This window comes from Convolutriloba macropyga, chromosome 4 (assembly GCF_964194025.1).
Source record: "Convolutriloba macropyga chromosome 4, txConMacr16.3, whole genome shotgun sequence".
Classification (NCBI taxonomy): domain Eukaryota; kingdom Metazoa; phylum Xenacoelomorpha; order Acoela; family Convolutidae; genus Convolutriloba; species Convolutriloba macropyga.
Genome location: NC_134471.1, coordinates 28879864 through 28951952, shown reverse-complemented (window position 1 = coordinate 28951952; position 72089 = coordinate 28879864). Strand labels below are relative to the sequence as shown.

Genomic DNA, 72089 nt, shown 5'->3' with positions numbered 1-72089 from the left:
GCTTTCATTTCAGCTAATTATCTGCTTAAATTTTTAAATTGAAATCATATAACGACTTCAATTGATGATGCTCTTGTTTTTTGTCTATTTTTAGACTGTTTTTGAATGGTTTTATGTTCAGTTTTGTCTCACCTTAGAAAATTGACCCCTAAGCATTTTTCTAAATTTTATTCCAGTAACAACCAAAATTAAGTTTAAAATTCTTTCGGATAATTGGTTTTCCTTGTTTTCAAATAACCAAAATGTAGTGGTTTTTGAATATTTTAAGGTTTTATTTAGCCTCTTTCTACGTTCTTTTAATGTATAATTGAACAGAAATTACCTTTTGGTGGCCAAAAACTTGTAATTCGTTATTGGTCGGTTACTTTTATTGGTCTATCTCAAAACAGTCATGGAACCATAAAATCTAAATAGCGCAAATTTTGTAGCAAAATTTTACTTATACATAGCATCTTTTTATCAGCTAAAGCATTTGCAAACTTTGCAAAGCGAAATTGAAGTTAACAAATTTTATAATGAGCAAATCTTATAATTTTATAAACTTTATAACAAAATTTTAGATGGATTGATTAATATCGTAAACAGTACTTTTATGAATGAAAGTACTGGTTGTCTCTGATTATATGTATAGTGCTCGAGTAATGTTTAGGGTATGAAAAATTTAAGACTTTTTAACGGGGTAGTAAAAACTAGACAATGTTAATCATGTCTAATCCGTAGCGCTCAAAATGTATTAAAAATTGATCCTTCTTTACTCCACAAAACACAAGAGTTATCGATGAGAACAAATCTTGGCTTATTAACTTATTAAACTAAAAATTTGATGTCGTATACAGCTTTTGTTTGTTGCATTTTTGGTTGATCAATATTGCAGAAAAACAACAAGACAATGCACGCGCTCTCAAGTCATTAGAAAAAATAATTACTTTGAAAATCGTTTGGTTGAAGAACATTTATGCAGCAGGAAAATGGTCAAATCTTGCATTATTTAGAACTCGAATGATAGAGCTAGACAACTCAAGAAAATTATTTAAAAATCGCGTTGATGTTATCTACTGAAGTGTCCTGCAGAGAGCTGAATTTATTTAAGAGGTCTAAAAATCCGCGCCGAATGTCAGCCCAAAGTCAGCTCTTTTCGTCTCATTTAAAAATAATACGCACTGACAATGTGTGCCACTTTAACCAGGGCTAGTAACTAGAGATGTGTCGCGTCGGCTTAGATAAGCGTTAAAAATTTTTGCGTGCAACCAGAAGTAATCATAAATTACTAAAAAGTTTTCTGGACTTCATTAATTCACTACGTGTATGGTTACCCAGAAATTATCCAAGAAATCTGAATAAAATGATATAAATAGTAAACAAATGAATATCTGCAATTTTTCGTGTGTACATTTACACTCTGGCAAACAGTATTTGTTGCCCTAAATGATTCAATTGAAAAAATTTAGTCGACAAAATATACTTGGGCAGTGGGTAACACGAAATTGAAAAGACAGTAGGGGGTAACAGGTAAACAGGAAAACAATTCTTTATAGTGGGATAATAGAATTACGCTAATTCAATTATTAGCATTATTTTACATATCACCACCACCAACTCACAGTAATTTAACTCTTAACTGGCAAAAGTCTTTCTCAGCTGAGGTAGGAAAGCAAAAGGGGTACACGTTTGGAAAGTGGTCTTTCAGGCACCACTTTCAACCAATCAGAATTTATTCCCGGTTTGTTTATGGAATCTGTTTTCTCATCCCAAAGCAGGTATGATTTTGATTGCATTACTTATGTGAGAAAGCTCCCTTCATTATTTGCACTTTAAGCACCCCTCCAATCGTATAGATCGTTTTTGCAGGATTTGGACTTTTTCACGCTGTTAAAGACAGCAAGACGCTTTTCTCAGAATGAAAACAAAACAAAAATCGTGAATGATTCCACTCTTCACGCCTTCTTCAGCTGAAGATAGTGGCGCAAAAATTAACTGCTTCGCCAAATTTATTTGTTCAGCCCTTTTCCTGTATATTCACATTGCAGTATCTAAGCATTCCTGCTTTTCTCTCTCATTTTTGCTGTGTTAGAGAATTTAACAAAAGCGTAGTTAATTGAGAGTAATGGAAACAAAAGGGGAACGTGCTAACTTATTTTTCTCTCCACTTTTCAGGCTTTAATTGTGGACATTATTTCATAGTGGCCTGAAATAATCGCAAGGACCCCTATTGTTATGTTTGGCAACAGAAAGAGCATGTGTTGACAGGCAAAGTGGGAAATAGCCGCAGTGTTTCCTTGCTAGCTTCAGTCAAACGCCCGAGTAAATACAAACAACATACCCTCAAGGGTTTCAGGCAAAATTATATTAATCAGAAATACAGAATAAAATATTGGACATGAGGATGAAGAATTTTTAAGCGCTCATAATCTTCAGATATAATTGTAGTCTATGTCTGCTCAATTATTGACTTCACTTCAATAGATTTTGAAACAATTGATTAATTATTTCACCACCGAAAGCATAGCCAAGTAAACAGAAAAAATTGGGATAATTCAAATGAAAAATTGAAGTATAACGTACTCCCTTTCTCGATTTTTCTCGCAAAATTTTGACTTATTTGACATTATTTTTCCGACTTTTACAACCATGTCAATGAACAACAGTTGTCATGTACGCCGTGAAGAAATCTCTCGTATATTCTTGACTCATAAAAATTATACATGGATGTAGAAAATATAGCCAAATTAAAATTTCAAAATTTGAGTAGGAAGTTACAAATCTCGCGGTGTATTGAAACCAAACGGCACCTTAACAGCCCGCTGTACCTGTTAAACTGACATTCTAACTATGATTACTTAAGTAATTTAAAGTTGTAGTATGAATAAAAATTGAACATGTTTCCAACTAATGAAAAACATGAATCACAGCATTTTCATTCAATGAGCTTTGGCCCCAGAAAATGAAAAAAATCGCCAAACACATGCTAGCCAAACTCAGACCCAAAAATTTGGAATTTTTAAGCGATATTTTTCAAACAAAGGCGGCCAACAACCAACTGTACTATAACTTTTAAACTCTTATTTGCAAATTGAATTTATTTCACTAGCACCCGTCTCCTGTTTTGCTAAACGAAAAAATCTCCAAGACTTGACCAGAGATTAAAATTTTCTTGGTGAAACGATTAAAAATTACAATGAATCACCCTAATAATCCGCACGTGCGATTTCCAAATGTCTATTAGATCCAATTTTCAAAACTTAAAAACAGATAAGAAGAGGACGTTAGGAAGAGAAATTTTTTAATTCAGAAAATTATTTGACCACTGGTAAGAAACCAAAACGATATAAAGCTTTATGTACAATTGAAAGCCATTGAAAGCGTGGAAACCAAACATACGTCTCATTAGATTCATTCATGACTGACAAGAGTTTCAAAAAAATCAATTTTAAGGTGAGTGGTAAAATAAGCTGAAACAATTCTCAGAAAGCCTGTGAAAAAATTTTCGAAATTTTTGAATTGAATTTTTGATATTTCTCTGTTCTGAAATCTACAATTAGAATTATCAACGCTCCTTGTACTTCATGTTGAAACCATTTGCTGTTTTACTTTAAGAGGCAAATGTGAATAACAATTGGTAAAATTAGAGTCAATCGAACAAAGTGTGTTCCTTACAAATCTGACAACACGAGTTTCTTGCACAAAATTGATTTTGCTCGTTGAATACCGCCATTGCATGCTGTATAGACAGATGAATTTTTCCGAAAAAAATGTTTTTGCACCAAATAACACAAAGCTTATTTTATCTAATCTTTCATATCATGAACATGATATAATAGTCTTCAAAGATTTCATATGGCTCATTATTGTAAAATAGGACATCAAATTAAACAAAAAACATAACACCAAGAATTTTTTTTTTGTTTGGTTTCAAATGGTAGCAAGATTTTGTTTGCTTTTATTTTTGCTTTTAGTTGAAGTTCCAATATTTTCAGAAAATTACTGAATTCTTTCTTTCGAACGGGAGTAAAACATCTTACAATAAAGATGTATAACAGGAAGTGTTTTAACGATACCATTTTCGTCGCAATTCAAAAATTGTCACAAAATTGCAAATTAGTTTTGAAAGTGTTTAAACTAAACAAAAACATTGCAAATAGCCTTCCATTTGTTTTCGCTTCATTCAGACAAAAACATAACATTAAAGCACCACTCACTATGTAGTAAAAAAATGATAAGGTTCTAAAAAGAACATACTTTTATATTATTTCATTTCGTTACAGCTTGCATTTTCCTTTCAAACATTAAGTGAAGTAGATCTTGAAAAAAATTACAAATGAAAAAGATGCAATTTTCGAAATCATCACCTCAAAAGGAAAAAAAAGTCACGAGATGTAGAGCTTGGTCAAAAACAAGGTGCAATTTTGGAAAAACTTTTTGTTGCTGATTTTTTCAATGATTGAAAGATCTTGATTAGAAATGAACATGAGCAACAGGAAAAAAGTCTACAACAGACCTAACACTTCATATTCATAAAGCATGAATATGACGCAAAGTTTTTTCGAAGGGCCTCAATATTTTTGCAAACAAAATGATCCATATTTGTGTGCAGTTCTTGCAATTAGATGCATCTGTACTATAGAGTTATAAAGCCTGCACCCAGAATTTAGGACAATCACTTTCCAAATCTTTTAACACTTTCAACAGACCAAAACAAATGACATAATGCTTTATAGATTCATCCAATTCTGACAAGAGTTTCGAAAACGAATTTTGAGTGGACTGTCCAATAAACCAATCTCAGAAAACCTGTAAAAAAAGTTACAAAATGTTGTATCATTGGTATTTATCTGTTCTGAAATATACAATTAAAATTATTAACGCTCCATGTGTTTCATGCTGAAACCATTTACATTTCCACTTATAACGGTAAATATGAAAAATCTTTTGTACAATCAGATTAAATTGATTAAAACACTGACAAAACGAGGTTTTCGTAAAAAAAACTGATCTTGCTCAAGTTAAAAATTTCTAATGAATTGCTGCCCACATCACATGTTGAAAACATAACAAAATAGCATTCGAAGATTTCATGTGGCTCATCAATCAAAATAGGGCATCGAAATTAACAAAATTATACAACATAAAGGAATTTGTTTTTTATTTGGTTTCAGATAGTATCAGCATTTCGCTTGCCTTCAAACTCAAATTTATTTTACATGGAAAAAAAAGAAAAATTGAAGATAACAACCTCCGGGTATAAACCAGCTTTGTCATTTATTTGAAAATCTGCGTCAATTATTAACTTATATAATATACAAGTATGTAATATATAATGTATAGAAAATATGTATGTATAAAATAAATTAAACTTGACATATTTTTACTTGGCTGCAAACGGGGATTGTTTCCAGCAATAACTCAAAAATGACACGCTGATGAGTTATCTTTTTACGCAGATTTAGTTATTTCTACATACTAAAGGTTTTTGAATAAAAATTGTAAATCTCTGGGTGGTGGAATTGGAATTTTCTATCACAAGAGTTTTGTGATAAGAAAAATACTCTGGAGAAACCAATGAACATCGTTATGGCATGTTACTGCTCTAGAGCATCGATATAAAAAATGTGCATCGTTAAATTATATCGCTTCCCCAGTGTATCGTTTCCGATTTTTCAGGATGAGTACGTTCTTTTAATGTGTCTTTGAACAAGACTAACCAAAAACTGATGCACTGATGTCGAGTATGGAAGTAATGGTTTTTATAATTGTAACTCTGGCTCAGCCCATGTTAAGGTACACAAATTTGACTAGGTATTTTCAAATCAAAAGGCTTGCGATTTTGCGGAAGTGAATAAATCAGCTACCTCTGGTCCCTTTTGCGCCACTTTCGAAATTAACTCTTCTTCGACTATTGAACCCTTGCGCATGAAAAAAGGGGAAATGTTTGTGGCATAGATGGGAATACCTTTCATTATTTGACTCAAATAATTTTTGAAACTGATAAACTAGCTCAATCAGATTTCAACATTTATTCAAATCACCAACAAATTAAATCATCATCAAGATCATCAACAAATTATAAATCGGAAAAGATCATCAACAAATTAAATGACAGACTTCAGAATCCCATCTGCAGACGCCAAAGTTTGATTTCAAACAGAAGACTATTCATGAATGAAGATCCATATATTTTGAAACTGATTGATTAAAAAAAACTTGAAGAGAAGGCTGGAGAGTTTTGCAAGAAATTGTCTATTGCTGAAAACTGCAAGCATAGACCACGGACAAACCACAAAAAATTATCAATATGGATCTGCATTGCCTCAGGGGCGCAATGATTTTATTCAAGAAACTGCATCAATGTGCCCGAACATGCTATTTAACAGTATGATAGAGTTAAAGAACCACTTTCACTCAACTTCTGTTCTGTCCTATAGAGATGACGAATCGGTTCAATGAGTTCTATAGTAAAAAAAATGGAGAATACAAAAAACAATTTACCATATCCTACCTCTGAATTACTTGTTGAAACATCCAATTAATAATTATCCTCGGTCAGAGTTCCATCTAATAACTAGCTAACCTCTTCATGACGTTTCCAAAGACCTCTCAACAGTTGATTACAACAGTTGATACAATTCTTGCGAAATAATTGAAACTGTTTATAAGCTGGAAATAACAATTTTTTTCTGATTTGGAAGACTGCGTAAATACAACGGGAGTTTTACCAAAAATTCAGAAAACAAAGAAAAATATTTGACCTCTGTTAAAAACTGGCATGGACAAGGAAGCTATTGAAGAATAAGGCATCTTAAAAAATCTGCCTTCGTTATCAAAAACTATAGAAAAAACTAGTCTTTACTTAACTGAATGAACATTTTACATCGAGCAATCTGTGGCGTAGGTATCAGTCCTCATACCGCAAAGTGTTTTCCACTTAAACTGGTCTCTCCAATTGTTCGAATGAGATTTACTCAAAAACTGAGGTTGGAAAATATTTGTATGTCGTCTCCTTAGATTTCTGGACTGCCTTTGATAAAGTTTTCCACCAATTATTGTTAAAGATTCTAGAGAAACGCTTTTCTTATGTCGTATCTTGAAAATGGAAATGTACAAGTCATTGTAGATGGGAAATAAGTCAAGGTCTGAGATGGAATGAGCGTGCCACAGGATTCCTTCCCATATTTATTGGTCAGTACTTACTTCCGCCATTAGATCTTCCGATTGAATACAGAGTATCTTACCACTTCTATGCAGATTATTTGCAGCTTTTCTTTGAAGGCATCTTTGAGGAGAAAAGTTTTGCCATTTTGAAGAATATTGAAAAACTATGCTCACAGCTTCAATTAAGTTTGAATAAGAAAACCGGAGTAATTTCTTTGGAAATTTCTAAACAATTCCACCGCAATTTCTTTGAATGCCATCGACGAAGAAAATATACACACAATTTCGTGCAAGATCCTTGGAGGTCACTCTGGTTATAAAATCATTTTCGAGAAGCAATTCAATGCGTAGTGCAATTTACGTTATTTAAAGCTGAGGAAATTGCACACTCTCGAACTGTTTCTTAGTATCAAGCAAAAGAAAGCGCTCGTAACTTATTTTATTCTCTCCAGACTTGATTACTGTAATTTCTTGTTTCTGAAAGAAAAGGAACAATGTTGGTAAATTGCAAAGAGTTGAAATGTTGCCGTCAATTTTATTAGGATTTCACCGCAGCTTTACGCTATCCAATGGCAATACCAGCTTACAACTGACAATACGAGCTGAGTTAACTGACAGTACGAACTTATTGTAAAACTACGATCCCGCTCCAGTTAGAAATTTTTAATATAAAGCTGTACAGTCCACAAAACACAACAAAACTCAAAGATTATGTTATCTAAGAGCACATGTCGAGAACTTAAAATACTAGTCTTCGAACACTTCATATGGCCCATTAAAAATTAGGGCATCAAAATTAACAAAAAATATATAACAGCAAATTATTTAATGTTTTGTTTTGGATTAAGATGGTATCAGCACTTCGTTTGCTGTTCAAATAAAATCAAATTAAGGTAACAGGGACATCAAAGGAAATTGAAGATAACAAAGTCCGGATGTAGACCAACTTTATCATTTATCTAAAAATCTGCATCAATTTTTAACTTATACAGTATACAAGTATGAAATACATTATGTATGTAAAATATGTATGTATGAAAAAAATTAAACTTGACATATTCTTACTTTGCTGCAAACGGGATTGTTTCTAGTAATAACTCAAACACGGCACGCTGATGAGTTCAATTTTTCTCAGATTTAATGAATTCTCTAAACTACAGGTTTTTGAATAGAAATTGTAAATCTCAGGGTGCGGTAATTGGAATTTTCTATCTGAACAAAGCCAAAATAATACTCCTTGAGAAATCAATGAAGAAAGAATTTTGTGATATGAAGGTCAACCTGCAGAAATAATTGCACATCGTCATGGTATGTTACTGCTATAGTGCATCGATATAGAGAATGTGCATCGTTAAAGTATATCGCTTCCGTAGTGTATCGTTTCCAATTTTTCAGGATGAGTAGGTTCTCTTGGTTGCTCATCAACTATTAAAACATGAGATGTTTATTAATGGTGATTTCATTGTTTTTTTGAACAAGACTAACTAAAAACTGATGCAATCATGTCGAGTATGGAAGTATTGGTTTTTATAATCGTAACTCTGGCTCAACCCATGTCAAGGTACACAAATTTGACTTGGTATTTTCAAATCAAATTTCTTGCGATTTTGCGGAAGTGAATAAACCAGTTACCTCTGGTCCCTTTTGCGCCAGTTTCGAAATTAACTCTTTTTCGACTATTGAACACTTGCGCATGAAAGAAAAAAGGGGAAATGTATGTGGCATAGATGGGAATATCTTTCACTATTTGACTCAAATAATTTTGAGACTGATGAAATAGCTCAATCAGATTACAAAATTTATTCAAATCACAACAGAAGATCATCAACAAATTGTTTGACAGATTTCAGAATACATCAGCAGACGCCAAAGTTTGATTTCAAACAGAAGACTATTCAAGAAGGAAGGTCTTTATATTTTGAAACTGATTGATAAAAAGTAAACAGTTGAAGAGAAGGCTGGAGCGTGTTGCATCAAATTGTATAGTGCTGGAAATTTCAAGCATAGACCACTCGCATACCACACACGTTTATCAAGATAGATCTGCATTGCCTTAGGAGCGCAATGACTTTATTCAAGAAACTGCATCAATGTGCCCGAAAATGCTATTTAACAGTATGATAGAGTTAAAGAACCACTTTCACTCAACTTCTGTTCTGTCCTATAGAGATGACGAATCGGTTCAATGAGTTCTATAGTAAAAAAAATGGAGAATACAGTAAACAATTTACCATATCTTACCTCTGAATTACTTGTTGAAACATCCAATTAATAATTATCCTCGGTCAGAGTTCCATCTAATAACTAGCTAACCTCTTCATGACGTTTCCAAAGACCTCTCAACAGTTGATTACAACAGTTGATACAATTCTTGCGAAATAATTGAAACTGTTTATAAGCTGGAAATAACAATTTTTTTCTGATTTGGAAGACTGCGTAAATACAACGGGAGTTTTACTAAAAATTCAGAAAACAAAGAAAAATTATTTGACCTCTGTTAAAAACTGCCATGGACAAGGAAGCTATTGAAGAATAAGGCATCTTAAAAAATCTGCCTTCGTTATCAAAAACTATAGAAAAAACTAGTCTTTACTTAACTGAATGTACATTTTAGGTCGAGCAATCTGTGGCGTAGGTCTCAGTCCACATACCAAACAGAATTTTCAACTGAAACTGGCCACTTCAATTACTTTATTTGCAGCTTTTCTTTGAAGGCATCTTTGAGGAGAAAAGTTTTGCCATTTCAAAGAATATTGAAAAACTATGCTCACAGCTTCAATTAAGTTTGAATAAGAAAACCGAAGTAATTTCTATAGAAATTTCTAAACAATTTCACCGCAAATTCTTTGAATGCCATCGAAGAAGAAGTTTTACACACAATTTCGTGCAAGATCCTTGGAGGTCACTCTGGTTATAAAATCATTTCGAAAAGCAATTCAATGCGTAGTGCAATTTACGTTATTTAAAGCTGAGGAAATTGCACACCCTCGAACTGTTTCTTAGTATCAATTAAAAGAAAGCGCTCATAACTTATTTTATTCTCTCCAGACTTGATTACTGTAATTTCTTGTTTCTGAAAGAAAAGGAACAATGTTGGTAAATTGCAAAGAGTTGAAATGTTGCCGTCAATTTTTTTAGGATTTCACCGCAGCTTTACGCTATCCAATGGCACTACCAGCTTACAACTGACAATACGAACTTATTGTAAAACTCAGATCCCGCTCCAGTTAGAAATTTTTAATATAAAGCTGTATAGACCACAAAACACAACAAAACTCAAAGATTATGTTATCTAAGAACACATGTCGAGAACTTAAAATACTAGTCATTGGACACATCATATGGCCCATTAAATAGGGCATCAAAATTAACAAAAAATATATAACGGCAGCTCAATTAATGTTTTGTTTTGGATTAAGATGGTACCAGCACTTCGTTTGCTGTTCAAATAAATTCAAATTAATGTAACAGGGACATCAAAGGAAATTGAAGATAACAACGTCCGGATGTAGACCAGCTTTATTATTTATTTAAAAAATCTGCATCAGTTTCTAACTTTTACAATACACAAGTATGAAATACATTATGTATGTAAAATATGTATATATGTAAAAAAAAGTTAAACTTGACGTATTCTTATTTCGCTCTAAACGGGATTGTTTCTAGCAATAACTCAAACACGGCACGCTGATGAGTTCTTTTTTTCTCAGATTTAGTGAATTCTCTAAACTACATGTTTTTGAATAGAAATTGTAAATCTCTGGGTGCGGTAATTGGAATTTTCTATCTGAACAAAGCCAAAATGATACTCCTTGAGAAATCAATGAACAAAGAGTTTTGTGATATGAAGGTCACCCTGTAGAAATTATTGCACATCGTCATGATATGTTACTGCTATAGTGCATCGATATAGAGAATGTGCATGCATCGTTAAAGTATATCGCTTCCGTAGTGTATCGTTTCCAATTTTTCAGGATGAGTAAAATCTTTTGGTTTCTCATCACCTAATACAACATGAGATGTTTATTAATCAAGATTTCATTGTTTCTTTGAACAAGACTAACTACAAACTGATGTACTCATGTCGAGTAAAGAAATATTGGTTCTAATGATCGTAACTCTGGCTCAACCCATGTCAAGGTAAACAAATTTGACTTGGTGTTTTCAAATCGAAAAGCTGGCGATTTTGCGGAGGTGAATAAATCGGTTGCCTCTGGTCCCTTTTGCGCCACTTTCGAAATTAACTCTTCTTTGACTATTGAACCCTTGCGCATGAAAGAAAAAACGGGGAAAAATGTGGCATAGATGGGAATATCTTTTATTATTTGACTCAAATAACTTTTGAGACTGATAAAATAGCTACATCAGATTATACAATTAAATCAAATCAACAAAAAAGATCATCAACAAATTGTTTGATAGATTTCGAAACTCTTCCACCTGCGGATGCCAAACACGTGATTTTTAACAGAAGACTTTTCACGATTGAAGATCCATTTGTTTTGAAGCTGGTTGATAAAGAGAAAAAAGTTAAAGAGAAGGCTGGAGCGTGTTGCAGCAAATAGTCTAGTGCTGGAAATCGCATGCATAGATTACGCACATACCACACAAGTTTATCAAGAGAGATCTGCGCTGCCTCAGGAGCGCGATGATTATATTCCTAGAAACAGCATCTATATAACCAAAAATGCTATTTAACAGCATGAAAGTGTTGAAGAACCAACCCTTAGAACAACTGTCATTTATTTTCTGTCCTATAGAGATGACAAATTGGATTAATCAGTTCAACAGTAACTAAGTTGACAAAATAGTTAACAATTTACCATACCTTACCTCTGAATTAATTGTTGAAACATCCAGTTAATCTCTATTGCCAGAGTTCCTTCTAATAACTCACCAAAATCTTCATGATATTTCGAAAGACCTCTCAATTTCCATTACAACAATTGATACGAGTAAAGTACCTGAAACAGTCTATTAGCTGCAAATTACAACTTTCTTTGATTTGGAGGTCTTCGTATTACATTGGAATTTTTTCTAGAAATTTGGAATTATTTGGCCTCTATTAAGAAAGAGTATGGACAAGGAAGCTATGGAAAGTTAGAGCCCCTTCAAAAATCAGCCTTCCTTATTAAAAGATCTCAAAAAACTAGTCCTTCCATAGTTGAATGAACATCCTACGTCGAGCAATCAGTGGCGGAGGTCTCAGTCCACATACCAAACAGAATTTTCCACTGAAACTGGCCACTTCAATTGTTTGCATGAAGTTTACTCAAAAATTGACGTTGGAAAAATGTTTAATTATCATCTAAGATTTCTCGGCTGCCTTTGATAAGATTTGCTTTCACTTATTGTTGAAGGTTCTCGAGAACAAAGTTGGCCTTACTGGCATTGTAAAATGCTTTTTGGAGTCATACCTTGAAAATGAAAAAGTAAAGTCATTGTAGATAGGAAATAATCCGGCAAGGTCTGAGATGGAATGAACGTGCCACATGATTCCTTCCAAAATTTATTGGTCGGTACTTACTTCCGCCATTAGCTCTTCCGAATGAATACAGGGTATCTTACCACTTCTATGCATATTATTTGCAGCTTTTCTTTGAAGGCATCTTTGAGGAGAAAAGTTTTGCCATTTTAAAGAATATTGGAAAACTATGCTCACAGCTTCATTTAAATTTAAATAAGAATAACGTAGTAAATTTCTTTGGGAATTTCTAAACAATTCTGTCGCAAATTCTTTGAGTGCTTCGACGAAGAATTTTCACACACATATTCTTGCATGATCCTTTGAGTTCATTTTGATTATAAAGTCATTTTCGAGAAGGAATTCAACGCGTTGTGCAAGTTAAGTTATTTAGAGCTTAGAAAATTGCACACCCTAAAAGAATTTGCTAGTATCGAGCAAAAGAAAGCGTTCGTTATGAGTTTTATTCTCTCCAGACCTGATAACTGCAATTTCTCATTTCTGAAATTGAAAAAGAACCTTGTTGGTAAATTGCAAAGTGTTCAAAATGCTGCCGTTAGATTTATTAAGAGTTCGCCGCCGCTTTACGCTATCCAATAGACCTCTAAAGAAAATGCACTGGCTACCTGTCGAGCAACGAATAAAGTTCAAGTCGTGCTGTATATTTCGTGTTTTTTAGAATTGCAATTGTGCAGATTCATTATTGCAATTGTTCACAAAAATTACATCCTCTGTTAACCAGGGTATCGAGGGAAAAAATGTCCTGCCAAGATAAAGAACAGAACTGGGCAGATGATCTTTCTCTTATCAAGGCTTTGTGTCGTGGAACTCACTTCCTTCTGTTGTGACTGACTGAAATTGCAGCTTTCGAACGTGCTCTCAAGACGTTTCTCTTCTGTCAATCCTCCTGAAATTTCCCCCTCCTGAGCTCAGGGAGTGGTTTAGCAAAACAACGTGGTCATATATAAAACTTCGTAAGTTGTTTTCAGACAGTCGATGGACGGGAAAAAAATTTGAGGCCAATTGTTCTCAAACTTTTATTTACCCACGACGAGTGTGGATGGCGTCTTACCTTTCTTGGGGAGCGAGGAGGGGGAGGAGGAGGTTCAATTGATATGTTATTCGAGCTCACTGTGGAGAACTGCCATTGTTTACACTGAAGAATTATAAACAAACTTGATACACTTTTCATCTAGCTTATATTTAAAAATGTCTACTGAAATCCCTCTGTTGATATTCGAAATGAATATTTTATCAGCAAATTTTACGTTAAGGGCAAAAATGTCACAAAGTAAGTCAAATCTTTCTCGCTACCGCATTAGAAAAGACTGGGAGGACTAAATTAAGTGCTCCATACTTCGTTTGACAGCGATTACAAACTTAATTGTGAACTGCAGTTGCAGAATTTTTTTTTTCAAAAAACCTTCCAACTCTACTGATTTGAAGGACATGAGAACAAAAAAAACACGGTAATCATCTTCAACTCAAGTCGGGTGTCCAAAGTCTGCGACAAAGAGTCAAAATTTGACGGCAATGGCTATTTGTAATTGCTGATATAAATCAATATCAAGATTAGCGCGGGTGACGTCTTAACAAATAGACGTACCAAAATGTAGAAATTTCAACGAATGTGATTGATGAGTGAAGGGGTTGTCTTGAGCTTCTTTTCAAGGTTGTGGTCGTGCGTCTGGTCGTCAAGTTCGTTGGGGAATAGAGAAGAGAAGTTGTCGATGGAGTTGTCGATTTGCATTGCTTTGTCATCTAAGGCCACCAAAAGAGAAGATGTTCGTTATTGTCTTGAAAGTCGTAGAGAAAAAGTTGAATTGAATTTATAAAGATTTGTAAGTTTGTCCATTAAGTTGGAACGTCAGTTGATGAATTCGAAAGCCGCTCAAGTGCTGTTTGGAACAGTAGCGTCTGTATCGGAGTCCTGAGGTTGCTATCGGTTTGTACTGTCTTCAGTTCATCTTGGATGACTTCTCTTATAGAGGAGTTGTACTTCGATGCTCGTTTCAGGTAGTTGATGTTGCGTCTGGTTAAGTATTCAGTTATGGTCGGTATGTTAGCTCTGCTGTGTACTTCTTTCGAGGATGTCCAAAATGATAGATCTAGTGCTGTCTTCAGTGCTTTGTTTTGTAATATCTGTAGTTTTTGTAAGAGGTAGTTTGGAGCATTGGCCCAGGCTGGTGAGGCGTACTCCATGATTGGTCTGATAGTCATTTTGTATAGTCTGATTAGGCTTTTAGAGCTGATTCCTTTAGCTTTGAGTATTTTAAGTCCGTTTATCCTGGCGAAAACTTTCTGTTCAACTTTGTTGATAAGCTCTGTCCAAGTCAAGTTGTCTGATATTTCTACACCTAAAAAGGCTGTTTTCTTGGTTGTCTTCAGTTGTGTTCCTTTGAGGGTCAGAGGTCGTTGTTTGTCTCTCAGTCTAGTGATGAGCATGAAGTGAGTCTTGTCTGGATTGAGTTTGATATTCCACAGGTTGCACCAGTGGTCTAGTGTGTCGAGTGCTCTTTGTAGTCTTAGAGTGGCTGCTTTGCAGGTTGCGTTGGTCGTGGAGTGCTATATCATCTGCATACTGGGAGACATTGGCGGTTGCTACTTCGGGTTTACTGACATAGATGTTGAAAAGAACTGGACTTATAACTCCTCCTTGAGGGACACCGGCACTTGGGACGAAGCTCTCTGCTACAGCTTGCTGGTACACAACTTTCAGTTCTCTGTTCTTGAGGTAGTCTTTGGTCCATTTGATGATCCACATAGGAACATTGTTCTCCTGGAGTAGTCCCTTGTGCCACAATGCATCAAATGCTTGTTGTACGTCAAGAAAGACTGCTGCAGTAGGTTGTTTCCAGAGAGCTTCGCTAAAGGCATTTTGAGTCAGGCATAGCAGATTTTCAACAGTTGATCTCCTCGTTCTGTATGCTCGGGTGTTTCTGAATATGTCCTGGCAGTGTTTGATCAAATGCTCCGTTAGGATAATTTCGCCTAGTTTGCCTATGCAGCTCGTCAAAGAGAGGGGTCTGTAATTCTTGATGTTGGTGTGATTCTTGCCTGGTTTAGGGAGCATGCAGACTTTGGCCTTCTTCCAGCATACTGGCATCTTTCCTCATTTGAGCGATTCTTGAATGAATTGGCAAAGATTCTCTACGATGTTGTCTGGCAGTTGTGTCAGAATCTTATAAGAAACTTGGTCATCGCCTGGGGCTGTGTTCTTTCTCTCAGAAATGAGTTGTCTAAGCAATTGTGGTTAAACATCAGTTTGCCAATGATCTTTTGGTGTTTCATAGGATTCTATCGCAGCTTCGTCAATAGTTCTCTCAACTACTTCATGATGTTCGCTCGCTTCAGTTGTCTCAGGTCTGTGCGTCACCATGGTCTGTTGCAGGGAGTTTGCGAAGCTGTTTGCAGCCTCTTGTGTAGTTATTATGAGTTGATTTGTGCTGTGCTGATTTTCTTTGTTGAGTCTGTGGAAGGCCTTTCCGAAGTTCTGACAGTTTCTGTCGTCATTGAGCTGTTCAATCAGTTTGTTCTCTTGTTGTTGCTTCTCTAGGTTGATTGCTTTGATCAGTTGTTTTGAGACTCTGTTTAGTTCAGCTGTCAGTTCACTCTCGTCCATGTCACCCTTTAGTCCATTTCGTCTGAGTTTTCTGACTCTCCTCTGTATTCGATGCTTGGTCTTGATTAGATTGGCTATTTCTTTGTTGGAGCTTCGTCGTTAAGGTCTGAGGCAGACGTCACAGCAGCGCTTGATGTGAGTTGCCAGCTCTATCGCCTTCTCATCTAGTTCATCTGTGCTGTTAGTGAATTTTGCCGCTTTCCTCTTGAACTGTCTCCAATCTGGTCTTAGGTTGTTGGGTTTTGGGGCAATGATGTTGAATTGGCATATCGTCATTAGATGATCACCTAAGGTTCCATCTGCAGTGTGAAAAGATGCAAAGTCAGAGGCGAGGTCGATCGTGCTGAGATAAAGGTCTAGGATTGAGCCACTTTTGTGCGTTGCACTGTCGTCATTCAGCAACACAAGGTCGTCATCTAGTTGTTCCTCTATTATTCGTCCAGTTGCATTGAAGCTGTGTGATTTTGGGGTTGATGTATGGGCATTTGATCTTGAAGTCACCCAGTATGAGAGTTCTTCTGTTTGAGCAATGAAGGTGGGCAGGTTCGATGGTTAAGTCAGGAGAGCAGTAGATTAGTATGATGTCGATGTTAGAGTCAGTGAGTCTGGTGTGCAGCAACTCGTTGGTCTTGGAGTCTGATTTTGATGCAAAATCATCTTAGCTGCAAGCATTGATGTTGATGAGCTTGAAGCTGAGTCCGCGTTTAACATAGATTGCTGAGCCATGTGTGATATCGTCAATGTTTGCAGCTAAGATGAAGTCTTTGAGTTTTGGCGGCTGTTTCGTTTTGGTCTCATTGAAGCAGGCAACATGGGCGCTTTTGTCACTTAGTAGAGTGTCGAGTTGTCTGAGTTGGGTCTCATCCCTCTAACATTGAGTTGTAGAACAGTCAAGTTAACTGCCATGTTGAGATGTGATTTTGTGGCTGGCGAAGTACTGTTTGAATTCTTTCACTTTTCCGTCAAATTGAGAATTGCTGATCATCTGTCCTGTGATGAAATTTAGAGCTTGCATTAGGTTTATCTTCGTTAGTGAGGAGTCTAGTGTACACTGTATGAGGGCTGCGAGGGTGATGTAGTTTCTGAGCTGGCTGTCTTCGATTGAACTTGTCTTTATGGTCAGCTGGGCTGTTTGGTCTTCTAAAGTCTTTACTCTCTGAGTGAGTTTGTCTTCGATGTTGCTGAGTCTCTCATTTATTGTCTCTAACATATTCTCTATCTTCGAGACAGTGGTTGCGGTTACTGGTTGGCTCTTCTTGACTGCTTGAGCATAGCTGATTGACTTTGCCTCCTGGTACTTTGCACATCCTCGGTAGTTGGAGGAGTGGTTCTCTCCACAGTTTGGGAATTTTGTCTCTTGTTCAGCTTGTGCGCAGTCTTTTGCAAGATGTTCGCCTCCGCATCTTCGACACTTTAAGTCGTTACAGCATTCATGGCTCCTGTGTCCAGACTCGAGGCACTTGAAACATTGGATCACTTGAGGGTCTTGTCTCGACTTCTCACATCTCTTGCGTTGGTTGAAGATAGAGACCTCATTTTCTACAGCTGCTCTAGCGTTGGCTTCAGAGGAGGTGAATACTCTCTCTAGTCGGGTTGGGTTGTTGGTCGCTCTGCTAGTAATTCTGTGCACAGTCTCAGCGTCAATGTTTTGGCTTAGTAGCTTCGTCTTGATATCATCTGTTTGCACATCGAGATCGATGTTAGTTATCATAAAGCTTGGCTTTGAGTCGTTGGTAGTCATGGTGCTCAGTCTTACTTTGCTGTTGGTGAAGGCTGCAGTAACTTTAATCGGAGTGATTGTCTTGGCTATATCAGTGGTCTTTGGCTTGATGGAGAAGCCTTTGCCGTTCTTGGACTTCCTTAGTTCTCCATAGTTCTGGCAGTTGGTCAGGGCAATCATCTTGAGGTTGAAGTCTTTGAGGCTCGGTACTGGTGTGTCAAAGGAAAAGTAGACCACTTTGGCTTTGTCAGTTGTTCTTGGGACTTTGGAGCTCGTTCGGGGACCACTGTCCTGTGCTTTCCTCTTGGTTCCTTGTTGACTGCCTGAGCTGATGTTGGTCAAGGCGGTCATGTTTAGGCTCTGGTTGGCTTCTGAGCAGTTCACTGTGTTGTTGTTCATCGAGCTGTTGGGGAAGAAGGGTCGAGCGAGGGGGTTTCGGTGTGCTATTGAGACGGGAGGACTCAGCAGGAGGACTCGTTCACTGGGGGGCTCTTCGTTCAGTGCTCGGGAGAGAGGCACTTCCAGGCGGTGCTTCTGGTCTTCACCTACTATGTGGGCAGAGTTGTCTTCTTGCACCCTCTTCGTCTGGGATCGCGGCATCTTGCACTCTCTTCGTCTGGGATCGCGGCGTCTAGCACTTTCTTAGGTCGTCCTCGCGGCGTCTTGCTCGGTCCCCCTCTCACTAAGCGTGAAACTAGAAGCTTACCTCCTATCTATAGGCCGTAGTGCTAGAATCGAGTCCTCAGATCAGGACGGCCAAGACCGGGATTCCTTTGCTTTAGACTAGGGCTGTGTTCGAGAGAATTCTTTCTGGAGCGGTCACACCAGGTAGCTTGCAGGTCACTGAGCTAGCTCGAGCTTCCTGAAAAGGATGCTCGGGGTGCGAGTGTTGCGTTCGTGAGAGTACGCCAACCCTTTGGTGTCGAAACCTGGGCTTGTGCTCTCGACGGAACCGAAGTGCAAGTGGTACCGCCAACACTCTAACCTATAGCACCAGGTACTCTTGACTTAGTGCGAGCTAGCTCAGGAGTAAGTGCTTTGGTGCCCGGGTTGTCCCGCGTAGACTCAGCCTCAACTCCTGCGTAGTGTAGATTGTCAGCGCAGTTCTGGCAGGGGCCTTTGGGAGGGGGTGGCGCGCAACTAAAACCTCGCCTCTTGGAAAATAGACTAAGAGATTAACTAGGTCGGCTTATCGTTATTGCTGAGAAAGTAGCACTGTGAACTCTTCGTCTTGCTCTTCGTCTGTTGGGTAGTTTGTTGTTGGGTAATTTCAACGAATGTGATTGGTCGAGAAATTTAAATTAATCTACCTTTATGCGTTCAATTAGCTTAAATTGGACATAGCCTAATGCTAGATTACAAATTTTACTGCATCTGGCAATGCCTCTGCGGCCCGTGGGACTTGATATGAATCTATCACAAACGAACGTGAGACCAGTTTCCCCCAAAAAAGTATAATTACTCTATTTCGGCTTATCACGATATCTGAGAAATTTTTCGTTAACACGCATATCCTATTTTAAAACACGGAGAATTTGTTGAGCAATCAGCCAATCGGAAAACAATATTCCTATTTTCTCAATTGTGATTGGCCAGCAGTAAAATTTCTATATTTTGGTACGTCTGCCATTTCCACTAGCGCCATTACCGTGTGTGAGTTTGTGTGTGTGTGCATGTGTGAAAATCATTTTGTAATTGCCTCTCATTGGAATGCAGAAACCATTTAGAAATACTTATATTCTGAACTGAATTTTAAAAATATCTTACAAAGTAATAATAAAGATAGAATTTATAGAATTTAGACGATACTGCTCAAATGCAACTTTCTGCAGTTAGGTTCGGATTTCCGCGGCCATTTTGACAACCATTTTCTCACTGGGGTCGATTGGGGTTAACAACTGCACTACCTTCTTACTCTGTTCACCGACCATCAAATCTTTGAACTCCGAGGCTAAATCAACATTGGAACTCTTCGACAGATCCAGCCTAAGTTTGTGACTCTGTTGCTTTGATGAATTGTGAACACTAATGAAGCCGATTTGGTTCTGTTGAAATGTTGCGATGTCAAGGCTTTCGATTGATTTGGTTTTGACGCTTTTCTTGTCCGCCTGCTTCGTGACCAAGTCAATCAGGGCCGACTCTACTTGCTTGAATCTGGTGTTTTTCGACTCAGCAGCTGAAAATGATAAAATGGATAAAAATAATTCCTCTTTTTTCACAATAATGATAGCATTTATAAGTATAGCAGTCTTTTATTAATCTGGACATCCTTGAAATCCCGGTATCAACGAAAAATTGATTACACGAAAAATGTGCATACCAATTGCTCCATTATTTGCTTAAAAAAGAGCAATAAAAATCAAGCTGTAACTTTACTGTTGTAGTAAGTCACATACAAAAAATATATGACTTTGCAGTTACAATAATGTGCCAAAAATATCATTTCTTAGCGCCGCTGTCACAAAACTTACAAGTAATCAGCAACACAAGCTGCTGGTAAGATTCATCGACGGCAAAATCAGAAGTTATTGTTGTTACAAAGTGGAATATGCTAAGCACGTGTCTGTTTTCCAATTTACTCATCGACTCAGAACTTATCTTCGTCAAAGCCACGATCGCGGAGTTCCTAACACAAGAGTTTAAATGTCTCAATGAAAGAGCACGCGTTTGTCCTCACCTACAGTCATGGCATTCTCCTTGTGAGTATGGAATGTGAGTTTGAGGGGGCAACACTCGTCCAGTTGAAGCGCACTATTGAAGCCCATGTTGGAGAAAGAGTTCCACAGCTCCTCCGGTTCCTCTCTCGCCTCCATCCCGTTCATCTCTTTGAATCCCCTTAATGTTATACAGTTATCCACCGTCTCCCACATATCCTGGAGTCAAAAACTGAAGGTATTCCTTCAATGCTTGCAAGATTTTCACAATACGCTGTTAGCGCCTACATTCACGTTCGCTGCAATTGCCCGTTCAGTCAGTTTAGTTTTTTACATTACTTGAATTCTGGGTAATTTCATTTGGTAAACAATTGTTCTTTTCGTAAATTTAATAAAAATAACGAATTCCTTTGCGATATAGAAACGGTCAAAGCAACAACAAATGCTCCAAAGAGTCTGCCCGGGAAATCCCCAAGAACATGGAAGGAAACGTCTACCTGTTCACGAACGGATCAGCGTCACACGGCGACCAGAAAGCAGGATACGTTGTTGTAACAAAAGGAGATCAAAACACGCTTGAAGTGATAGGAAAGCTGAGCGAGAGACGAAAGATTATTACCTCATTCGAAGAAAAAGCAGCAGTGCTGGTTATTGTGCAACCAACAACCCGAGACCCATGCTGTGATCTGCACCGACTTCAAATCTCTCTGCACCGCACTGAAAAACAGGAGCAGAGGTACCTCTGCTATTCGTCACAAACCGAGGGTCACAAACCAATCGATTGCAGGATACTCAGACGTCAATGGAAAAAAATAGCAGACAGAGTCACAAAAAGCTGCAGACAGCCGCAGAAACAGATCCAGAACCGACAGCACTACTGGCCGCCCGGAGTTGCATCTGCATGAAAATCTGGGACCCCGAGCCATCAGTCCCACTACCGTGCCATGCGAACTTACAGATAATACAAGTTGAAATCAAAGCCAAAAAGATCAAATGCAAAAAGGGGCGCTGTCCTCCTCGCACAACTTTGCAGTGGTTACTGCAAGCTTCTGAAAGCCTACGTCAATCTAATGGATCCCACATTCAACCCGACCTGTCCCCTTTGCGCCCACAAGAGCCGCACACACTAGAGCATTCGTTGGACTGCCCGGCCACATCAAAAGACCGCCAATAAATCTTTGGCACAACACAACCACGACTGGAATTGATGACTGAAGACCCCAATGCGGCAGCTGGGCCTATTTTATCTGGGCGCCGCCTGTTTTGCTCAGTGAGCAACATTTAGAACGCAACGTTTTTCGTTTTTGCTTCACTTAATTATTTTTGAACGCATATCATAATATAAATTATTTACCATTTCATGTGGATGGTATTTCCCCAAAACGAGTTACTCCAAAAACTCGGTAAACAATACAGGTGAACTTCAAAAAATGACGCAATTGCCTGTTTATTCATAGTCTTCAGGATTTCGCCACTTCCATAAACTAAAAAAATGTAACAGGAATTTCTATTTTCTTTCCAATATCAGTAGAACTGATGCATTTTATTTATTAACATACCATATTGAAAACGGGGTTGAAGATAGTTCTTAATTGGATGTAAATTCTTTTTCTCAGTACTGAAATGTCTGGTTAAAAAATAGCTATAAAGTGAATGCGTATGGTTTTTTAGTACTTTTACTTAAAACTCAATAATGATGGCAAAATATTTTGATTGTCAATAATGATGGCAAAATATTTTGTTCGGGTTTAAGTTCAAGGTTAGCACTGTTTAAGGTGATACACTTCCAACCATTTTAGCCAACTAATGGTGACTTTGTTCGGCTCCCATTCAAATTATGTTTTTTTAATCGTTCATCCATTTTGTACAAAATCTCACAAAGCTGTGATTCGTGTTCAGACTTAATGTAATCATCAAAAATGTTTTCGACATCAGGAAACAAGGCAATATTACACTTATCGACTGCCGCCAGCGGTTGGCTGGTTACTGATATATAGCACGAAAAGAAGCGAACCTTCTTATATCGATCCAGCAGTGAAACAAATTTTACCTTTTATTATCCAATATGGTTCCAAAAAATTGAATAAATTGTTTTCGGTCTGACTGATAAGAAGTTAACAGCGCTTCATTGTTGTAGAATGGATTCAAGCTTAACTGATTGACGCAAGGAAAAGCCTGTATTGTTGACTGAATATTGTGTTCCATAAAAATTAAATTAAACTCAATAGCATGGGTTAATAGCATCGGTTAAGCCGAAGACCTTCAACAGTATTTGGGAAAAAGAGATACACCTCCACCACCTGACCTAACATTTGTAAGCGTCTGTTCCCCTATAACACCCGTAGTCGGCGTGGTGACTGAACCTCCTGTCAGGTTTAACGTTGATCAGTTTGAGACAACCTATACCGTTTGGATTAATTCAATTTGTATGTAGGAAAATGAACTATTATTGTCAAATGCTCCTCAAATACGAGCAAATTTTAATATTCAAACAAATAAAGTATTTCTTACCGACAATGCATTCCAGTCCTCATCTTCGAATTTCTCCCCAGTGCAAATGATTTGGAAGAGATCCAGTTCTTGTCTGGATATGGAACCATCTCCATCAACGTCTATGAGGTCGAACAGGGTCTCAATTGCTGACTCGCACTCCTCAGACAGCGCCCCACTTCCATCAACAGAACCCAGCTGAAACAACCCAAAAATACAGAAAAGTCCTTTTAAGACTAAAAAATTTGATTTATAAAGCATAGGCACGACCTTTATGTGTATATTTTCGGTTGCAGAAAGAAACCCCCCACGGAAAAAAACCCCCACTTCGTTTTAGATAGGAAATAAACCCCCACGGAAATAAACCCCCACTTTACTATTAAAGAGCTGCGCATTTAGCGCCTTTGGCCATGCCTCGCGGGCCATGGCCATGCCTCAGCGGCCCGTGGGACTTGATATGAAACTATCACAACCGAACAAATTATGACGACCGAAATTCAAGGGGTTTTATGTTTGATAGAAAAATTCAAAAGGTTTTAATTTACAGTCGGAATCAAGGTTTACTCAAATGTTGAGTTGCAGTTGACCATTGACTTGAGACCATAAGCACAATAAGAAATGACAACTTGGCAAAGAATTGTCACCAGGATATGCTTTTGTCAGCAATTCTTACAATCAAGACTAGGAGTTGATCTCTTTTAGTCGAGCGTCGAATTCAACAAAAAACGTAGCCGTCCACTCAAAGAAAAAATTAATTACAAAACATTAAGGGCCAAAAGCGAAATCTCATAAATTTTTATAGAAAATTCTTCACAAGTCGCCACTGCAAAAAAAACAAACTGTGCTAGAGTTTCAATTAATTCAGTAATTATCACAAAAACTAACTAAAACGCTACGTACCGAGACCAATCGAAGCCCGGAAAAAGAAATGAAAATAAAACCAAACGCTGATTTCTCTCTTTTTTGAAAAACAGCGACGTCCCAAAATTTGTTTTATATGGAATTTTGGCCGTCAGTATTATCACCGATGTCTATTTCTCAGCTAGTGCGAAATATTGAGATAAAAGTTTGTCATCAATAGCCATGCGCAGTGACAGCGTGGACCACATAATTCACATTAAGGTATGCAACTTCCAATATAATTGAAAATTTGCCATTTTTACCCTTAACCAGATTATGACTTTTAGGAAGAATTAAGTCACTCAACTGGGCCTACAGTAACTACACAATAATTCGAGCAGAAAACATTTTAAGAAAATTGATGAACTCTGTGAAAAATTACTACCTCAAAAAGGTAGAAGTTTGGTATCATATTCAGGAAAATGGAAGACGATTTGAATGCATTTTTCGTGATTGTTGTCGATGGGCCACGAATAGGTAATTTGAGGTGAGATATACAGAAGTAAATTGAAAAAATGTGGCAAGATATTGTCACGACAACCCAAAAAAACGCCAAATCCACAAGTAACAAATGTATTGAGGAACTGCGACTTATTTTTGAGGAACTGAGATGGGAATAGAGCAGGTTCAAGGCATATAAAAGAATTTTCTATCAAGTTTTCCTCTGCATATAAGTAAGATTACATCTATGTCTAGGATCATAAACAGTAGAGATACTTCAAATTTCCTAATGCAATCATATGCATGTATAAACTTTAAATAAGAAAAAATTGCAAATACAAAACAATTTCGAGCAAAAACATTTAGGCTGATTAATTGGAAGAATTAATTAACTAATGCTTAAATTGAAGAAATTGGTTAAGTTATCCGTGCCTTCGTAATCACTGAGATCCATTTTTAATAGTTAAATAAGGTCTGTACGTATTCTCATTTACTGTTGGCAACATTAAATGTAAGAATGTGTGAGAAAAGCCACTTTGGTCCGAAAGTCATAGTCAAAACCAAAAACATTGCTTTGATATTGGAACACATGAACAGAAAACTTTGTTAGATTACAACACTTTTCTAAATTTACTTTTCGCGCTCTTTCTCAGAGAGCATGAAAAAACTTCCCCTTTTCACTCTGCTTTTGTATTCTGTTCCACAGATTGACTTCAACATCAGCTTTCAAAAAGAAGCAAAAGTTGCAACGATCTTTGAGGTGAACAGGTAAAGTTCAAGATAAGGCGCGGAATTTCCGGTCAAAAATTTGTTCGATAGCGATTAAAAAACAATGCAATATTAGATTGTTCAGCATGCATACAGCGATTAAAAGGCATTAATTTTGCAAACGCACAAATTTTTACATCATTGTCCAAAAAAAGTTGGATCTATGTTACTCTCTTATTTAAAAAAGAGGTGTGCAAAAATTAATTGAGAATAGAACGCTGGTGCGATGAAAAATATTTTGAGTAATAACCGCTTTAAAAAAACAAAAATGAATTAATTAGCTATTGCAGAAAACTCAGCTATCGTTAGAATACTCTTCGATTTTGAAAATTGTGACTATGGGAAAGCATTCTAAGATTGCAACGATGTATGACTATGTTCCAAAACAGTGTTATTTTAGTGTTAGACCTTGACCGCAAAAATCTAGTGCCTATCTAGTGAACTACATAGTTTTGATTTCGGCAGTGGTTCAACCAAAGTCACTGGAAATCAAGATTACAAGCCATTAATCAACATGAAAGATCTTCTGACGATATCGTTATGACTCATCACAAAAGATTTTATTCTCTACTTTTCGCCCATCTCCAGCAAAGAAGACATGAATTTTTAACAATTTTCCGGTTTTTCCGTTATAATCAACGCTTAGAGTTTCTTTCTTTTAAATATGGGGTCTATGATTTCACGTGAGAATTCACAGACACTAGAGACACCAGAAATTTTCTAACGGAATTAAATGCGTATAAACTTTGAATAAGGAATATATATGTAATTACTAAACAAATTCGACCAGATAAATTTAGGCTAAGTGAAGGATTATATGCTTACATGGCAGTAGTTGGTTAATTTATCAGTGAAAATGAATGACGAATTTCATGCGTTTTTCAACTCGGTTGTCCACCTAAAACATAGGTATCTGACGGCGATAAACACTGACGTAAAGCAAGAAATTGTGGTGAGGTATTGTCACGGTTGTCCGCACAAGTACGGTAAACTGTTAAATTACAAAAAGTATTCAATGCGATATAAAATAGCGTTAAAGGGTATTTAAGAGTTTGATGAATTCTTAAAGTGATTAAAAATTTCTCCCAGACACACTAAACAGTAGAAGTAAAAGACTCCATTCCACGTTTAAGGAATAATAAATGGTCACAATCAAAGAATGATGAAACAAAAAAGACAAATACATTTAGGAACGACAATATTTACAAATAAATTTAACAAAAAAGGGATCTACACTGATCCCCCTCAACTTAGTGGGAATATAACTTTACCCCACTCCCGGGGGGGATGCACGTGCTAAATTTTACATAGTAACGTGCTATAGAGCGACACATAAATTGTAATTGGAGGAAAAAAAATGCTGGGGGCGAAACAAAAGATCGCAAAAAAAAACCACAAGTATTACTTAACTAAAAATATCAAGTTTCTTATGGAGGTAACCGCTAAGCACATTATTAAAGTTGGTTACTGCAATTTCGAAACTCACTATTATGTTCAACAGGAGAACATTTGTGGTCATTTTCGTTCTTACAAAGAGCTGCTCGTCCGATTTGATTTTCCTCTTTCGTTTGATAACAAAAAAACTAATTTCCGTTAAACGGGTCGAATTGTTGCCAAACTCTATTCTAAAATCCATATCTACAAGAAAATTTACTATATTCATTAGTAAAAAAAAACAAGGTCTGTACGTATTCTCCTCACATCCGAATTCCATTATTATTGTTGTTGTTGTTGTTGTTGGGGATTTACAGTTTTCACTGAGGGGATTTTCGTCCCAGTTGTCGTCTTAGAAAATTGTCCTATTATTTCTGCAGATCTGACAGTCACAGCATAGATGCCAGCTACAGATGTTATTTTCGTCGAATCGCTCGTTTACAAACTTCCACATGAAATTTAAAACTCGATTTTTAAGGCCTTTTTTCGTATTAAATTCAATGTATTTTTCTATTCGATTTGCTAGTCTGCATGTACGGAAAAAGAAGTCATTCCTAGCCTTTTCAGTTCTGGTTTTCGGGAGCTTTAATAATTCATTTGTTCTCCCTTTTTCTGAATTTTGTTTCACCATTGGTAAAAAGCTATCGTCTTCTGTTAACTTCGATAAAAGTAGAATGTCATTTAGTTGCATGAACATTGGTAGTGGTAGTATGTTAAGAAGTCTCAGTTCATTTGGATACGGCATGACTTTTTGTCCAAGGATCCATTTGACTACTTTCTTTTGAAATCTTTCAAGCTGTTGTAGCTCACCTCGGTTCGGATTTGTGCAAGCAGAGCCATATAAGAGTACTGGCAAAATTGACTTGTAGAGTCCGAGCTTGATCTCTTGTCTTACTTGAAGAGCTATGTTTCGTCGAAGTAAGTAGAGTACTTTGTTCGCTTTTTTCAGTCGTTCTTCGATGTGTGTCTTCCACGTCAGGTCATGGGAAACATAGATGCCGAGATCTTTGATGACTTTGGATGACTCTAGTTTAGTGCCCATAAGCTCGTAATTTTGTGTTTGACCTCTTATGCTCAGCTTTGCACATTTGTCCATGGCTAATTTCATTTTATTTTCGTTTACCCACTGTTCAATACCATTGAGATCGTTTTGAACTTGCCAAAACATTTTCTTCACTGCAAGAATTTTTAGGTCATCCGCGAAGATAAATGGGTCAGAGAAAACTAACACATCAGGTAGGTCATTGATGAATATGCAAAACAGGAGTGGTCCGAGAAGAGAACCTTGGGGTACCCCACTTGTTACATCTAAAAATAACGATCTTGTGTTGTCTACCCGAACGAATTGTTTCCTATTGTCTAAGTAGTCAATGATAATTTCTAATAGGCAACCTCCCACTCCAATATTTGCAACTTTTTGTACAAGCTCAAAATGCGGCACTTTGTCGAAAGCTTTGGAGAAATCTGTGTAAAATGCTACAATTTCGGTGCTTGATTCGCTATCGAGTGCGTCGTGAATTGATTTCAAGAAGGATAGCATATTTGTATTAACTGAGCGTTTTTTAACAAATCCATGTTGGTGTTCTGTTAGGAATTTTTCGAAGTGAGCGTATAAAGCTGAACAAATGCATTTCTCAAAAACTTTACTGTCAATGTCTAAAAGAGAGACTGGTCGGTGATTTTCTACTTTCCGTCTGTCATCTTTTTTGTAGATTGGTGTCACAGCTGCAATTTTCCAGGAGTTCGGGATTTTTCTCAGTCGTTTTATCTGCTTGAAAAGTACATTTAAAGTCTTACTTGTTTCGCGTGCTGTACGTTGGAAAAATGCAGGCGGTATGCCATTTGGGCCTCGCAACTTTGTGGCATCTAGCGAAAAAAGTATTTCGTAGATTGCTTTCTTTGAGATTTCGAAGTTTGTAATTTCAGGATTTCTCAATTTTACATCTTGTATACTGAAAGGAATTTTGGGTGAGAACACTGAGTGAAAGAACTCGTTCATCATGTTGACTTGCTCTTGCATTTTTGTGCTCTGTTGATTTTCTTTGATTAGTAATTTTGGAAGGCTGGGTGATTTTTTCAGGCTTTTCAAGTGTTTGAAGATTGTACCGGTATTTCTTGCACGCATGATTTTCTCCTGATATTCAATCCTGTCCAGTTCCGATGATTCTATCAATTGGTTTTCAAGTTTAAGAACTTCTTGTTTTCGATAACTAGTGGGTTTTTCGGATAAGAGTCGTTTTTGGGTTTGTAGTCTCTTCATGTTGTAAGAAGTGAAACTTGATATCCAGGGAGGTAACTACAAACATGTGCGAGAAAAGTCAATTTGATCAAAAAGTCAGAGTTAAAACCAAAAACATTGCTTTCAAATTGCAGCACGTGAACAAGAAACTGATCGATAAGGAAATTTTTCAATACTTACTTTTCTCAATCTTTCTCAGAAAGCATGAAAACTACCTTCCTTTTTCTTTCTGCTTAATTACGAGTCTTTTGACCCTAAGCCAATTCTGCAACCCTGCAGGGAGTCGTGGACAAAGCGTACGAATTTCTGAAATCTACTTGCTATGTTCCTTAAGTAGAATTCACGTGAAATCTACTTACCTTCAAATCCGAATTACTTTAAATAATCAGAATGTACTTACGTTGAGAATGTGAAACCTAATGACAACTTTCTGGAAGTACTTTATTTTTATTGTTCTAGACTTTGCTAACGTTTTCTCGCTTATATGATTCAAAAACCGGCATGTAAATTTAAGGTAAGCGTTCTTCACAAGGGATAATTAAGAATAAATGTGTTAAGACTGGTTGTGAGTTTCTCTTCCGGACGAATGCCAATTTGAACAGTAAATTTAGGGTTTTAGGGTCAAACAACTCGTAATGATTTGTATTCTGTTCAACAGATTGACTTCGATATTAGCTTTTCACAAAGACGCAAAGTTGCAACTAACAGCGACGGGATTAGATCCGGTTCAAAATAGAGCGCAGAAAATCCAATGGAAAATGTGTTCGATAGCGATTTAAAAAAGAACGCATGTTTAGATCGTTCAGCAAGCCTGATTAAAAAGCTTCGGTTTTCCAAACCCAGGATCTTTCACATCACTGCTGTCTTAATGAAAACTTTAATCTATCCTGCTAGGTCCCCCTTCCTAATTAAGAAAGAGGCGTGAAAAAATTAAGTGGCACTATTAGAACGCTGGTAAAACAAAAAAAATATGAGTACTTGTTTTTAATAGCAGCTACTATTAAAAAATATCAAAAGAATTAGTCGTTTCAGAAATTTCTGCTTTCGTTAGAATACTTTTCGATGGTTGTGATTATCCGAGCTCATTCAAAGATTGCATCAATGTTAGACTATGTTCTACTAAATAAAGCAATGTTATTACAACTATGAACTAAAGTATAATAAACCAAAGAACTTCAAATACCATCTAAAAAGCAAATGATATGATTCAGTTGTTATACGAATTGATTCTCGCAAATGTCTACGAACTTGTCATGGTCCCATGGTGTAATGGTTAGCACCTTGGACTTTGAATCCAAAGATCCGAGTTCAAATCTCGGTGGGACCTAGTATTCAAACTTTTGTTACCGATTACCTAGTTTAAATTTGATTTCGGCAGTGGTTTGGCCTCGTTCTGTATTGGCAAGTCAATACTGCAAGCACCAAGATGATAAGACGATGAAATCTGTTATATCGTTCACCACCAGTAATTCTAATGCCAGAAGGGGTAAAAGTTGATATATTCTATTCTGCACTCCTCCAGCTTGGAAGGCAAAAAACTTTTAGGACGTTTTTCGTAGCCCCCCCCCCCCTCACAAACAAAAGAAAAGGGATCTTTTCCGTGTGTTCCCCCTCCCAGCTTAGTGGGCGCATATTATTTGCAACCCCCGGACGCACGTGCCATATTTTTACATAATGATTTACTATGTACTAGCACGTGCTCTGTAACTGGGGGGCGCAAAACGCACGGGGGGGGGGGGATCACAAACGGAAAAGATCCGGGAAAAGATTCAATTTATATTGCCTAGTTTTAGTCCACTAAACTGATGAATAGCAGTGGTAAAAAATAGGCCTTTCTACGCCGGGCGATTATATTAAATCTCGGTTTGCCTTTTGGGTTGAAAAATCGGGTCTTTCCCATTATAGCCCCCCCCCCCCATAAAAATATAGCCCCCCCATTATGATATAATTACCATGATTGGGGGGGGGGGGGGGGCTATAGGTTATCTGACCACTAAGCTGGGGGGGGGGTATAATGGGAAAGACCCGAAAAATCAAAGAAATTTAAAGCGGTAGAAAGACTTCTGGGATCTTTGCACCTCCCACTAACAGAGCACGTGCATAGCTACATATTAGTAATCATTGAATTGACCATCGAGGTTTCGAGTTTGTTTCGCTCTTCTACATAGGCGTCTATGATTTCAAGTGCTAATTCATGGACATTAGAGTCCCATGAAAAATTCAAATGGTCTTAAACAACACCTAAACACATAAAAGAAGATATAACAATGTTTCTCGAAGCGGAACTAATTTCAAAAATGAGTTTTTTCTGTCGTCTTAGACTACATTATACTAACTTGGGCTGAAAAAAATCCCAATTCTACTGTGTATCGTTTTCATCTTAAATCAAAACTAATAAAAACCGTTTCCATTTCCTTTAGGTACTCTTTTTCATTTCATGTCATGATCTTTTTATAGTAACGAGGTTTCTGCAACTTACCATCTTATGGTTACGCTTCAACCATACAATTGAAATTTAACGCTGGCTGAATCCATAACTGTTCTATGACGTCCCCTCTCTAAGCAATTAAAGCCATAAAATCATTATTCTATGGTAACGATGATACCATAAAATGATCATTCTATGGCAGCAGTGACACCATCTTATCTTGATGTTATTGTAACGATTGTACCATTTTATGGCCACGTAATCTATCAGAAATTATACATTACTAACCGTTACAATCAAGACTGTGTACAGCATTCAGACATCTAATGGTAGTAGGCCGGTTATCGTGTCGAAGAACAACTTCAGACATTAAAAGCCTCATTTTAAGAAAAATCTTGCTACAAAAGAAGTTAACAAAATGATTATGCAAATAATTGGAAAGCATTTGCCTATTATGAATTTTTTGTCAACAAGGCGGCTCGGCAATGTGCGATTGCACATAAGGTTCCGACCCCACTCATCCACAATTTTGGCATAATTGTCTACCAAATGAGGAACAGATAGAAAAACACAAATAATTCAAGTATTTTAAAAAAAACGTGTTTGAACGAAAAAATAGCCTCCAAAGCCAATAACTCAGCGGAGTAAAAAATGATGCACTAGAATGATGAGATATGCCGATATTAAGAAAGCGAGCGAAGACGAACGGCAAAATCAAACAACAACAACAAACATTAATTACATCAAAAAATTTATGTCCGTTTTAAAAAACAAAACTTAATAAGTCGAAATAGCGTCAGATAAAACTGAAAATAAACAAAATAACTTGTAATTCACCAGAAAAAATGGTTATTTACCAGTTCATAATAAAGCTTGGTAACAATAAGACAAAAAAGAACAGAACTTTAAATTTAGAAAACTCTCTGAATTTAAAAAAAAACAATAAATTTAAGTAATGAAAACCGTTAGGAATCAACTAAAATATCCCATAGGTTTACAATTTCCAATGCTTCTATAACAGGGAATTAAGAACTCTTGGTATTCAATTTTTTTGCAGTTACAAAAAGAACAACAAATAGACAACAAACTAAAAATCAATTAAAACTTGCCAGAAATTGCTTTGGAAGCCGTAAAGCCATACTTTGGCCCCACCAAAAAAGTTCACTTGCACCTTCTTTGAACAACGATCTGTATTATCTGGCCGCTCATTAATGAACATAAGCAACAATTAGACAAAAAAGAAAAATGCAAAATTATGTAATACTTGTTTTCTTTCGAAAAAAATTTGTTTCCAAAGAAATGAAAGCCATTAATTACAAAATGAAAAAATTAATCCAAAGGAAGCCCCCGAGACCTGCAATTAATCCGAACATGTCTTACGTCTACAAAAAGAACTTCAAATATGACAAAAATCAAAAATTAATTTCTTTTTTTTTGTGAAAAACCCGTGTCGGAGCCAGTAAATTCATAACGAATTCTGTAAAAACATTAGATTTTCTGACACCAATCCCTTTTGACACCTTCCCTTGACAAAAAAATGTCATCTTTAACCTTTAATTAACGAGACCAGGTAACAAACAGACAATAAAAGGAACAAAATTGCGAAGTTGAAATGTTTTTTTTTTCATTTTGGTAGACAATTGTTTTCAAAGTCATGAAAGCCATTATCTATCTTCTAATATCAGAATGTCGGCTCATCTAATGTTCTAGGAAAAGCCAATCAAACCGGTTCATTGTACAGGAAATGAAATACGACTAAAAAGACAAAGTAAAAACGACAGTTAAAGACAAAATTTAAAAAATTCAATTAAATTCTTCGAGAAAGTATTGTCGAAGCGATAAAGAACCACAATCTATATCCTTAAGGATTTAAATATTATGAATTGTGCGTTATTTTGAACGCGAAAAATGTGATAAATGAACTGACAATAACGTGATAATTTGACAAAATTAGAAAACATGAAAAATGGGCAAATACCTAAAAATTAAAAAATGTGAAATCTAGTAGTATTAAAGCCAGAACACCCTATTTTAAGGAGTAAAACCGCAGTAAAGTCTAAAATTGAATTCAACGAAGGAGCACTCTGTGATTGCTGACACCAAGCTACAAGTTGACTAAACTAAGAGAAAAATGGAGGCAAAGTTCAATAAGCCATATTTTATTTAAAAATCAAATATTTTAAAAGTCAAAACGACCATAAGCTTTCAAGCAATCAACTAGATAAATTAATGCCAAGCTAATTAGGAAGCCAATAGGACCTATCACTAGTGAGCTTTGATTTGAAATGTTCTATTATTTAATTAATATAAAAAAGATCGAATTTTTTTTAATGAAAAACCGACTAATGACAATCCGAATTATTTTTGGATTGTAACGGTCCAAAATTGGTACAGAAATAAGCCCTGCCAGTGTTGATTGTCCATTAGGAATATTTATTTTTTGGAGTGTCATTGATATAGATATTTTGTTTGTTAAAAAATGCCCCCTTCTCAGTCTACAAAGATTGTGTTAGTGGTGTTTGAGTGTGCGATTCCTGCAAATTTAATCAGAGTGGACAAAAGAAACTTATTTCATGCTGTTTTTGATGAAAAAGTCTGAATTTTGTGAAATTTTTAGCCAGAATTTGTGACAAAAAAATTCAATGAAAATAACCGACAATGTATTTTGTCTTTAAACGTAAAATCAGCAACATTTTCATGAAAAATTATTTTAGAAGTCAAAATTACCATAAGCTTTCAAGCAATCAACTAGATAATTTAATAAGTCGAAATAAGTAGGAAGTTAATAGGAGCTATCACTAGTGAGCTTTGATTTGAAATGTTCTGTTATTTAACTAATATAAAAAAGATCGATTTTTTTTTTATAAAAAACCGACTGACGACAATCCGAATTATATTTGGATTGTAGCGGTCCAAGGTTGGTACAGAACTTTTCCTGTTAATGCCGATTGTCCATTAGGAATATTTAATTTTTGGAATATCATTGATATAGATATTTTGTTTGTTAAAAAATCAAAAATAAATGCTGTGTTTTTGATAATCAACGAATAAAGTTAGCAAAAAACGGCAAAGTTTTATTTACAGAGCACTTTCAACGGAAGTTGAAGTACAATTAGCCCCCTTTTCAATCTAGAAAAATTTTGGTAGTGGTGTTTGGATGTGCACTTCCTGCAAATTTAATCAGAGTCGACTAAAGAAACTTATTTCGTGCTGTTTTTGATGAAAAAGTCTGAATTTTGTGAAATGTTTAGCCGGAATTTGTGTAGCCGGAAAAATTCAAGTAAAGTAGAAAAATTCAATGTAAAGTAATATATTTTGTCTTCAAACGTAAAATCAGCAACATTTTCTCGAAAAATTTTAATAAATTTTATCAAAATTGGCGAAATTTTAGTCAAAAATTCCGAAAAAAAATGAATGAAATCAACGGAATTCACTCTATTTTCTCGAACATTTAAACCTCGATATCTCCCTGTCAAAAACGAAAATCAAAAAAATCTTTTTAATTCCATATTCTACGCTGGACAAGCTTTCTAATGATACCAGTCTCAACTCTACGAAGAATATATCGATCGGCCAAAATTGACTGAACAAAAAAAACCAGTTGAGTATATAGTTCCTCCCCCCTCAAGAGGGGTCGGAACAATAAATACAAGATTCGAGAGGTGTGCTGTGAAACAAAAAATCTATATAGGAGACAACTGCGGCCGGATTAATTTAAGAAACTTAAGGTTTCAGTTAAGAATTTCGAGGCTTCACACATCTTGATCAAATAACGCAGATAAAATATCAAAAAAATTGACTAAAAATTGGAGAACGTTTGCGTGAACTCAAATTACTGTTTCGAATGTAAAAAAGGTGCAAACTTTATGCAAAGCCTTAAGCTTTAGTTTTACAAATTTGCAACAATTAGGTTCGAAACAGCGTTTAGTATGCAATTTGGACCAAACAAACCAGTTCAAAGCAATTCAGTAAAAATAAACAAGGGAAAATGACAAGTGTCAACAGCAGTCAGATAATTTCTTTAATCTCAAAATAAAAACGTTCAACCAAATGGAAGCGAAAACCAATTCTTAGACGTTTTGCAAAACAAAACAGTTGTCTCTATCAGCGTGGTTCTTGAGTATAAATCATGAAATACCTCAAAAATCTTCAAACTCGCCAAAAAAGCCAGCCAATCTTTTGCTCTCTTATGTGGATTTTTTTGGAAGCCTGAAGAAAATATAAATGTTGAAACGTATATGAAATTTTAGACTTATATAATTCAGTTTAACTTTACAAAGTTTGAGCTGAGATATGTTTATATTTTAATGCTAATTTCTTTTTAAAAATGAGCAAACAGGCAGCTATCGACAGGTTTCAATCGTAATCATTTTTGTGTCCAGAGGCCAAAAAAAAGCATTTTGAAACATCTGAAAGGTTCCAAAAGGGAGCAAACGCGTGGTCTGTCGCATTAAAACCTACGCAATATGACCACTAAGCAGGGGAGTGTATTGAAAACCACTTCAAACGTGAACTAAAAACTACGATCTCGTGATTTTTTTCGGTAAGAGGGAAATTTTTTACGACAAAAAACTGCTTGTGGAGCAGTTTTCAGGAAAACTGTAAAAAACTGCAACACATTGGTTCCTTCTGCTGCTCTGATCAGAGCACCAACAAACATTTTTTTAAAAAATGGCCAAAAATTTCTGAAGTGCCGTCAAAATGGGCAGCAAATTTGTGACTACAGCCTGTGGTGAAACAAATTTAGAGACCAATGTTACGTAGTATAAAGAGAACTACCCGAAGAGAACTAAAATACTACCACAAAACTTGTCTGGACAAAAAATTAGGACTATCATATAAAATGCATATTCTTTCAAATGTAGGATCAAAAACTAGACCAAAAAATATTTACCTAACCTAAACAAAAGTAAACCCTAGGACTTCGTTCATTAAATGCAATTGTATAAAAACCAAGTACAGGAACAAAAAATGGTTTGTCAGATTCATTGCACTTACTAACGGTGTCTACCAACAACATTGCTTTCAACTGACTTCGAGCGTATACATAACCTTTTTTTAAATAACTAGGAATTATTTGCAAAATGGCACTATATGTCAATGAAAAGTGTTTTATCAAAAGCATATGCCAACAAAAGACTCCTGCAACAGAAGTAGACACATAAAAAGACAGCTAAATGCATTTAGATAGCCCAAAAAAGTATCTGCAAGCGTATCAAAATATATTAAAATTAAGCAATCTTTATCGAGATTTTTGACACATAAGGCCAAATAATGTTAGATAGACGTTTCTTAAAAACTGCATAAATTCATTGCTAACAGTAACTTCGATTCTGCGGCTCTCAGAGCTGAAACACTTCCAACAACAGTTAAACAGTTGTAGCTTTTCTTTGAGATGAGCTTAAAAAAATTCCGTTTCAGCAGTTCGAGCAAAAAAATTGCAAAGTAAGGTGGATACAAAAAGAAAAGAAATCTGTTTCTTCATAATTATATACAAACAAAAACACAAATTTTCGTGGCACAGAAAGTTTACAAATTTTAGTTTGACGACAGACAATATATCGCTCTACAGCATTTCAGACAATAACACGTTAGCATTCAAGTAAAATTCGCTTAAACAGGTTGCACGGAAAACACTTTCGACTACAATAAATCAGCAGTTAATTAAAATTTTCAAACTACATTGACATATATGATTTTCATTACGTTTCATCAGTTCATCCGGTTTGTCTTTCACTTTTGACATAACATGAAAAAATTAGGTGTCTAGGTTAGATACAACTGTTTATGAAAAAATAATTCAAAAAAGGAAAAAAAACATTTATAATTGTGGTATGCCTTATGATCTCTAAAAACTAGACAGCTATTGACAGTTTGACAGTTCTATGGTCCACAAGGAGGAATAAGAACCTGTACCTCAATGGTATATGAATCGTTCTTTATAAATACTCAGAAAAACAAATACTCAGAAAAACACTTTGAAACTAAGAGGCTCCAGGCGTATGAAATAATTCGAAAAACTATAACATTTTTAGTATCAAAAATTACCTTGTTGGAAAAAAATAATTTGACAAATAAGAAAAACGCATCTGCAAAAAAGGAAGAAAAACAAAAATATAAAAAGGAACGAATTTATGAACATCCCAGTGAGCAACAGAAAATTGCCAGCCAAATGAGAAAAGTCCGTAAACAATTTTTACAGATGAGAAAGCAAGCCATAACGCAATCCTTTTATAAGGATAATAAGTTTTTCATAAATCCTCTCTGAGCTAAACGCATCTTTTGACAAGATTGTTACCAAAAAACACAGAAATTTGGTTTCAAAAAAGCAAAGCCCAACAACTAGACCAGACTACTGATTCTAATTTAATAACCGCCCTAAAACCTGAGTGACGACAATACGCTTAAGCATAACGCTGAAAACAATTCAAAAAAATTTTCAAAAAACTTAAATTAAGTCAAAATTTATTCAAAAACAATAATGACCAACTAACGACGGACCAATTGCTGACAAACAATTTAATGGGGTTCTATTCTATTGTATTCTATTTTAACTCAAGATGCGGGTACTGTTCCCTAAGGACTTTCAAACAAATTAAGTTTTAAAAGGTCATTATTGGCCACTATCTAGACTCGTCTCGCTGTAGAAATAAACAATCTGCACTTGTGTTGACCTGTCCTAGATTTGTGAACCAGAGAGAATATTAAGAGAAAACAAAAAAATCAAAAAATCTAGCGTGACAAAAGTCAATCGAAAAGTCAAAATGGTCAATCGAATAATATGCATAAAAACACACACAACTTCCATCACTTCGTAATATTCGAGCGCATCTAATGAACACGTACAAAAAATTCGTAACGGCTACTTTTTTGAATGCTTTTGTTATCTGATTTTCTAAAAAAACTGACGTTTAACAGGTAGAACCATTGATGCGGGCTTCTTTATGTGTCTGCAGAAATAATACAAAATGTAAAAAGCCGTTTAGTAGCCTCTTTTTAAAAATTGGTAGCCGTAAGAGATCCTCTTCTCACTTTATGATGAATTAATTTTTCAGCTAAGCAATTCTTTTTCTTAAAATTGAAAATTTAGTCAATATCCGTTCTTTTATATGTAAACTTTCGATCTCATTTTCTTTTCTGTTTCTCTCAGTACCGATACGCAAATACATAAATTTACTGACCAACCTTAAATTTCAATCCGGATTCTATGGTGGTAAAAAACACCAAAAAGCAAAATTTGACTAAAATTGCCTGAAAAACGCCGAAAGTTTGTGTCCTAAACTTTCTTCAAAATGACAATCTCCTATAAAACCTATTTGTAGTGAAATTCTAAAATGATAAATGTTGCTCCGGGACACTCATAAAAGAGTCTAAAATATCCGAAAAAAAGTGGTCCAGCATATAGTTCTCGTATTTTTTTTCATAAAATGTGCGAACAATAAATTATAAAAACTATTTGATAAAATTTGAGCTTCAAACGAACCTGAACAAAGCTGCAAGCCTCAGGCTGCTTTTTGCGAGGTAAGAAGTTGGTACTCATTGTAAATGGGACGACCAGATAGTTGCCTGGAGGCAAATCTACACGCAGAGAGAACACTGCTCCATCGTAGAGGTCACTCACGTAAGCCGGTTGGGCGAAATTACCTGATTGGTCCACTCTGGCGCACAGAAACATCACCTGCAATAAGAACAAATATGACCAAAATTCTTCGTCATAACGAGAAAGAACACATCAAAACTCATTTGTATTGTTCAGTAATAGGCATGGATTATGTGAAGTCATAAAATAAGAAAATATGGAGCAATTCAAAAAGTCTCAGCATTTTTTAAAATTCAGATAGCTTGAACTTGCTGTGCAGGTGCAATTATAAATCATCTGATTTGAACTCTTGGGAAAGTTTGAGAAATTGATCAACTCAATTATGTCCTCAATAATTTACATCTGTTAAAAATTGCGGAGAGGTGAACTAGCAGCAACTAAGCTAGGTCAACTTTTCTTCTGTTATATTCGTTGATTCCGTGAAAAGGAAAGTTTAATTTTGTCTGAATGCATTAATAACCTGGACATCTTTCTTTGGAACATGCACGACATTCCTCGTCTGTGCAGTAATGAACACTTCAGATGATGCAGAAAGAGACATTTTAAATGACGTTGACATCAAACTCTTCGCTTCAAACCTCATAAATCCAAATTGGCTAATTTGTTTCCATTCTTGAAGATTCTTGGGCTGGATTTTACTTCTCAATTTATCTACTGTCTTTTCATTAACAACTTTTTTACGTCCACTTTGCTGCTTATTAGACGTTGCGTTTGATTTGACTATTTTGTGCTTCCTCATGACGTCAGAGCAGGTTTCTGCAATGTTGGAGCTTATTTTGGTGTAGTCAAAGATATCATTGGATCTCTGCGTGTCATGCAAAAGGGAAAAGAGTTCTTCCAGCTCTGAAGGTGTAAAGGGCTCCCCAGTTGATGTGAGAATTTGGGTCAGGTTGTCACGTGACAGTGCTCCAGAGCTGTTTGGGTCGAAAGTGTGGAGAATAGAGATTAATTCACTCTTGTCAGCTGAAGAGCTTTTTTCTTTTCGCATGATGTTGCAGAAATTGATGTAAGTCAGGTATTCTGTATCATTTGGCCAGTGCTTGGTCATACTGTGCTAAAAATACACGAAACATCGTCTAGCTGAAAGATACAGAATTGTTTCCTTTTCCTCCTGGTAGATTACGACCAACCATAATTGATGTGTTTACCCCTTTACAATGGTATCTATAAATTGCAACTGATAATTCTATCTTTTATTAAGCTATGTAAACCATCATCAGTGCAAAAAAAAGCCTGGTTGTTCACACATGTTAATGAAGAGAAAAATAACGTGTTCATGGGGAAAATGAAGCTGTTACAAAGGTACTATTGAAAAACGACAGATCTACTCTATTCATTTTTGCATTGTAAAACGACTGAAACCTGAAGTCAGTCAATCTTCAATCAAAAAATCCTCAAAAAAATCGGTTAGAGTGTTCTTCCAAAAATAAGTGCAAGTAATAGTCAGGATAGCGCTATAAAGTACTTACCCGTATATTTCACAGTAATGAATATCAACTGAGGGTGTAGTATTAGGAATATTAACTGATCTAGCCTGTTCTGCTACAATAATTCATTTGCGTTCATTTTAATCTTCACACATACTAAGGACACAGACAAAATAAATCACAGAAAAGCAAGGAACCGTACACTCAAACTTGAAAAACCATTAAAAAACTCAATCAGACCTTTGAGGGTGACCTGGCAGCCCGCGTGAGCAAAGTGTACAACTGTTGTTTCGACAGAATTCTCTCATTTGTGCTCTTAAACATAGACAAATAAGTGGTCTTGCACTCTTCGTAGAAAGCATTCTCTGCACTGGTCTTGGCTCCCACTTGACTGACACTGTTACTGTCCACTGACCGTATAGACGAGACACTGGCGCGTCTCTCAGAACCCATTTTGAAAACTTCAGATAATTAGAGAAACATAAACAACCTAAAATCAAGTCTCCAGTTATAGAAGGGAACTATTAAGTCATAGCATTAAATAGTTTCAAACTCAGCTTAACGAGATGTTATTCTTATTGTAGTATTCTGATTTGATGCTGGCTAAAAACATTTCGGACTGTTCTGTTTTGCCTGGGGGCCAAAATAGAACAGATCCAAAAAAAACTTAACTTTTCTAGCAATTTACCATTACAAAGAGGTTATTACTTGAAAAGGGTATTACATAAAAAGTTAAGGCAAATTGTGCAGGTAAATTTACCATAAATTAGCTCTGTTCAGGTAAATTGTGCAGGAGTACTGCTTGCACATCCTAGTAAAATGATCTGCAATTGCACTTTGTGTGTAGGTAGTGATCTGCAACTGCACGTTCAGGTAGTATGTAGGAGCGCCGAAATACATACACAGTTCGGGTAATGTACCTGAATTGTTAGTTACCACGAGTGTAAATAGAGAGTGTATATTGAATTTTGATCCCCTAAACAATGTATACATCTTACCAAAAAATAAACGTTTGTTTTTTGTTTATAACCAAGCACCAAATTTAAAAGTCGTCAAACAATCAGTTTTTCGCCTTCCTATTATGACTGTACGCTAACACTACTCTTTAAATAACTTTCAAACAGCCAGAGGTGGCATCAATTTTACATTTTCTTGATACCTGGAGATAATTGCTGTTTGAAAAGCAACTAATTCATTTTTAGGCTGCAGTAATCGATTTCAAAAACTTTTTTAAAAAAGTTTTAAAAACTCGTTTTATTCTTATCGTTGTTCTATACAATGTCGGGTCAGAACAAAATCAATTAAAAGTCCTATTAAAAGTCCTATGAAATTTTGGGCTGAAAACCTGAACAAATCAGTTTTTCCATCTCAAGAATTGGACAAAAAACAGTTCCAGAAAAGTTGAAGTCGTGGTGATGTTTCAAGGCTTGTGATGAGTATTTCAAGGCTTGTGATGCCTAAATAAATTGAGGCTGATTTCATATAAAGACCAATAAGAACCTTTAGAAAATGTGTTCAATACTCCACTGTGATATGTTTCAATCTTTACACCATTGTGTCAAATTTATTTGCGCAATTCGCTTGAAAACTATTAGGTCTCAACAATGCGCCGAAACAAAGTGACACCTTGACGGTAATTGGAAGTGCAAAACTAACATAAAGCCTGTCTTGATGGAATGGTTTTTACAAAACAAGATGAAATTATCTATTTAAAAATGGAGGAAAGTAATTTTGGATTACTATTTGCATACAATATGTACACTATCTTGAGTTCTAGTTGAATGAACATTTTGTTCGATTTCTCTACACTTTTGGAGTAAGAGGCTCGTCGACGTTGGGTTTGTTTGGGTTATTCTCCAAAAGCCACTCCGCCAACCAGGTAATTGGGTCTTCAGGCTTGTTCTTGCACAGCTCAGTTAAGCCCTATAACAAATAGTCTGTGTAATTTCAGAGCCTATAATTTCTTTATGAAAGAATTATTCAAGTACACACAAAGCAGGTTCTTCCCCATTATAGACTTATGGGGTTCAGAAGGACAGAATAGATTCTGGGGAGCTAGAATTTCGTGTTCAAAGCTATTTTGTGAAGGACCCCAAAAAAGGATCTCTATAGACAACATAAAACTTAGATTAAAAGGTTACCTTCAGCAAAACTGGATTCACGCTCTTTCCCAAATAGTCTTTAGCAAACTGACCAGCAGGAATTGGTTCGATAGTTGCCTCAGGGAACATGAACCTAATTTCCCGCTCCGCTGAAGTGAAAGAGTCACTTCCATGAACGGCATTTCGCGTGTCATCAGTTCCATATACGGCCCGAATGCTGTCAGGCTGCAAGTCTTTGGCTGTTTTAGGTTTCGTCGGACCAATCAACTTTCTCCAGTGCTGAATAGCGTGTTCTCTCCCAAGAGAATAAACTACAATTGGGCCGCTGGACATGAAAGCAACAAGGCTGGGGAAAAACATTTTACCATAATGTTCGGCATAAAAATCACTTGCTTGTTCCGGTGTTAAGTGGACTCGACGTTTTTGCAATAGAGTAAAGCCGGCTCTCAAAACTATCTCTTCAATTTCATTAGCCTTTGAAATAGCATCCGGTTTGATGATTGCCAGTGTTCTTTCAACAAAGATCTGAGGCTTCTCCACCATAACTTTACCGTCTTCCATCTTATCTAGAATTGTGACACGCTGAACTATTATACTAAAACAACCCGTGGACTTTGTGAAAATCACTCGACATTGAAATAAAATTATTAAGAACCAAATAGGCCTCACCTGATCAAAAGAACTTTAAAAAACAGAAGCCATGACAAGCAACAATAAGCAAAATATTTGCGAAAAAACAGAATGCCAATTTCAAATCGAATCTCCTTTCTGGGCCGCTAAAAGGGGCAAGCTAAAAGATTAATCATCATCATCATAAAGTAACAAATCTCCCAAGGGCATTGCTTTCACGGTATTACTAAAAGTTTATAGTTCGTTCCTGCAAGTGTCCTTCATGTGTTCTCGTCGTCTAAGTTGAAGTTGTAGATAGACTTTGAACATTGTAAATAGCTTTTCGGAACTCTGGTCTTCTAGCTAAGGGCATGGTGCCTAAAAGGTAAAAAAAAAAGAACCGAAGTTAGCATTTTAATTTCTAGTCCTGAAATCAAATCTGTAAAATCTATTTCAAACGAATTCTTCATAAATCAAAAACAAGTGCAGATAACGAAAGTGAAGACAGAATGTCTTCTTATCTTCTTCTTCTTCACAAGTGCGGTATAACTTTTGACGAGCAAACCTTAGGAAACCACGATTATTGTTTTTCAAATTTGAAATGTACCGGATATTTGAATGATCCAATAACACTGGAAGAAATTACTGAGGAGGCTTTAAAATTAAAAACTGATAAAGCAGCGGGACCAGATGGAATAGTGAACACTTCTATTAAATTAGGTTTTCAGCAAATGCAAAGATACGTATTCCATTTAACCTCCGCTTTGCGGAGCAGAATGCACCCCGAATTTGGAAGTTACCATATATTAAACCACTTTAGAAAGGCAAAAGGTGCAAAACAGAACCAAGTCCCAACAGGGGCATTAGCCTGTTATGATGCATGTACAAGTTATTCACGGGTATCATTTACCAGCGTTTGCGAACGGATCGAGCGAAATCAAATTTTACCCCCAAGCCAATAAGGTTTCAGACGTAAACTGTCAACAGTCGACGCAGTTTTAAACTTAAAAAAAGCAGTCAAGCATAACATCAGCTGCAATGGCAAATACTACGCCTGCGTAATTGACTACGAAAAAGCGTTCGATTTCGTAAATAGGTATCTGTAAACAAAATTGATAAAACGGGATCCACTGGAACATTGTCTACCGACAAGACAATCAGTGCTAAAATGGAACTTCCAGCAAATCCTTAATGAGATTGGACAGAAAGCAGGAGTAGCACAAGGAGACAAACACACCACTTTTTTTAGTTTATTCATAGCTGACATATTTTGAGTTGAAATGCAAGGGCATAGACGTTAAATTTTACGCTGATGACAGTATTTCGGACATAGCCAATGGCAACTACAACAATGTTTGAATAAATCGAAAACGTACTGTAGCAGGAACTATTTGAAAATCAATGTAAATAAGACAAAATGCATAAAATTCAGAAAAATTGGCCGTTTAGCTGTGGATGAAAAACTCTCTACATCTAAAAGAGAAGTTGAATTCAATAACTCCTGTAATGTAGGTGTAGTTTTTTCAAGCACGTTATCCCCAGTCATCATCTAAAGCACATAATGAACAAAGCTTATCAGTAAGTAGATTCAAGAAACCAAAAAAAAATCTGCAAAAACTGAATTTCAACTCAGCTCAACAACTTTTCATTTCAATTGTTTTTGCAGCCTCAACATATGGAATAGACACGTACGTCGATGAACTTTTTGAAAACGAAATAAACAGCCTTATCGAAGAAAAGAAGCCATTTTTTGGAAAATTTGGGGTAAGCAATTGCATCTCAACCGTGACGCTTTTAAATAAGTTGATGTTTCATGATATACACGGATTAAAAGGCTGCCGCCAAAACACAGGAGAATAATTGCCAAGTTCTATGCCAATGGACCGAAAAATAACTTTTGTTGTTTGGAAGGTTGTTACCAATGGGAAGAGAACCTATGTGTCTGCAGATTTTGCGAAAGAACTCTTTTATCAACCAATTATTTTCCTGATTGTAGTCACTTTTTAAACTTGACACCTTTACAAAAGTTCTATAAACTCTTGAACAATTGAATTTAATGTTTATTTCTGATAACAGAAAATAAATTCGACAATTTGTCAGTGTGATCTGATGGTTAATTTAATCTTCTTTTTCTTCCACGATTGCGGTATTGCAAAATGCGGTTTACTACGAGCCAACAAGGTTTTCGTCGTTGCATGTCGACAATGCAAGCGGCCTGCTTACCTGACAAAAGCAATCAAAAAGAACCTGACGCTTTTTTGCTATCAAATACGAAAAGGTTTTTAGTTCACTTGATCGGAGTCTGCTGATATCAAAAATAAATAGGATTGGAATACATAAAAACGTCCTAACAACACTGCAATCAGTTCTTAGTTGCACTTTGCAGCAGTTTCAATTGAGGAAATTTTCTCGGAACAGACTGTAACAAATAACAGGTGTTGCTAAAGCAGAAGGAGATTAACTATCACGTCTTAAGCAACACCCTTTAGCAGAAAAAAGTCGGGTCTTTCCCATTATAGCTCTCATTCAAAGACCATAAAATTTAGCCACCTTTATGGTATAATTACCATGATTGGGGGACTCAAGTTTATCTGACTGTAATGAAAATTCAGTACCTTCTGTTGTATCGTAAAGACATGTTCCATATCTTGAGTTTAATATATGTGATTGTGTTTCAAATGTTGAATAAAAGCTTGCATTAAAAAGAATTTCATCAGAGCAACTCGACAATTTTACTCAATATCTGTCATGAATTTTCGACTTCCTGATCTTTCTGAGCCAACCTAAGAGCAATTGTCTTGGTGGAAGCAAGGCTTTGTTGATGGTCTAACAATCAATGGAATTAAGGAAGACTCAAACAAGTTGACATTTCTTAGATCGAACGCACAGGCAGAACACTTTACAATTCTCTCGGAGCAACTTTTTTCGACAACGCAATCGGCATTCCGGACGTTTGACTCAAGAGTCCTTCAAGAATCGCCAGACATAAAATCTTTTCCTGCATGCAGCGAGATGATGATTGCATAGCAGTGTTTTTGCAGCGATAAGGGATTCTTGTTGAGCGCTGTGAATGCTCCTTCGCAAAAGGACGCTCCTTCGCGATGGTTTAGTATCTACCAATTTCTTCCACTCATTCAGTGCCTGCTCAGACACTCTCCAATCTACATCTAGGACACCCATCGCTGCTGTCAATAAAAGAACGGCTCAACCTTATATCGCTTCGAATCGTAAATGTGGGTTTTGTGGTCCGGAGGAACGCCCACGGTCTAAATGCGCAGCTCGACGAAGTACGTGTCTGAAATGCGGCAAACAGGATCATCGAGCAGCAGCGTGTAAATCAACTGTCGCTTTAAAGGACGACGAACAAGTAGCGTCGGTATGATGCGCTGTGAAAACAACGAACGAACGAACGAATCTACGAAAATATTTTTCTGACGAAGACTGCTTTCTTCCTGTTAGAGCGCTTTTTGATCCCCGCTCCACTCATTCGTTTATAGCGGCTGATGTATGTGAGCAGTTGCAATACCAATCCATCCAATGAAATCAAAATCTCTCCTCGCGAACGGAGAAGAATTTCCAGTTCTTGCAGTTTATTGTGATTTAGTGGACATGAATAATTTTTATTGTACCGTTTCTTTCTCTGTAGTTAGGCTGCTACTGCTGAAAGTAACGAGTTTAGACCAATGGTTGTTGACCCAACAAGGACTTTTTCCAACCAAATTTTAAAAACTTAGCGCACCGCAACGACGCTCAAAACCAGACACTAGAACGAAGAAGATTTTGAGTTTATGCAGAATGAAATTTTAGATCTACTAAGGAAAGGAATAGTTTGTTGTTCAACATCTCCAGGGCCAGCTCAGGCGTTTGTTTTAGAAGGCCAAAAACGACGTATGGTAATTGACTACTCCATGAGTCAATTTATTTACCAGCCTTGATGCGTACCCGTTTCCGAATACGGAAGAACCGCTGAAAAACGCTTCTGAGAATCATTTTTTCACGAAGATTGACTTAAGGAGCGCTGATCATCAGGTACCATTTTAAGAAGAACATACGCAGGTCACAGCTTTTGAAGTTGGAGGAAATCTTTACGAATTTTATCTTCCTCCTTTTTGGGGTAACTAACGCGTTGCCTACGTTTAAGAGAAATTTAGACAATTTTGTTGACCAAAACAAGCTAGAAAGGACGTAATCTTGCTTTGATGATGGAATAATTGGCGGATGATTGAAAGAAGAACATGAAAAAAATTTAAAAACTTTCTTCCCGCTGCCGAAAAAGAAGAAACCTTAAATATTGACAAATGTCAATTCTGTCTAAAAGAAATTTCTATGCTAGGCCACATCGAATCAGCAGGCTCTAGGTGGCCGGACCCAGAGAGATTGAGGGCTCTAAAGAATATCCGGTTCCAGGCAATTCGAAAGCATTGCGACTTTTAATTGTATTTTTCGCGTAAAATGCGAAATGGGCTCCACAATACTCAAGCAGAATTCATCCGCTCTTAGAAGTTCAAAACCAAGGACTTTTACCGTTGTTGAGATCCACTGTCATTTCTCGCATCAACGACATCAAGTCGCAGATTGCTGATGCTTGTTTAACCTTGTCCCGCGCAGATGCTTGTCATTTGCCTCTGGAAGCCGACGCCTCTGGCTACACCATTGGTTCATCAATGTCCCAATATAGTAGACCAGTAACGTATTCTTTTGTAACAAAAACTCGCAGTATGAGCGGAATCAATCTGCTGTGGAAAAGGAAGCCTTAACAATTATTGAATCTTTCAGAAAGTTTTCCAATTTGCTGAGGACATTTCCGAAAACTGTGAAGACCAATCAAAAGAGCATCGCATTTTTATTTTCGCAGCAAAAATCAAAAAGCAAACAAGAAACTGCTCCGCTGGCGAATCGAACTTGCTGAATATCGCTATAGTAATGAAGACAGAACTGGAAGCAAAAATATAGGAGCTGAAGCTCTCTCGAGGATTTCTCACGTAAAGACGGAGAGCAAATCTTTGTTATTCTCTCTGCACGTTAAATTGGCATTTCCTGGAGTAACTAGATTTTGGCACAACATCAATTCTATGAACTTACCACAGACTCTGGAGGACATTGAACAAGTTATTGCCACAAACGACACCTGTTAGCAATTAAAAGACGAGCCCGCGTGGTCAAACTGTTAAGGCCTTAAAACCGTTTGACGGGATATCCATTGATCTAGTTGGTGCCTAGATTCCGTCTTTCAATTAAGGGAACGTCTATTTGCTCACCGTTATAGACGAAATGAGTCAATTTCCTTTTGCCTTCCCCAATTAGTGTATAACAGCAAATACTATTATTTGGTGGCTCTAGCTTTTGTTTCATATTTTTGGCAATCCAAACTTTATCCACTCACGTTGTGGAGGACAACTAGAGTCGCAGGAGTTGATGTAAAATGTATTGCCAAATCCCGTACTTTGTTGTACCACCCTAAAGGTAACGAGCAAACAAAAGTTACAATTGAGTTATCTGGAAGGCTGTTAGCTTTATTTTGGATTCCGTTAATCTTCCACAGAACCACTGGGAGGCTTTTCTTGGGGAGGCACAATGCTCAATCAGAGGATTGCTATGTACCAGCAAAAAATGAAATCCCTCACTGGCGATTTTCGTAATTCCCGCGGAAAAACTATTTTAATTTCGCAGATTGGCTGTTTATAGGCAATTCAGCGTACCCGAGAAACTTTATACGAAATAAATCTGACCCCTCGTTGAAGCTGTAAAAATAACAGGCGCTTTTAGCGAGAATGTTGTCCAACTCCAATATCCTAATGGTCGGGAGAGCACTGTCTCTGCTCGAATATTAGCTCGGTCTTCCCATTGTTATTCAGACACTGCACTGAATGAGCAGCAAACTGTTGTTTCGAAAGAAACAAAGAACACACAAACCCAAAGAAGGAAACCAATACCGAGCAGTTGTTGGAAAATGTTAACGGCTCTAGTGCCGAAGCGCCAGAAGTTACCGAAAAGCGCCCAAAAACGCCCGAAGTGCTCGAGAAAATACCCGAAAAGCTTATAATCAAATAGCACAGCATGAATTGGAAAAACGCTGACCTGGAACCCTGAGAAACAGACCGACGTATTTAGATGTTTATGTTGAATTTTAAAATGCGAGGGATGGATGTAATGGTAATTGAGTACCTTCTGTTGTATTGTAATCACTTTTCCTGTTGTTGTATTGATTTTTATATATGTGTATGTATTTCAGATGTTGAACAAAAGCTTGCAATAAGCAGTGTTTCATCTGAGAAACACGACACTGACCAGTTGGGGGGCTATATGTGAAAGCCCCGAAAAGTCTCTTGTATATAGTAGCAAAATCCAAAAGAAACAAACAATTCTGAATTTACGTCACTGTAGCATAGAATAAAATTTTTATAAGGATATTATCCTCCCTCTTAAGCATGTAATCGTTTTTTTGATTAAAGTCTACCATTGCTATCAGAAATGGCGGAATTCAATAGAGGGCAGAAAATTGCCGTTTAATAAGAAAAACTTTATCAAGCGACAATACCTTACCTAGCCAAGTTTCATATTTACAGTTTCCGCTACTACACAGGTCCAGCTAAGTTTGATTGTCGTCTTTTATATTGTGATACGGAGAATTAACTCTATAAAATTCGTAGTAATGATTTATATGATGAATTAGCAAGAATTCCAGCTTTAGTAGTCAATGGAGTAAGTTTTTCATGTTAACCTCAAAATCTTTCTTTATACAACACACAGAACAAACGGGTAGTCCCCCCGTTTAAAGACAAATTTGCGGGAGATGTTATAACGGCGTTTGTATGTTTGAAGTCAAAAATTTATTCATTACTTTCAAAAATAAGTTTCCTTTGTTCATGCTAAAGCCATTGAGTTTTATCTATATATAACAAGCATTGTTATTAAGCTTTCGTTTGGATTAACAACCTAATATTAAAATAGGGGTATAAAACTTATTAAGACCTGGTTCAGGGTTTTTGTTTTTTTTGGGTTGTCGAAAGCTTCCCACTAAAGGACTTATAATGCACTCGCAGTTACATTTCCGGCATGATAGTTTTTTTGTCACACTAAGGACAGTATAGTTGTTTTGCATTTAAATTACACAAAAATTGTCAAATTATCGTGCATTGGAATTTTTTACTACGAACATATAGGTCAATGAGCTTTCAATAACAAACGGTATATTCTAACCAGCGCAGAAAAACTTCACCCGTTGGACATTATGAGTCCATTTATTGCCTTGCTGATGAATTTGATTGGGATACTGATAATATCCGTTTGGATAATGACTGTGACTGAAACATTCGCCTCAGTTCATTTTCAGAGTCGGAAGACAAATTTGTAATGTCCTAAGCGTATCCAACAGCCAGTTTTCCTTACCAGTCTCCTCTGCTATATTCTGAAAAACTACTAAACCGGGATTTATAGTATCTGAGCAAAGCATGACTCTGATATTTACACTGACGTTATTATGCAGATTTCATAGCCAGTTTAACTAAAATTCTTCTTGTGATTCTGCCCTCATGAAATTTTGAAGCTGCAGAAGCCAGGGGCAGCGAAGCGACAATTTAAATCTCTTCATCATGCAATTTCGATGTGGTAATACACACTAAATAATAAACCTATCTTTTGTTGGCTGTTTAGATTGGTTTCAATTAAATCCAGCCACACACGGTAGCCATGAATGATCCCGCCGTAAAACAGAAGCCAAAGAGTGAAAGGCGCAAAAAGAAAAGCAAAATGTTGAAAGAAAAACTCAGAAAGAATGTTATGTTTAAAAACGTAATACATGAATTATATGTAGTACAATCAAAAAGCTAGTTAAATATTTTTCATGAAATTTTTTACACAAATAACAGCCAAGGATATCCCCCTACAATCTAGTTCATTATATCGAAGGATAACCCCCTATTTTAGTACTCTATTATCTAACTAATGTGGTAATGGTTGACGGTTAGCTTTTAGATGCTCAAATTTGGAGTTGTGATTCCTAACATTTCAATTCATTCAAAATTTGTACAATCCACTAAACAGCTGATTCCAATTGTTGAAAAACTAAAAAGAAAGCAATTTGTTCTCCGTGGAAACTAATCAAAAATAATTGTGCACCTTTTTCTCCTGAAACCCAACAAAATGTCACCATGAATTTAAACGTTTGCAAAATCAGCCTTTCACAACTTTTCACAAATAAAGGTTTGCAAATTGCTCATGGCTGTGTTTTTTGTTCGTTTGAGCCACATTTCGAGTCTGAAGAAAAACCTGTTTAAATATTGACTCTATCATTGTTGTGATGAGGCAGATTTGTAAAGCTGTTTTTACGAAGCGAGTGCTTTTTGAAAAAATTATCAAAGTGGAATTGCGGTTCGGATACAAAAAGAAAAAAATTTTCTCAATTCTGTGAAGACTCAATCGGTGTAGAATAAATTTCAGTACTTTTCGAGAAGAATCGAAACATCGAAACAACAAAAGTGATTACTTGATGTACAAACGTGTAAACAAATCAAATCAATAAAATCATGCTTGAGACCACACACGAATTTTATGCACTTGAACAAGAAAGTATTCCAGTGGCGAATTCAATTATGACCTAAATTAACCCAAACGAGAAACAAATCAACTAAAAGAATATTTACAATCTTTGAGTACCACAATTTCCCTTCAACAAGAAACGAATTACTGCAATCCTCTAGCAGTGTCCTAAGTACATAGCAATAGGGAATTACATTTATAAAAGAATTTGCCGATTATCACGATTAGTATTTAATAACAGAAAAGAGTTTAAATCGTTTGGCAAAAGGGTGAAATAAGTGAAAGTTTTAGATTTGACTTTCAGCATCCTAATTTCACCGCTCTTACTTACATTCGTAATCAGAATAGCTCTGATTCTTATCAAAGAGATACTGAACTCTGGAGTCTGTAGGTCATATAATTCATGTTACCAATTCAGATTTAATTGAGGCACCGCTGTATGTACCTCTTCTTGGATGCGATTAAGAGACTGCGGTACAGATATAGTGGGGATGTTGGGACCATACAATCGCTTTGCAATCGCCTTTGTACGCTTTTAGGGTTGTTTGAGTGTCGACCAGTGCTAGGGTTGACTGACGATCTGTGCTCGCAGAATTGTTGTCATATCCAAAAAAAGTGGTGGCGCGTCTACTTTTTTTGGCGTGGAAACATGAATTCATGAAACATGAATTCGTGTCGTATGTAGAACAAGAAGCTTGTTAGGGATCTGGCGGAATTTCAGTTGTGGAAGATTGTGTTTTTCATGAAAAGTGAGGCTTTTGTGGGTTTTTGACACGCAAATGAATGGTGCTCATACAGCTCATTGACAATTTTTTCGAACACTTACTGGCAGGGAGTTTTCGGGCAAGTTTAAACTTCAGAGAGTGATAGGTCCACGGATACGGTTTTGACAAAATTGGGTAAAAGATCAACCGCAATTCACCATTAGCAGCATCCCTGTGTCTGAAGCCGTCGTCCAGTTGCTCTTGGCTCATTGTTTTCTGGATTTGCTCATAACTGCCCTCCAAGTTTACGCAACCATTATCATACAAGAAATTTTTGCCGGGTACTGTCTATTAATCTTTACAGTGCTTTCACACATTTGTTTATGTTGGATTTGAACGTTTTGGTATTGTACTCTTTTGTGTTACTCAGGGGAGTATTCCGCCGTCTCCCGAAATCAGCCTCAAGAGAGCTGTCTTTGTAGTACGTTGTTTTAAAGTCCGCTCTTTATAAATTACTGATTTAATTGCATGCTTGACATCAACATCTCTGTGTAATAAATTTGATCTACAAAAAAAACGAAGTATAACAGTTTGTATCAATCGCTCCACCAAGCCAATTGCCCCGTTACAGTTAACATGCGCCTCGCAAGTGTCAAATTTTGTTTGAACAAAAATGCAGTGACTCGTTTCCCGATTAAACAGCGAGCTGGTAGCGTGTGGTGCGCAGATTACCATAATTATGTCTAAAATCTTGTGAAATTTTTACTACCTGACCGCCGTTAGCTTTTCCAAAGACCTCTACAGACGGTTAATTGGAAAAACGGTCAATGCCTGCCAATAAAATATACTTCCACCCCTTGTTCATTTAATATAGGACCAGAAAATGTTGTTCATTGGTTCATTGGGTTCAACACAATTTCTGGTTCATTGGGTTCAACACAATTTGTATGAGATTGCCAATTTGATGCTGAAATATTGTCTTTTAGATTTTCAGCAATCTGTCTGCATGACTGACTACTTTGCGGTGATTAGCCAGCATGGGTATTGAAAAATCGAGATCATTGTCCAGTTCCAAGTATGGTTGAAATGGAGCGACTTAATTTCTGATTCGTGGGTGGTTGTGTATTTCGACGCGATTGTCTATGCAGAGGCAACTTAACGTGCAGGTCAGGACTAAAAGTTTGAATGTAAGGTGTAATTGGCTTAAATTGGTCCCCACTGTTGTTTATCAACGCGTCCAGTGCATATTTCAACACTGCATCCTTAGACGTCAGAACTGCTGGAACCTTCTTAGTGGAAAATCGGTTTAGGTTTAATTCGAGTATCTAATCACAAGATAGTTTGATTGCATCTGAGTCACTCACTCCAGCCGAGGAGCGTGAGTTTGGCAGATTGTGCGAAACCGATGTTGGAGTTGATTGAATTGCCAGCAGCTGAGAAGGGTTTAGCGAGATTGCATTCGTATCAGAGAAGTCTACTTTGTTTTTTGAGGCAAGTAATGAGTATAATTTGAGCAATTTGTTTGCTGGGTGATTGAAAGCAGAAAAGAAATTAGAATTGGCAATGTTGTTATTATGAGTGGAATGAATGCAATTTACTTGTTTGAGCAATATAGTGTTGTCTTAATTGTTAATTTACAATTTGAACCAACTAAATTCAGGCGGTGACGAGTTGAGGTTTGTGAGGTATTAATGGTACTAACAAATAAAAGTGGATTTGAGTAAAAAGAATACTGGAAATAGTTGCTCCCACAATTTCATTGACATTATTAGTCAGAATTGATTTTTGATTAGTTTGACGGGAAATAAAAAAAACATGCCCCATTTTTATCACCAAGAGTTTGATCAATTTGAAAGTCAGATGGCGAAAGTAAAATATCAATTCAATGTGTCAATCTATTATTGTAAGACTCCTTTGTTCCGTGTTCTTTCATGATTGACAAAAGTGTTCTACGATCAGTCACAAATATGAATGATTTAGCGTAAAGATTGTACTTGAATTACTCGACAGACCAAACCATTCGCAGTTTTTTTTTGCAGCGTTCCTTATTTGTGTAATAGAAACACGGCGCAAAAGCAGTTGTTTTCCAGCCATCAACAGTTTGCTGCTCTAATGAGTCACCAAGATTGATAAAAGAATCATCGCAATTGACACGTGTTTCTAAGCTTGGGTTGTAGCGTAAATGCTCAATTGCTATATGTTGTTTAATTTGATCAAAATGAATATCATGTTCTGTGGACAAAATGACTTTATTTTATTTGTTTAATATTGGACGAAATGGACAACCAAGAGACGTTAAATTCTGAACAAATTTCCTAAGTGGTGGACAGAACCGAGAAAAAAATGTAATTTCGGTGAGTTGCGGGTCAAATTCAATTTCAAAAGTGCATAAGTTTTGAATTTGAGAGGGGAAATATCTGTTTGAGTAAAATGATACCCTAGCCACTCAATCTCCGTGTTTGCGAATTGGCTTTTTGCTAAATTGATTCTAAGATTATCAGCGTTCAATTTTTTCAAACAACTATAAACTATATTTATATGGTCCTAAGTAGAGCCACGACCTACGACTAAGATATCATTCAGAAAACATTGCATGTTTTTAAGTCCAACTTGAGTGTAGTCCATGGCCTTTTGGAGCTCCGTAGGCATATATGTAAGACACTAGAAATCAGTATTAAATCGGTATGTGCCTGTCAAATTCCCACTAGCTATATTAAAATTACAATTGATTGAAGTTTCAGGATGTAAATTTAACAGACAATAAGCGCATTGCAATTACAGTGTGGTAAAATATGCTGTAAGTGATGAGCCCAAACAATTTAAATTTTGAGTGGTTGAATCTATTGAGCTGCTGTTGTTTGGATTTTGATATTTGCTCTTGTTTATAAAATTATTCAGAGTTGCAGAGTCCAATGCTTGTTTCACAGATTGATCACGTTTAACCGAAATAACATTTGGGGATATAAATATCTGATCTGAGTAGCTTTCTAATTTTTCAATATAACCCTCAGTGATGGGTTCATATTTTCGAAATTAACTGTATCTTGCAAATTAATTGTTTAATTGGGACTCATCGCCCCTTTTTGGTGAATAGGTGTGAAATGTTTTTGGAACTGGGAAGAAAAAGGAAATTTTTTGACATGCCAATAAGATTTAAAAGATCTGGGAGTTCTTTCAGTTTTTTTCAAAGCACACTGGCCAATTGTTCGTCAACCGCATTTACAGCAGTTTATTGTACTGCAAATCCCTGTTGACCCAAGACATCTCTACCTATTGGAGGTTTGTGACCATCTTTAACAAAGATTATGTCAACTGGAGTTGCTATTTAATTGATGAGAGAAATGGAAGATCATTTTTAGCCAAATGTTTGTATCGCCGTGTTTGAATAGTTTCAAAAATCTTCGGTATTCGTGTTGCGAGACCAGAGAATAAAAGTTCATCTGTAGCAATGATACCATTTGCTTGCCTTTCTTTTTTTGTTGAACTTACGCCCCCCAAAACCCACTTTTTGGAAGTTTTCACTTTATCTTTTTACGCATCTTGGCTAAAATGTTTCGATAATTTTCGTATAATTTGAGTTTGTGGTAACACAATTATCCTCTAAAGATGAGTAAATCGAACCATATTGTGGATTTGAGTTATGAATTTCATTAAAAGAACTATTTTAGACTGTGTATTTTTTTTCAAAACTTTTGACTTTTTTATTTCCTCTCCTTTATTTTGAGTCTAAATTTTGGGTTTCTTGCACACGTTAGCGAAGTGGTTTCGGAAAACTCAGTTAATGCAAGTTTTAGTTTGATCTGGGCATACTCTCTTGCAATCAAAATACCAATTGTGGCAGCAATTATGACATAATTTAGCTGTTTTCCGGTTGTCACTAATCATGTCACCACAATTTTGTGCATTTGCTGTTCCTGTGCGTGCAAAATAAGTTTTATTTGATCCACTCTGCGAATAGGTATTAGCTAATGTTTGGTTAGCTTACGATTTGATTTGATTTTGCAACCCTATTTCATAGGGGACAGCAAGTTCCAATAACTTGGCTGGTTCCTCAATTTTACGAATTACTTGGCGCTAAATTTCACCATCTGACAAATTTGCCTTAAACTATCTCGAACATTAGAATCTTCTTTTTCTCCAAGATCATAATTATTTAATAGTTTTTTGAGATAAAGCAAAAAAATTTTCGACTAACTCATCTTTCATTTGCTTCCTCGTAAGATACGGATAGCGGTCAAACGTAATGTTGTGTTTTTGTAAATAACTCATCCTTTGCATCCCAAAGTTGTCATTTCACTAAAAGATCCACGTAGATACTTATCCTTAAAAATGCGAAGCCCATCCACACCAAAGCTGAGAAAAGATAGTGAGGCATCCTTCTGGTCACACAATTTCCATGGCTTTTTGTCACACAATAGGCTTTGGGCCCCTACCTTTGCTCTTTTCTTTCTCAAAACCACTTTCAACTGGACAATTTGAAGTTGGCGGGCGCTTTCGGTTGAGCATTCGATTTTTCAATCTCCGCTTCATATGTTGGATCAACAGGTAAGGTCGCTGTGGTTGGTGTTGGCGCAACAAGGGAGTCAATCAAATTTCATTCTTTTGCTGAAATCACCTTTTTAAATGCTTTTTTCGCCGCTCCCTTTCTATTCCGAGGGAAGCTTTTCAAGAATCAAGCACTGCTGACTGCACCATTTGCTGAGGCCGAAAAATGTATATTTGTATTTGTGAAGTGAATGCTTATTGAAATTATAAAAGTGGAATTGCGGTGAGCAACCAAAACCAGAAAATGTTCTCAGTTTACTGAACTCTCAATCTGGGTAGAATAGGATTCGAGAAAGTTATATTTTGTAATTTATCTTGAAGAAGCAAAACAAGAATTGTGATTACTTGATGAACACAAGTGTGAACAAAAGAAAAAATCAAACTAGAGACAGCAGGAGAAAATTATGTGCATGAATTGGATTTTATTTATTGGCGGGCGTATAGAAGTATGAACCAAATTAATGCAAATGAGATGCAAATGAACAAAATTACTACTAACAATATTTCTTGGCCACAGTAGTAAACAGAAAAACTCAGTGTCACCCTATTGGCACGAGACAAATAATTCGTATCAGGTAAAAATAACAATGATAAAATTTTAATTAATCTCCTTACTGAATTTTTCAAAACTATACAAAATGTGTTTTCATCAGAATAATAGTCGCGCTCCGCTGCAACATATATCTACATTAGTTATTGAAGCTTACGTATTTTATATTTTTTTTACTGTAGCCTAACAAGCGTCATTATTTTACGCGGCATATTGTTTTTGAAATTTGTTTCTGTTATCTGCGTAACGAAAGTTTTTACCGTTCAGGACAAAAACTACCGTTTTATGATGTAAGGTTTCAAAACTTTTATTGTCTCGAAAAGAACTGCTAATCACAGCATCTTGTTAATCATTTGTTAGGGGCAAAATTGAATTTTGTGAATAAATTTCCTAATAAATAAAATTTTTGCCCGCCTTTGATCAAAAAATTCCATTTCTGAAAAAGAAAAGAGATCAAATTTTTACTTGAATATTAAAAGAAACCGATCAGTAAAGAATGACTTAGATCAGGATTTTATATAGCGGCCGCTTTTGCGTAAATGCAGCTATGGTTTAGCGCTTACTAACAGAATTCAAAACTCAACTACAAAAAATTTCTTTTCAATTCATGATATATTTTTATTGAAAAAAATCCCAAGCAGACTTCATTTGATTGACTTTTGAACGTCTTAGTAGTAAACAATAAGAGCGTTAAGAGCGGGGGGGGGGGGTATTCATGCGATACTAAACATGGGAATATAGGGAGTGATCTTGAGTGGGCATTCCTAAGATCTTGAATTTGTGATTTCAGGAGGTCATGGTGAGAGGGTGATCCTGTGATACTTAAACATGGGAATATAGGAGGGGGGTGATATCAATAGGGTCTTAAAAAACTTAAACATGTGAAAATAGGGGTTTTTTTAAGTGGGTATTTTTTTACGATACTTAAGCATTGGAATATAGGGAGTTATCGCCAATTGGGCATTCCTGGGATCCTGAACGCGTGCGTATAGGGCCTTACCCTGGGTGGGTAATAATACGATACTTAAACATGGGCTTTTATACGGGATTTTTAAATGGGCATTTTTTACGATACTTAAACAAGGGAATTTATGGGGTTATTTCAAGCGGGTTTTTTTACGATGCAAAAACATGGGATCAAACGGGATTATCCTAAGCGGACACAACAGTATAGGGTTGGAATGATGGGGGGATCGTAAACGGATAATCGTTGAAATCCATTGAAATAGGTTTGGTTGGATTAAATTGCAATCTCTTTCTGAATATTTTTTTTTGTTTTCTTTGTATCTACCTCTTTGCTTAACAACAAAAAATGGGTGATTAGGCCTAAAGTGTCATTTCACAAGAAGCGCTCAATGGCAACGATTGCATCGTTAGATTTGAAAAGTTTTCACGAGCTTTATCTTGAAGTGAAAAAAGAATATTCAGGGTATAGTGAAAGGTATCTGTATTTCTTAGCAAATTGTTTTTACCTGGATCCTGATCTGGATTAGGATATTGCATTGAAGTTGCGACTCTATGGTGGTCTCATTGGCTTTGACAATTCTACACTTGACAAATATTTCAAATCATACAAAATTTTAAGATTACATGCTATTCTTCATGAAGCTTCAGGTTTTGTCTTTGAACACAGCGAAAAAGGCCCGTGTTATTCTTACGTCTTGCCCCATCCAGTCACAAATGAGTATCTCGGTCACGTGTCAGGCATAGCTTTTAGCCTCTATGTGAAAACTTTCAATTTTTCAATCTCCGCTTCATATGTTGGATCAACAGGTAAGGTCGCTGTGGTTGGTGTTGGCGCAACAAGGGAGTCAATCAAATTTCATTCTTTTGCTGAAACAACTTTTTTAAATGCTTTTTTCGCCGCTCCCTTTCTATTCCGAGGGAAGCTTTTCAAGAATCAAGCACTGCTGACTGCACCATTTGGTGAGGCCGAAAAATGTATATTTGTATTTGTGAAGTGAATGCTTATTGAAATTATAAAAGTGGAATTGCGGTGAGCAACCAAAACCAAAAAATCTTCTCAGTTTACTGAACTCTCAATCTGGGTAGAATAGGATTCGAGAAAGTTATATTTTGTAACTTATCTTGAGGAAGCAAAACAAGAATTGTGATTACTTGATGAACACAAGTGTGAACAAAAGAAAAAAATCATACTAGAGACAGCAGGAGAAAATTATCTGCATGAATTGGAATTTATTTATTAGCGGGCGTATGGAAGTGTGAACCAAATTAATGCAAATGAGATGCAAATGAACAAAATTACTACTAACAATATTTCTTGGCCACAGTATTCAACAGAAAAACTCAGTGTCACCCTATTGGCACGAGACAAATAATTCGTATCAGGTAAAAATAACAATGATAAAATTTTAATTAATCTCCTTACTGAATTTTTCAAAACTATACAAAATGTGTTTTCATCAGAATAATAGTCGCGCTCCGCTGCAACATATATCTACATTAGTTATTGAAGCTTACGTATTTTATATTTTTTTTACTGTAGCCTAACAAGCGTCATTATTTTACGCGGCATATTGTTTTTGAAATTTGTTTCTGTTATCTGCGTAACGAAAGTTTTTACCGTTCAGGACAAAAACTACCGTTTTATGATGTAAGGTTTCAAAACTTTTATTGTCTCGAAAAGAACTGCTAATCACAGCATCTTGTTAATCATTTGGTAGGGGCAAAATTGAATTTTGTGAATAAATTTCCTAATAAATAAAATTTTTGCGCGCCTTTGATCAAAAAATTCCATTTCTGAAAAAGAAAAGAGATCAAATTTTTACTTGAATATTAAAAGAAACCGATCAGTAAAGAATGACTTAGATCAGGATTTTATATAGCGGCCGCTTTTGCGTAAATGCAGCTATGGTTTAGCGCTTACTAACAGAATTCAAAACTCAACTACAAAAAATTTCTTTTCAATTCATGATATATTTTTATTGAAAAAAATCCCAAGCAGACTTCATTTGATTGACTTTTGAACGTCTTAGTAGTAAACAATAAGAGCGTTAAGAGCGGGGTGGGGGTATTCATGCGATACTAAACATGGGAATATAGGGAGTGATCTTGAGTGGGCATTCCAAAGATCTTGAATTTGTGATTTCAGGAGGTCATGGTGAGAGGGTGATCCTGTGATACTTAAACATGAGAATATAGGAGGGGGTGATATCAATAGGGTCTTAAAAAACTTAAACATGGGAAAATAGGGGTTTTTTTAAGTGGGTATTTTTTTACGATACTTAAGCATGGGAATATAGGGAGTGATCGCCAAGTGGGCATTCCTGGGATCCTGAACGCGTGCGTATAGGGCCATACGCTGGGTGGGTAATAATACGATACTTAAACATGGGCTTTTATACGGGGTTTTTAAATGGGCTTTTTTTACGATACTTAAACAAGGGAATATATGGGGTTATCTCAAGCGGGTATTTTTACGATGCAAAAACATGGGATCAAACGGGATTATCCTAAGCGGGCACAACAGAATAGCGTTGGAATGATGGGGGGATCGTAAACGGGTAATCGTTGAAATCCATTGAAATAGGTTTGGTTGGATTAAATTGCAATCTCTTTCTGGATATTTTTTTTTGTTTTCTTTGTATCTACCTCTTTGCTTAACAACAAAAAATGGGTGATTAGGCCTAAAGTGTCATTTCACAAGAAGCGCTCAATGGCAACGATTGCATCGTTAGATTTGAAAAGTTTTCACGAGCTTTATCTTGAAGTGAAAAAGAACATTCAGGGTATAGTGAAAGGTATCTGTATTTCTTAGCAAATTGTTTTTACCTGGATCCTGATCTGGATTAGGATATTGCATTGAAGTTGCGACTCTATGGTGGTCTCATTGGCTTTGACAATTCTACACTTGACAAATATTTCAAATCATACAAAATTTTAAGATTACATGCTATTCTTCATGAAGCTTCAGGTTTTGTCTTTGAACACAGCGAAAAAGGCCCGTGTTATTCTTACGTCTTGCCCCATCCAGTCACAAATGAGTATCTCAGTCACGTGTCAGGCATAGCTTTTAGCCTCTATGTGAAAACTTTTAAGAAAAATTTGTTCAGTTTATTGGAATGTTGAAACTGCGACCAGTTGTTCTTGATATTGAAGGCTTTCGACATAAAATATCGGGTGTTGTAATCAAAGAGCTTTCTGTATGTACTCATAATTACAGCGATAGAGTTTCTTTCGGACCCCCAAGTTTCTTGAATATACTTTCCTCAAGTGAACAAAAGTCTCACCAGTGGGTTTCAAAATTTCTTCACTGTTTGGATTGGGAGAGCGGAGATTAACCCTATTGCTATTTGCAGCAAGTTATTCAAAGCAACAAACTTCGTTTTCCCTTTGCCGATTTTTATACAAAAGGAACTGAAAAAGCGGACACTTTGAAGAAGTTACTTCAAAACGACATTATCAATTTGGAGACGTTGTTATGTCTAAATGTTGAAAACATAAATTTATATCGCGACATACCAATTTGTGATCTACATGCGGTAAGTTGCCCCAAAAGACAACGAAGCAGACACTGTGCTACTCAGAAGGCCAAATTATTTTACCAGTGGCTGACGAATGAGTCGCCGTTTTGAAAAATCAACTCCATCTCTCCTTCAAGTGAATTTGTCTCAAAATTTGACAGTTTACAGTTACATAACGGCTGAAGACCAGCTAACGGTTACATTTGTTAAGGAAGAGAAAAATGATACTCGTGGTCAAGCTGTGCTAAGGAAGCAACAAGTTACCTGTACTGACACAGAAATAGAAACACTGAAAAAATACTTTTCGCTCTTGGAGTATTTCAAATTACACCATGTCTATGCAAGAGAAAGCGCGAAGACTGAAACTAACCCCTTTACCTATGCCCAAGCATGCAGTGCCAGTTCAGATATCTCCAACAGATGAAAGTCTTCCGGCTGAAATCAAGGAGAACATCAGAGACAGCAACGTAGAGTCAGTTGTGTTCAAAGATAAAATTGACAATGTGAATGCAAACGATACTATTGCTTACTGATAAACTGATAAAAACCCGCAATTTGTTTGTTATGAGAATTTTATTGTCAATTAATTTTGCATTAGCCTGAGTTTCATTTTATTGTTTAATTTGACATACTTTTTCAAATGAACCAACCCGAGGACAACATTGACGCTGGAGGAACTATAACTGACTTAGTTTTTGACGAAACTCACCAAGAAAGGCGATCTTGGCGGTTTTGTAACTCTAGAGTTCCAAGGTATGAGGTCGTTTATTTTACTCAAATTTTCATTATAGCTTTTCTTATAGGGGTTTCTTTAGTCAAATTGGTGTTTTTTAAAATCGATTGTGAAGAATCAACATTCTGCTTTTAACTCCTCTCTTGCACAGTTGGATACGCTCTACCTAACCCGAAACTATGAATGAAATAATTTCAACTACCGATAGACTTTTTATGGCTGTTTTTGGCCCCTCATGTTGAGGAAAAACTGAATTGATTTTCAAAATGTTACTTCAAAACACCTTCTCACCCAAGTTTGAATCAATATTTTATTTCATGACCAACCTAAATTTCAGTTCATTGAGAGAAAAATAAACATTCAATTTTTAAAGTTTTCCAGTTTTGAGAAAATATCAGAACTAGATGATTGTCTTTTGGTATTTGACAATTCACGTGAAGAAATTTTTAATGATAAAGAATTTTCTAATTTAGCGACAGCTGGACGTCATAAAAAGATCAGTGTGATTTACTTGAAGCACAACTTGTTTCAACAGAGAAAATGGTCCAGAACGATTGATCTTAATACAATTCACATTATTTTATTTAAATCGCCCCGTGATGTTCAACAAATTGGTTTAATTGGTCGACAACTCAACAGCACACAATTTTTGAGAGAAAGTTACGAGTTAGCAACAGAGGAACCTTTTGGTCAATTTTTAGACCCAACAGTCTAGTGGTTAATTAGACCCAAAAACTTCAGACGCATTACGTTACTCCTCTAATAATGTGCCTCCAGGCCCCTCAATTTTTTACTTACCTGCAGCAAATCTGTTATTACAAATCTAACCGATGAAAGAGAAAGAAGTATGTATGCTTCAGCAAATGCTACAATTATCGGATATCAAGTTAAAAAAGTTAATCGAGTCAGCTACTAAAAAGTTTATTTATTTTCTTTGCGAATGCTTCCTGAACGTAGTTAATTTTAACGTTGCCATTAAGAAAAACATGATAGAAACCGAAGAAATTTCATTCAGAAAAATTTTATTTAAACAGACAAGTTTGAAGGCAAAAAAGAAAATTTTTGTAAGAGAAAAAGAACTAGTAAAAACAATTAGCTTTGCTTGTTATCTGTACTTGAAAAAACTCTAATGCATGCAGAAGAATTCGTTCTGATTCCGAAGCGAATGTTCATGTCAAAACAACCATTAAAAAGCGAAATTCCTGAAAACCCAGCCTATAGAAACAAAGCAGCTCATGCAAAGAAATATGCCAAGTTCCAACGGCAGCGTGGAAAGAGCAGATGGAGTAGCTCAAATAGGGCCAGTGTTAACTGAGTGGGAAAAAGAAGTAGAAGAGCCCGGAAAAATGGACTCGATTAGTGATGACAGCAAAATTGATCGAGTTGTCACAAAAAAATCGGAAAGTGCCCCCGCAATTTTTGAATCAATAATGGCACTAGTGAAACTGAAAGAAAAACACAAAATCCAACGTGCAGAAATCTTGCTTGATCTTATCCTCCAATCAGAAGTAGTAACAATTGGCGAGGAAAGCAAGTTACTGTACATCAATCAAGAACCAACAAGTGTACAAGTCTCTAAATTTTTGTATGATCTACAACAACCTACTAAAAAAATTGATCAATCAGAATACTCCCAAATTTTAGCTGTTCTCGCGATTGAGCCTGAACTTGTTGCAAACACTTACGCCAAGCAAATCATACAAGCCTATGAATGTGAACAAGAATTCTTCCCAACCCAACAAAGACCACAATCAGGAAGTGGTAATCCAAAACGAACCACAACAGGACCAAATGACAAAATCAAAAAGACAAACAAAAAAGAGAGCGAACCGAAAAAATGGGATCCCTTCTTCTTCTGAGAGAAAAACCTTGGAGCACCTTTATTCAAAAGGCCCCGCTTCTTTTGGTAGCCCAAAGCGACCTCATACAAAAAGCAAAATGTCAATGGCTAAAGTGAGGTCAAATTTAGAAACAAAACCGTCCATCACAAAAAACCGTTCAATTCGTTTAAAGTTCCCAGGACTAAGAGTCATTGTAAAGGACATTAATGAAATTTGGTCTCTGGATTTAGCATGTTGATAAACTTGCAAAGTACAATCGAGATATCGAATAACTTTTGTTAGCAGTTGACTGTCTGTCAGGATATCTAAGAGTGGAACCAATGAAAACGAAATATGCGACAGAGGCAGCCCAAGCATTCAGCAAAACGATCAAGTATAAACAACCATTAAACGTATGGGTTGACGATGGTAAAGAATTCCTTGGAGCTTTCGAAGCTTGTGTGAGAAAAGAGGGAGTCATTAATATAGCACCTTTAGTGAAAAAAGTCTGATTCTGCAGAGAGGAACATTCGCTCGCTAAAAAATACCATCTACAGATACCTTAGTGGATTTACTATTATATTGATAAATTGGATCAGTTTGTGAACGCAATTAATTCACGTGTTAACCGGGTCACTAAACTTGCCCCCAATAAAGTTACAAAGAAAGATGTACCAAGACTGGTCTCCCTAAGTGCTCAAACAAGTATCCTTCAAAAAACCAAGTTTTATATCGGAGACTTTGTTAGACTTGTCAAAAAGGACAAAGCGTTCGGAAAAGGATACAAACAATCCTTTACTGACGTGGTATTTGAGATTACAGCTATTCCGACGTTGTCACCGCCAACCTACTCTATAATTGACGCAAACAAAGAAAAAATAGAAGGTCAATTCTCTCAGCCAGAATTACAACTGGTTCCTGAACGCAGCAAAAAAAGTGGCGCGCAATCAATTTGAAGATGACATCACAGTACATGTTATATCGTTTGCATCGATGCAAATATTCAAATCAAATACTCTAGTGTCATTTGGAAACTTTTTTAATGATAAAATTCAACTTTTTGGCGGCTGGAGGGTAGCGTTAAGTGAAATTATTTTTCCAAAGAAAAATGAAAACGTTGTGGAGGGGGAATTTATTGCTTTCAGCTTGAAAGAATATGAAGAAGCTACGAAAAAGGCTGCAGAAGCAAATGTTATCTCACGACCATACAATGGATCAAAATTAGGTTTTATTCCAGGGACATTTGACAACGTAAATCAATTTCTAGCATTAATTAAGCCTACAGCCGGACTGCCTCACTTTTCCTTCAGAGAAATAAGAAACTCTGGAAAAAACGAAATTTTGTTTGGAAGACATGAAGGGATTACGTTTATAAGCAGGGAAATTCCAAGTATCCTTGGTTTTGAGGGAGTTCGTGATGGCAATGGTATTCATATTGGCTATAAAATGAGCACGACTGCAGATAAGTTAATGAAAACTGACGAAACGGAAGCTTATTATGGAAAGCTACCAGCGGATCTGTTAGCTGGTAAACATTTGATATATGTATATGCAAAAATTATTGAATATCAGTACGTGGGTGATGCCAAAGCGCCTCTTTTACGAGTCATTGATTCAAAACAGCGTTAAAAAAACGGTAGTGTGTGCGAAGTTGAGCCAACACATCGAATAATTTTTTCGAACTTGGATTACAAAAAGCTATTGACAAACACAATTCAGTCCAATTCTATTGAACTATGAACAGAAACAGGTAACTTGGTTCCCTTCTCGGGAACAGGAAAAGTTCTCTTGACGTTACAATTCAAAAAATTTTCAAGTTAAAATGGATTCATATTACGCAAATCAAGCAACTTCTTTGCCGCATTTTGGACACTATCGACAAAGAGGTAGTGGCTTTGGAGCTTTGGCTGCGGGCATTTGTCGTGTTGCTCAGCCCTTAGCACGTCAATTCATTCTACCGACTGCCAAACGTATTGGAAAGGAACTCTTGAAACAGAGTGTTCCAGAGCTACTGGACGTAGTAAGCAGTAAAAATCTCCAAGGCAAGCGATCAAAAACACAACAGTAAAAAAACAGACTGGTGGATCACGGAAAAAAACATTACGACAACGTAGACTAAGAAGTCGGTCAAAGAGCTCATCCGAAAGGTCAAAAGCAGTAAACAAACGGAAAAACATCATTTCAACTCGGAGGCCCCTGAAAAGAAGTCTGTCAGATTTTTTCGCCAAAGTTAACGATGATCGCTAATTTGTTGCCAAAAGAAGCAACTCACAGTTCTCTGGATTTATTTGAAAAACCAGCTCTCTTATTAACGTTTGATGGAAGTTTCTGCCAAAAATGGGTACCTGTCTACAGTCCAAATGGACCTACGTTAGAGTTTGAAGTCTCTGGTGATAGGAATAATTTTGTAGATTTACAAAAGATTTTTCATACAACAAATGTAAAATTGTTCAGTCGTCTGGAGCTGATTTGAAACACAATTCAGGAGCTCCTACTGACAAAGCGAAAACTGATGCTCCTTACTTTTGCAACAATGTGTTACATTCATTGTTTTCAGATTGTACGGTATCTGCTAATGGACTGAAAATATCAAAGGCCAATGGAAACTATGCGCTCAAAAGTTTTATCGAGACCAAATTTTCTCACAACAAGGACGCAAAAAACACATGGCTAGTATGTCAAGGCTACTCATTCGAAGAGAACCCGGCTACGTTATCGACAACAGAAATTGACAGGAGGAAAGAATTAGTTAAAAAATCAGCCGTATGCGCTTTTTAGGGAAAAGTTGCCGTTGACTTCTTCAACTGTGATCGACATCTGCGTAGCGGTGTTACGCTTCGCATTGCTTTCAGACGCTCTATTGATGATTTTGTCATCATGTCCGATGACCCTGCAAAACACTACAAGGTAGAAACTTTAGAGGCCAATTTGTATGTCCGCAAGATGACGCTAAATGATGACGTTACGTCAGCCATTGAAAAAACTTTGTTAAGTAGTCCCGCATATTATCCCTACTTTGAAACCATAACAAAAATGTTTTTGGCTTCAGCTGGACTTCATAGTTGGAAACAAGAAGATATTTTCTCGCGGGAACCAATCCGCAGACTTTCGATTTGTTTAAACACTAACGAAGCTTTCTTAGGCAATAACAGACTCAACCCGTTTCATTATCGAAAATTTGGTCTCAAAGAAATATATATTTATCGCAACGGACTGCCTGTAGCGGATAGTCCAATATCAACGGGATGACGATAAACGTCTTTATTTTAACACAAAATCCGACTTGGCTTATATTGACAACGTTCATGGAATTAAACTGAGCGAGTATCCCAGCCATTTCCTTATGGTTTTTGACTTAACCAGCACGCAACAAGCTTCCCATGATTTTTTTCACCCCGAGCTGACAAACAGTTCAATAACCGTTGAGCTAAAGTTTTCAGCGGCTCTTCCAAAGAACAATGAATTTTTTATAATTGGCGAAAAAACCAGTACAATTTACGTTGACAGTGCACGACGTGTGTCAAAAAACCATATACTAAAAACTATTAAAAAAACTAATAAAAACTATATACTAAATAATGAACGAAGACGAAGTAAATGATTTAATTCAGCGCTGCAAACTACTGAAGCACAAATTTCTGGGTGTCTTTGCAGCAAACAGTTTCCCTAAAAATTTGCAACCAAATTCATTTATAATAGTCAATGCATCAACGTCTGATAATGCTGGAACACATTGGCTCCTATTATGCGTCAAAAACAACAATATAAGGATGTATATCGAAGACTGGTTTCTACCCAAGGAGACGTTAAGATATGTCAAGTTCTAGAAAACCAGCCCATTCAAAGTCGAGACTCAAAACTAAGTGGACTATTTTGTATATATATTGCTCATCTTATTTCGGCCTATTGTTAAATGTACTGATAATGATTTGATACGGTTTGCTCTTCATATGATGATGATCTAACACTACTAATGTTTGAAAGAAATTCATTTTTCAAAATTAAATTTTTTTTTCATACACAAAACGAATGAACAACAAATCAGTGTCAATATTCAAATTTCCATACCCACTCAAATAAATATCCATAATCTGACGAAAAGGACCAGAATAGGGGGCCAGTTAAAATTGATTCAAATCTACGTAAAGTTTCACTATTGAAATTGTCTGTTTGAGTTTGTTTGCCCGGCGAAATCATGTTGTGCAATGACTTCTGCACCACCGATGTCTTCACTGACTTGACATTATTTTCATTATTTTTGTTGAGTTTTTTGTTGGAGTTTCCTGCAGTTTTGGTCTGGAGCAGTTGCTGTTGTGATGATGTAACAATTGTTGGTAAGCGCCTCCGCACTGTTGCTGCAGAATCAGGTTTTTCTTCGTTTTTAATGTTGAAATCAACCGCTAATTTCAATTTAATAAAGACATCGCCTTTTGTCTCCAAATCTGTTGCTGATGAAATCAAGTGTCGAAAAGTTGTGAAAAGACAAGATACGGGGAAAGCTTTGTTTCGTTTAAAAATGTCATCGTGAGTTGTTGCTGTTTCTGATGTGTCAATCAGGAAATGAAAATGGTTAGTAAATTTTGTCGTTGTTGTCAACTGACAAAATGCTGAACCAAAATGAGAACACACTGCAAAAGTTTTCACGCTTGACAAATTAATTTTTTCATTAGTGACTAAAAGTTTGAACTGATTCTGAAACTGTTTGAAGTAACTAGGTGAACGCTCAAACATTGCTTCAACCATGACTTTTACGTCGAGCTTATTGTCGATATTTTAGCAGGAGAAGGTCCGTCAGTCTTCAATTTTGATTCCGCTTCTTGTGAACTGATTGGAAAAGTTTCCCTAATTTTTGGCGCTTTTTAAATAAGTTTGTCAAATTCTTCGGTAGTCAGTGAGAGACGTTGTTGAAATTCGTAATCGTCGTCAACTTTCTTGAATAGTTTCAGAACACATATGTTCCAGTCTTCTCATACGTTTTAAGGGTGGCCCTGATTAAACGTTTTTCCGTATTTGAAATATCATAATAACTATCCCCAAACTCAGAATCTTTTGTGGCAGAAGACGGCATATTTCAATCAAGTCTCTGGTTATATAGATAACAGGAGGTTTTTGCCAAAATTCAACATAAAATGAAACAACCACTTCGGAGAATCACTCACACTAAAGTGGCGCGGCAAACTTGGATTAAACAAGTGTCGTCTTTGTTTTTAATTGCAAACAGGTTTACATGTGTGAAAATACAGACTCAAGTACGCCAGTGGCGTACTTGAGTCTGTTAATTCTTTTCAACTTGGGCAAGTTTATGTAAAGCGCATGTTTGTTCAATTATTAACACATGCGTGGACCATGGAATTTTATTACAAAGAAAGTTCAAAGATCAAACCGATAAGAAGACAAAAAACACGTATCAGAAAAATTGGGGCATAAGAAAACGTGTAGAAAAACTACTATTCTATAAAACCCTTGTTTTTTTTTACACGTGCAGTAAACATATTTGGTCCATGAAACTTTACTACACTTAAAGTCAGAGATCACATGGATAAGAAGCCATAAAGTATACATTTACGTACTAGGAAAAGTGGGCAATAAAAAGAAAATTCAAAACATATGTAGAAAATACTATGCATAAAACAGCATAAACGTAAACATGGGACATATAAATATATATGTCGTTAAACATTGGTGGTCTGGTACACTGATAACAGCTAGCTTCAATAAGTTTGTCTTCCTGTGATTAATATGCAAGGGATCCATATCTAGATAATCGATTGAAAACAAATGTGACCTAAGGGAGTTCCTGAACCATAAAATCAAATTAGTTATAACACTTCGGACCATTTTTTTGAGAAGTTAAAATTGCTCTCTCTCTCTCTCTCAATCTTTTTTATCTGATTTCTGTTGCTTGCTTAAACAATTCTTCAAAATTCAAAATTTCAGAATGTTTTTTTACTTGCTCTCTGATTCTGACGAGTCCTGGCAAAAGACTTTAGTATATCAGACCATGTACGAAAACTATGTTGTTTTTATTCAACAGTGCAAAGACTTTTCTATGAAAAATTGGATTACATCAGACCGCTTCATTATACCAAAATCAATTATCGATTTTGTTGCTATTTTGCCGGGAAAAAACTTACCTACTCATGGAAGTGTTTTAACTTCTGGTGGTCTAGTGCCACCTCAAAAACTGCAGTCGTGTGAGCCTCAAGACATTGCAACATTGCCCGATGAGACAAAGCAGCTTTTCTTCAAGTACGATTGCAATTGTGTGCCACTATTTGAAAACCAACTTGGAGCTCAAGGTGCTCGTGACAATTTATCCAGTCTTCGGGGCATTAAATTGTCGCCCACATCACCAGCAATTTCATCAGGACACAGCTTACCAACAACTCCGCTGAGTGAGCCTAGCGCTAGCGCTACATAACGCTTCATAGCACAAGCCCGTCATTTTGTGAAGCACTCAGTAGAGATCAAGCTCCTTGGATATTTGGAATTGCAGTGTTGAATAGCAGCTAATTTTATAAACTTATCCCGAATATGCACTATTGTAAAACTAAATAAAAAAGAAAAAGTTCACAAAAACAAAATTTCTTGGAATGAAAAACCAACACTTCGTCATAAGATTCTTAGAATTTTTTGGATGCAAACAAAAGGTGTCTTGATGTAAAAGATAACAATGCTACTCACTCGTTTTGAAAAAAAAACTGACAGAAAAGGCACTAAAAATAATTTAAAAGAGCCACAAAAAATGTAAAATTCAGGCTGAAACTTTGAAGTTGTACTAATTATACATCAAATGACAAGGTTAAACTATTGAAAACACGGTAAAAGAAGGATTTGGTATGATCAACTAATTGCCGACCGGCTGTTCCGATGCTAAAAAAAGAAGTTTGCGAAAAAATTTTTGAGAAAAACATTAGAAAACGCGATTTTTTGCTGTTTTTTTAACAAATTAACAGTGACCTTTGACCCCAAAAAAGTGGGCTCCAAAACATAGTTGGGATGACAAAGAGTGTTTCATTGGCATCCGCAGACAATGAGCTACAGAAACTCTTAATTAGACTTAATTAGCGCTTAATTAGACAAATTACTAATTAACTGAAAAAAATTGAATTTTTAGCAGATTTGTAATGCTCTCGCTATGCTTGACAAGTTTGCTCATAAGCATCGAGGTCGAAAAACTCCTCCTTCACCGATTTCCAAAACATCTGGCCATTCATGTCGCATTAACATCTGGCATTAAATAGAACACCAACTACCTGATAAAAAGGAGTTAGAATACTGTTTTTTACAGTTTTGCACTCCCCGCGCGGCATCATGTGAAGTTCTATTCTGAGACCTGTCATCGAAAAATGCTTTTAAAGAAAAAACATGTGTAACTGTCATGTAATTGTCATGTTTTGACAATTTACGACTTGATTGACAGAAAAAACTAACTTTCTTCTGATGATGCTGGAGCAGTTTTTTCAACGGGGTCCTACGTTTCAAGACGCAACACGCATTTTTCATTCCCACAAATTTTGCGTTGCGTTGCTATAACATCCACTATCAGACAGTAGTCAAACAACGCCCTCATGTGGGATTTTATTCGAAAAGAACATGTTTAATTGCAAACCAATTACACTTTTGCATTAAAAAAGTCATCGCATTCTGTCTATCCGTTGCCCGCTCGCC

General features: G+C 36.3%; 3 protein-coding genes and 1 non-coding gene across 13 annotated transcripts in view; 1 reads left to right on the top strand and 3 right to left on the bottom strand.

The window, feature by feature from the left end:
• LOC142338368 (uncharacterized) overlaps positions 1-1638 on the bottom strand; it is a 131915-nt gene extending 130277 nt beyond the window's left edge. For 4 of the 10 annotated variants that reach the window (XM_075388085.1, XM_075388084.1, XM_075388089.1 and 1 more), the window contains exon 1: positions 1314-1638. The gene's annotated coding sequence lies outside the window, so the exon portion shown is untranslated. Of the gene's footprint in view, positions 1-1165 lie in introns of all 10 variants that reach the window. The other 6 variants (XM_075388080.1, XM_075388082.1, XM_075388088.1 and 3 more) reach the window with 5 other exon arrangements.
• An 18033-nt stretch (positions 1639-19671) lies between these two features.
• Positions 19672-41917, bottom strand: LOC142337589 (EF-hand calcium-binding domain-containing protein 7-like). Its single transcript, XM_075386927.1, has 7 exons — positions 41094-41917; positions 40574-40823; positions 39367-39960; positions 38790-38984; positions 23118-23294; positions 20630-20825; positions 19672-20128 (listed from the first exon to the last, which is right to left on the bottom strand). The coding sequence occupies exons 2-7, from the start codon at positions 40784-40786 to the stop codon at positions 19785-19787; spliced, it is 1719 nt and encodes a 572-aa protein (XP_075243042.1). The 5' UTR covers positions 40787-40823; positions 41094-41917; the 3' UTR covers positions 19672-19784.
• Trnaq-uug (transfer RNA glutamine (anticodon UUG)) lies at positions 30134-30205 on the top strand. The gene has a single exon. It is a non-coding gene; the product is annotated as a tRNA-Gln (tRNA).
• A 96-nt stretch (positions 41918-42013) lies between the features above and the next one.
• LOC142337590 (nucleoside diphosphate kinase homolog 5-like) lies at positions 42014-43410 on the bottom strand. Its single transcript, XM_075386929.1, has 3 exons — positions 43105-43410; positions 42475-43030; positions 42014-42256 (listed from the first exon to the last, which is right to left on the bottom strand). Exons 2-3 carry the CDS (start codon positions 42994-42996, stop codon positions 42137-42139), a joined length of 642 nt encoding a protein of 213 aa, XP_075243044.1. The 5' UTR covers positions 42997-43030; positions 43105-43410; the 3' UTR covers positions 42014-42136.
• Between the last annotated feature and the right edge of the window lie 28679 nt (positions 43411-72089).

Excerpts from the sequence above, each read along its gene's own strand:
- LOC142337589 (XM_075386927.1), bottom strand. The coding sequence starts at position 40,786 with ATGGGTTCTGAGAGACGCGCCAGTGTCTCGTCTATACGGTCAGTGGAC. Across the intron at positions 39,961-40,573 it reads CTGCCAGGTCACCCTCAAAG|CACAGTATGACCAAGCACTG; the intron begins GTCTGATTGAGT and ends GTGTATTTTTAG. Across the intron at positions 38,985-39,366 it reads TTCCAAAGAAAGATGTCCAG|GTGATGTTTCTGTGCGCCAG; the intron begins GTTATTAATGCA and ends TTCTTATTGCAG.
- LOC142337590 (XM_075386929.1), bottom strand. The coding sequence starts at position 42,996 with ATGGAAGACGGTAAAGTTATGGTGGAGAAGCCTCAGATCTTTGTTGAA. Across the intron at positions 42,257-42,474 it reads TGAATCCAGTTTTGCTGAAG|GGCTTAACTGAGCTGTGCAA; the intron begins GTAACCTTTTAA and ends TATTTGTTATAG.